At 38.7% G+C, this 72,089-nt stretch overlaps 3 protein-coding genes across 3 annotated transcripts; all 3 read right to left on the reverse strand.

The window, feature by feature from the left end:
- Positions 1 to 8,655: 8,655 nt before the first annotated feature.
- On the reverse strand, positions 8,656 to 9,441 carry LOC100498054 (olfactory receptor 8H1-like). The gene is made up of 2 exons (XM_031906475.1): positions 9,232 to 9,441; positions 8,656 to 8,964 (listed from the first exon to the last, which is right to left on the reverse strand). The coding sequence occupies exons 1-2, from the start codon at positions 9,439 to 9,441 to the stop codon at positions 8,656 to 8,658; spliced, it is 519 nt and encodes a 172-aa protein (XP_031762335.1).
- A 10,753-nt stretch (positions 9,442 to 20,194) lies between these two features.
- LOC108648080 (olfactory receptor 1019-like) lies at positions 20,195 to 41,474 on the reverse strand (the record flags this gene model as incomplete). Its single annotated transcript, XM_031906476.1, has 2 exons — positions 20,195 to 20,275; positions 40,824 to 41,474. Coding segments are annotated over 2 exons (732 nt in total), but the record flags the coding sequence as incomplete, so codon positions are not given.
- Positions 41,475 to 46,428: 4,954 nt separating this feature from the next.
- On the reverse strand, positions 46,429 to 47,379 carry LOC116412343 (olfactory receptor 5V1-like). The gene has a single exon (XM_031906477.1). The coding sequence runs from the start codon at positions 47,377 to 47,379 to the stop codon at positions 46,429 to 46,431; it is 951 nt and encodes a 316-aa protein (XP_031762337.1).
- Between the last annotated feature and the right edge of the window lie 24,710 nt (positions 47,380 to 72,089).

The following is a 72,089-nucleotide window of genomic DNA, read 5'->3' on the forward strand; positions in this document are numbered from 1 at the left end:
TCTTGGACAAACCGGCAACGTACTTGCATGCCGTACCCCCTGAACTCAAAAACAGTACAACACTCAACAGGGGCATTACCTGGAGACCTGCACTTACCCAGACCCAGTCCCTTAGATCTTGCAAGGGTTCCAGAATTTGCCTTCATGCCAACAGGGTTCTCCACAGTGGTCTTCCTTTGACTCAACCCCTCATCTTCCTCAGGGGAGTCACTTTCAGATATTGAAGTCTTACAGTTCTGGGCCTGATGACTCATCACATGGCACTTGTAACATTTCCATAGAATTTTCTATGCCAGCTGTGTACTTTACATAGTGCAGACCGGGCCTCAACCTCATCAGGAACAGGGCAGTTTGGCTGTATGCATGGAAGCCTATCTTACCACACCGGTAACACTGTAGGTTTCCTCGTCTCAGTTGGGGTTTTGGCTCTCTCAGACAGCTGAGCTTTCAACTCTTCCAACTCTTTGTGAAGTTTCTTATTCTCCTCCAGCAGCTTTGCATCAGCAGGGGACTTCTCTGCATGCCTTTGGGTGGAACTCCTCTTCACCCTCACATAGGCATCAGCCGAACTCACCGAACTCTCTCCATCAGAGCAACATAGCCAGGGGTTAGTGTATCCTGGTAGTGAGCTCTGATTGTAATGGCTACAGGGTCACCATTTAAAGTCCCTCTCCTCATTTGGCGAATTCTCTATTCAGAGCTTTGGATTACCTGTAACTGCATACAACAACCTTCCATGACCCTTCACCTCCAGCATCAATATCAAGGGGGACCTTCTTACGGTCTATCTCTCTGGGGCTCTCTATGAGAATATTCAGCAGGACCCCGGCAGAATCTCGCCGTGACGCAGCTACTCTTGGGCGGTAAAATATTTGTTCCCCATCAAGGATTTTATAAATAAAATCTTCCCTCACTCTGGGTATCATTGGCCCCACAAAAACAACCTTCCGTGCATTACGTCCCAAAGCATTACACCACTGACGCATAGGTTGCGGAGTTTCATGTTCAGACATGCTTTTATCAAACATTCCCAGCTTCCTAATAGACATCTCAGCAGAGCCTCCAAAATGTAACCCTTTCTTGGCACACTTACTTACTTTGTGCTGTATACTTGTTTGAGTAACATAAAAAACATCTCTACTTTATCTGTTTAGACTGAAGTTTTATTGACTGCCATCATCTGGTGACATCTTTGCGTCATTTTATTTAGGGAACATAGAAATTCTCTATTTTTCAGAGTGTAAATAAAAGGATTTAGCACAGGGCCCAGGGAAATGTACAGCAGTGAGAAATACTTGTCTCTTTTTAAGGAATAACTTGTGGTGGGTCTCATATACAGGCAAAATGCTGTCCCATAAAGGGTTATCACACAGGCCAGGTGAGAAGCACAGGTAGAAAAGGCTTTTTGTCTCCCCTCTGAGGATTGTATTTTCAGGATAGCAGAGATGATAAATATGTATGAGGTCAGAGTAAGGAGGAAGGAATTGAAAGTCAGCAATGTCCCTTCAATGTAAATTAAAAGTTCCACACTAAAAGTGCTGCTGCAGGAAAGTTTTAGCAATGGTGCCATATCACAGAAGAAATGGTTAATAAGACGGGAAGCACAATATGATAGTTTAGATATAAGCACAAAAAAGCCAACTGTTGCACCAAACCCAACAGTGAATGCTGCAGTTATAAGCCCAGCACAGTGTTTCCTGCTCATTCGGGCAATGTAATGAAGGGGATCACAGATGGCAACATAACGATCATATGCCATGGCCATTAGGAGAAAGTATTCACTGCCAACCAAGGATGCAAAAACATACATCTGAGCCATACACCCCAAGAATGAAATGTTATTTTGTTGTGTGAGAAGAATATGTAGCAAATTAGGTAAAATATTTGAGGTGGAAGAAATGTCTATGAGTGAAAGGTTCAGCAAGAATATGTACATGGGGGTGTGTAAGTGAGGATTGCATGAAATGACTAAGAATATGATGAGATTTCCCAGCAGAATGATGAGATAGATTCCAAGGATTAACACAAAAAGAGAGATTTGAAGCTCAGGAGTATCAGAGAACCCTTGGACGATGAATCCTGAAACATTTCCTGAAGTCATTTTTCAAGTTTTTATTTCTTTGTATGAAAGTAAATTAAAAAAAATACATATATTAACTAAAGTTAAATAGTGTAGCTCATATCTGTACCCCAGAAATTATATTTTGTCTTTTATACTGTTGGACATTGATGAGAGCCCAAATGATCCTGTTGGTGAATGTTGCAGGCATGGCCATGTAGCCAATACTTCTGTTCCTGTGCTCAGATCTTCATTACAGGAGCCTTATCCTATCTGTAAGGCCTGATTACATCTCAGTGACAGTGTATTGTGTAAATCCACTTTCCCCACCCCCCTGAAATTACAAGAAAGGCCAATGATAACAATGGTTTATAGAGCTTTCACTCCATTCAACAGTTGAGAACACTGGAGTCCTGCACAAAGCTCTCTGCTAAAAGATAATATTACTTTATACATTTCAAATAATAAGTTTGCCATTTCACTGGTAAATAAATATTTGGGGAATAACATTTTTGGGTTAAACTTTGGGGATACATTTTGCAGGTGTGTAGTTCTTATGTCTGTACAGTTGATGTCTGGCTGAGTCAGGTTTCAAGACCTACTGCTCATGGCAGAAAGGAGCAGCAAAATGGTGCCCGGTGGGGTTTGTAACTGAATTGTGTTTTGTTATTTCTGCTTCAAATCTGAACCCCTAGACATTCCCTGTTTTAAATAAATTGGTTTCCTATGTAATATATGTCATATCCAGCTTCCAGGCTTCTGGTTTTGTCCATCTTGTCTGTACTGAATGTTGGTTCATAATCTAAACTCAATATTCTGCTTCTTTTATATTTTTCCTGTATTAGTATCTTGCTAATTATATTTTTACGGTATGTATAATTGTATACATTGTATAAATATAAATTCATTTATATCATTAATAGTCTCCACATGTTAAATATAGTTATAATTTTTTACGTATAAGTGAATATATATATATATATAATGTATACACACACATATAAAAGGCACATCTGCCTTGGAACACTGAGGTCCGGAGTTTGATTCAGACTTGTCTGCGTTTGTATGTTCTCCCCGTGTCTGCGTGGGTTTCCTCAAGGTACTCTACTTTCCTCCCACACATACAGGCAGACATCTGATAAAAAAAAAAATATTACCCCACTGTGTGTAAATGTGATAGGAACTTTAGATTGTAAGCTCCACTGGGACAGAAACTAATCAAAATGATGTATAATTGTGGTAGAGCGATGTGTAAAATGTGTTGGTGCTATATAAGTATCAGGAAATAAATACAAAATATTACCTTTCATTTTTTTTCTAAGTCTTCATCCTTTATTTTAAAATACTTATGTTCTTTTTCACAGAATATTTACACAAATGTATCTTGTACTTTCAGGGAATAGTAATCAAGACAAAGGCGCTTGTATGAACCCAAACAGCCCTCCATTACTTACCTACACTCTAACCTTGCAGTGCTCCTATCAAAACCCTTTTATCATACAAATACATTAGTCAGATAGATCTTGTCTTTGCTCAGCCTGAGGAGCAGAAGGTTCTTCCATGCAGGGGCACAGAGTCTGCCGGTCTCTTTAGGAACCCAGTTTATATAACCAGTGAGACACAGGGAATTCCTCATAGAATACACAATAATCAGCTCATTATCTATAATAACTGCAGCTTGTGGAATCTCGTATCTTTATGATAAATATCTCTCCAGGGAAAAAGCTCTGGAAATGATATTTCAACAGGTTTAATTCAGGATTCTGTAATGCTATTGGTAATGGGACCTCTTATAGGAACCCCATCACCCATTGAGCAAGTTCCTTTGTAGGCTGTACAATACATGTTGATCCTGATTCTTTTCCCCACATTAGTCCAACTCCGACTGCAAAGCTGAATATTTACTTTTGTCAAAAGAAAGTGAATAGATTGTAAAATAAAAATGATGAAATTTGATTCATAAGTGCTGTAGTGAGCCAAATGGTATTTAAAAGCTTTTAGACCTAGTTGATGGGGAATACACCACATCTATAGAAGCCCACTTTAAGTCTTTTTGCCAATGAAAGTTACTCAGAGCATGTATCAGATGTCCACTGTCTCTCAAATAGCTAGGCAACCTTAAGACCAGGGGCTGTAGAAGATGGTCAATGTATTCACAAAGATTTTAAACCTAAAGAACTGATACCTGCAATTATTGGACACGGTAAAGGTGGTTGGGTAAATTATAAAAAATTGCAGTTTTAGGTTTTTCAGTTTTCAGAAATGAAGCTAACTTCTCATCAATTATATTAAATCGTAAGGTTTCTTCTATTAAATTATCTAGTTCAGATTCAAATGGGATTATTGAATTTTTATCTAGTAATTTATAGGCTTATTTATCAGATAATTGTCTCTATGCTTCAGCTAAATAATCCTTTTTATGAAGTATAACTGTCTGGCCGCCTTTATCTGCTCTCCTTATTACAATGTCAGTATCCCTTTCCAAGCTTTTTAAAGCCCTTTGTTCTTTTATTGTGGGATTATCAAATTATTTTATCAAACGAGGCTCCATGTTCTTGTTTTATTTTTTCATGTAGTAATGTTAATAATATTCACAGCTTGATATCTTAAATATACTGGATAAACCTTAGATTTAGATATAAATTTGTCTTTCGTTTTTCCTTTGCAGACTCATACCCTTCCTACTTTGAGATCTGTTTCCCTCTGTAGCTGTTCAAGTTGCAAGACCATATTCATTTCTTTAAAACTAGAAACATTAGATTGCAGAAAAACATAATGAACATCATTACCGTTACTTTTTACATCATCGTCATTATCATTGAAGGTAAGTCATAACAGGATTCTGGGAAGAAATTCCTTAAGGCTCCTAGAAAAGTCCCATTTACTAGGCTAAAGCTCACCCCCTGGGTTTAAAGCAAAAGCCAGGACAATAGTTGATCAGATTCCCAACTACAGACCGGTTTCGCCCTTTTTGGGGCTCATCAGTGTAGCTCAGGGTTTTCTGATCAGCTTAGGTAGAGCCAGGAGTGGGGATTCACGAACAAGCTAAAAGGGTCGAGGAGGCCGCCTCATACGTATGCAAATAAGTCATAACAGGATTCTGGGAAGAAATTCCTTAAGGCTCCTAGAAAAGTCCCATTTACATGGGCTTTGTCCCATTTACATGAGTTTATCCTATAGGCTAAAGCTCACCCACTGGGTTTAAAGCAGAAGCCAGGATAATAGCTGATCAGATTCCCAACTACATTATCATTGAAAAAATGTATTTTCAATCAAGTTGTTTACAAACAAATCTGTAATAGTGTTAAACAAATCAAAGTTTTTAATTGGACAGATGGTAAAGCCTTTTTCCAGGACTCTTATTTCCTCTGGACTCTGAATTTTATCAGAAAGATTCCAAACCTTCTCCTACTTCATTCTCTCAGAGGGTATGTGGATGTTCTGATATCCTCCTCATCCTCGTCAGAATCGCTTGAGTGATGGTTCCTTCTGTTTTTCTATTTGGACCAGTTGCCCTGTCCGTTTTTTGCAGAGGAAGAAGGCTTTGGTCGATTCTCTTCCACAGAAAAAAAACTCCTTCATACATGTTTCTTTAACAACCTGAGAAGACAGAGGAGAGAAGGAGCAGCCACCAGTATCTGATTCATTGTTACTTTCAAAAGTATCAAAGTCAGTACCCGAGAAACTGACTCGTTTATCGTTTGTTGTTTTTTGTTGTAACATTCCTATTTTTTTCAGTGCCATAGGATCTCCTTTGTTTTTCAATAAACTGTGTTCAGTTATAAACTTTATTCATAATGTTATCTTTTTTGTGTCTTCTAAATTTATTTGTCTTTCTGTCCATTATTTCTTTCACTACTTTATCAATGTTACCAGTTGGGTTTTCAGAAAACTTAACATAATCAGAGTGTTCCTTTCAATCTCATTTCAATGTCTCATTTTAGTTTCTCATACAGGTACATTTGTTGTTTTTTTTCTACCAAAAAGCTCATCAATCATAAGAAACATTCGGATAGAATTTTATTACACTGTTCCATAAAATCTGGATCATAAGTAACTGAAGTAGGATATTTTTTGATCGTGAGACCCCTAGGGATCAAAGGTGGCTATTTCCCACCATAAACTTAACTCCTTAAGGGATAAAGTCTCCAAAGAGTTAAAATGTTCCTGTAAAGAGTCCTTAATCTCTTGAGGAAATGCCTATCAAAATGTTTGTTTTCTAGTTGTAGCTTCCATATTAATTATGTCAATTTAATGGACAAAAAGGCCAAAAAACAAATGGTAGCAATAAACCCCTGAGCAGTAGGAAATGGATCATAAAATTGATCAAAGGGAAAAAAAAGATATAAATATATACAATTACAAGTCACTGCATTAACATTAAAACTCTAAGCAAGTATATGTGATGACAGTTAGTTATAATGTGCTCGATGTACTGTAAATCTCACTCTCTCATTCTAGAGACCCAGGTGCTTTGGCCCTGAGTCTATTTGCTTTGTGAGGGTTATGAATAAAATCTAGAGATGTAGCGAACCTCAAAAAAAAAGTTCGCGAACGCTTTCGCGAACTTACGCCAAAAAGCGTGAATATTTGCGAACCCCATAGACTTCAATGGGAAGGCGAACTTTAAAACCTAGAAAAGCCATTTCTGGCCAGAAAACTGATTTTAAAGTTGTTTAAAGGGTGCCACGACCTGGACAGGGGCATGCAGGAGGGGGATCAAGGGCAAAAATTTTGCTGAAAAATACTTTGTTGACACAGCGCTTTGTAAAATCGCAAAGGCAGCTGGCAGACCTGGCGGAAATACCCGGCGTTTTTTGCTATTATGCGCTATTACCACCATGGAAACTGGATTTGCGGAAAAACGCCATGTGTGGCTTGTGCGGCGTTTTTAGGCCGAGAAAAAACGCAGCGGAAAAACGCCACGCGAACCCAAATTGCGAACATACGTGGAAAGTTCGCGAACTTGCGCGTTCGCGAACACCCGGCGAACAGTTCGCGACATCTCTAATAATATCCAGGTGAAAAAATCAGTAGAAAGGGAGAAACTCAGCGTTGGATGCTTGAGACCCAGGTGCTAAGCCCCAGGTCTGATGTGTATGTGAGGCTCCTTCCAGCTAGCTTGTATAGGTTAGGTGATCAGAGAAAATAGGGAGGAAAAGAACTCGCCACATAGAGACTGTGACTTGGGTGCCCAGCCCTGAGTCCATCACTTAGGGGAGCCGCTTAGACTGCAGAAGGTATTGCTGCATCACTGAAAAATCATCATTGCAAATCACTGAAGCATGTAGAAAAGATGGCGCTCGTGTTGGTACAGGCAGGCGTATGATGTACAGAAATTAGCCAGGAGGGAAGAAAGTGAGGCTTGGAGCCATGGCTTAGAGATTCACTCACTGCTTTCAATGCACACTCAGATGCCATTTTAAAGAATCTGACTCACAATTTCAAATTAATAATGCAAAAAACAAATAATAGTAATGTGCTATTTATACCTTTGGGTGATGCTGAGTCCCAGCCTGCTTTTCCAGTATGTCTTTCCAGTTGGCTCCATAAGCTGAAGGTCTGGGGCTTGAGCACCCAGACTCACCGTGACCATGGGTAAGCTATCTACCTAGAATCAGTTTATAGCTGCCTTTTTTGTTTTTAAAGTACAGTTTTGGACTCCAGTGTTTAAATGGGATCTTATTGAATTAAAGAGCCTCCAAGTCACATGTTATATTATTATATTATATTACATACTGTACAATGTCAAGCCAAAGAAGATGCCCAATTAAACTAAAAAAAAACAGTAAAATAACCTAACAAGTACAGATATTACTTGAACATCATTTTTCCTTTTCCCCCTTCACAGGCTTCAATAATTAGTGTCAGTGCTCTGTATCCCGCCCATTTAGCCTAGTTATTCTAGGTCTCACAAGTATGCATGCATCTATAATATATCTAATTATTGCTCATTCCTACTATTCTATAATATGATTACATTAGACGATTTCTCTTATTTATAAAAACAACATTTTACAATTGTTTGATAGAAAGATTTTTGGGCAGTCGTAAAAAGATGTTAGGCAGAGAGACCTTTTCCCAACAACTTCTCCAGCATCTGTCAGATACATTTAGGTCTTCTGCAAGAAGATAAACTAATTGTTATGTATGTTGAGGAGATCACCCTTTCTTGTTGTGGTTTATCCTAAATAAGCAAGGGTTGTGGTTATAAAACCATCACACTCTTAAGTGGTAACATAATGGGACATTTAAGACAGTATTTATGTAATTAATCTAGGACATCCATTACATGAAATAATTCACGGAACAACCAGCTGGAGGAATTCTACCCTACTGACTAAGTATCTCATAAGGTCTTTATCTGATCATAAAATTTTGTTTTTTGTCCATATATTGTGTCTTTTTAACTGCATTCAACACATTATTTCCATATCTGTTATCTTTCTGAGTACCCCAGTTGATATTATTTAGGCGTAAAGGCATTTACTTAGGTCATACATTAGTGCCCACTTACTGATAGTCAAAGCTACACTGTCAAAGAATATGTTTTTATTTTGACACTATATAATATTTTATTTAATCAAGTCGGATGTTTAGAAGGACGTTTTATTGACTGCCATCAACTGGCAAAATCTTTGCATTACTTTACTTAGGGAACATAGAAATTCTCTATTTTTCAGTGTGTAAATAAAAGGATTTAGCACAGGGCCCAGGACGGTGTACAGCAGTGAAAAAAATCTATCAGTTTTTATGTTATAACTTGTGGTGGGTCTCATATACAGGCAAATAACTGTCCCATAAAGGGTTATCACACAGGCCAGGTGAGAAGCACAGGTAGAAAAGGCTTTTTGTCTCCCCTCTGAGGATTGTATTTTCAGGATAGCAGAGACGATAAATATGTATGAGGTCAGAGTAAGGAGGAAGGAATTAAAAGTCAGCAATATAGCTTCCATGTAAATTAAAAGTTCCACACTAAAAGTGCTGCTGCAGGAAAGTTTTAGCAATGGTGAGATATCACAGAAGAAATGGTTAATAAGATGGGAAGCACAATATGATAGTTTAGATATAAGGACAACTATGCCGACAGGGTTACCTATGCCAACAGTGAATGCTGCAGTTATAAGCCCAGCACAGTGTTTCCTGCTCATTCGGGCAATGTAATGAAGGGGATCACAGATGGCAACATAACGATCATATGCCATGGCCGTCAGGAGAAATAATTCATTGCCCGCCAAAGATGCAAAAACATACATTTGAGTCATACACCCCAAGAATGAAATGTTATTTTGTTGTGTGAGAAGAATATGTAGCAAATTAGGTAAAACAGTTGACGTAAAAGAAATGTCTATGAGTGAAAGGTTCAGCAAGAATATGTACATGGGGGTGTGTAAGTGAGGATTGCATGAAATGACTAAGAATATGATGAGATTTCCCAGCAGAATGATGAGATAGATTCCAAGCAAAAGCAGAAAAAGAGAGATTTGAAGCTCAGGAGTATCAGAGAACCCTTGGATGATGAATCCTGAAATATTTCCTAGGGTCATTTTTACATATGTTAACTATGCATAGAGTAGCTCATATCTGTACTCCAGATATACATTTTTGGCTTTTATACAGTTGGACATTGCCAGTAGCCAAAATTATACTGTTGGTGAATGTTGCAGGTGTGGGCATGTAGATAATATTCTGTTCCAGGCAGCCCAGTAACCTCCTTACTTGGGAGGGGTTGGACCATGGCTGCCGGAACCAATCGCAGTAGCTCCCATTTTTTTCCTTTTTCCTGAATGGACATCAAGACAGAATATGAAATGTAATTATTAGCGTAATTTCTCATTAAATGCCATTTAGCCAGGAGCAAAAGTATTTGGAAGCTTCAGCTTTCATTCACACCAGCATCCCACTTTCGCTATTAGCTCCAACCAGCTGGTCTATTTCAGGAAAAATATGACTAGTGACTCTACTTTGGAGGATATCCTCAACAAAGCAAGGCAAGCAGTACAAGACTGTGACTGGATTCAGTGTGTGCTGGAAGTGCAGACCAGGTCAGTTCAGCCTGACTTACCTGGACCATACAGGAGCAGCAGGAGGAGTTGCAGGTCACATCCTCTGGACCACCTACAGTAAGTCCCAGTCCTTCAAGGGCCACCAAGAGGGGATGAGCTGCAGCACTTTCCAGGGTGAGTAGGAGAAGCATCAGACAGCAAGGCGACATCGGACACCAACCCTGGAGCCTCAGGCTGCTAGACCTTCCTGCACAAGAATAGGTACAGTCAGATGGAGTCTGCAGCTTCAGCAGTGCACTAGGAACAGCCAGCGCCAACCTGCTGATGCAGCTCAGGACAACCACTATCTCGAGAATGGCCCCTCCAAACGGTGACATGTTAAAGAAGGCAGGAGCAAGCGGGGCAATGTAGCTGACCTCATTAATGGTGTAGATAGACCACCATCTAGTGATCAGCCAGTTAATTAAGTTGTTCCTTCCTTCCCTGCTCCTGCTACATCTGCACCTTCTACAAGTGGTATGCAAGTTATGTTAGGCAATTCTAGCAGTACACAGAAACTCGCCTAAGATCTGCAGTCCTCATGGGTGAGTATGATATAGGAAGAGGATGGGAATCTTGCAGAGAAGAGGGACACGGAGATATAATTAGCATTCTACATGTACTACAAGTACTTGCTAGGTTAAATGCACCATTACCTCCCTCTCCTCAAACATATGGGGACATAAGTTAAGACAAAAAAGGTTTCCCATACAGGAGCAGTCTATCCCTGTGACTCCTGTTAGGCCACAAGAGCCCCCTTTTGTTGCTTCTGGTATTAATCAATTTTATGAGTAGTTGGTATAGTGCCCACAAAGAAGGCAGGTAAGTGCTGCCTAATTCACCATCTATTCTTCCCTAAGAGCCGTTTTGTGAATGACGGGATAGATAAAGATGAGACTAGGGTACATTGTGCATCCTTTGATAGGGCCCTAGATCTGGTCAGGCTTGCTAGAGCTGGTGCATTGCTAGCAAAGTCTGACATTGAATCAGCATTAAGGCTTCTCTCAGTCCATCATCAGTGTTTCCACTTACTCATCTGCTGTTTTAAAGAAAAATGCCTCATAGATATTGCCCTTCCTATGGGATGTGCCATATGATGTTATTATTTTGAGTTTTTTAGTAACTTTTTGCAGTGGTCCACATGACAGGAAGCAGGTATTGAAACTATGATTCATTACCTAGATCAGTGATCCCCAACCAGTGGCTTCCGAGCAACATGTTGCTCCCCAACCCCTTGGATGTTGCTCTCAGTGCCCCCAAACCAGGTAGTTATTTTAGAATTCCTGACTTGAAAGCAAGTTTTGGAGGCATAGAGACCATGTGTACTGCCTGACAGAGACTGTCAGTCCACATTGGACTACAAAATAGCCAATTATAGCACTTATTGGGCATCCCTTAAGAACTTTTTTCATATTTACATTGCTCTCTAACTTTTTTTATATTTAAATGTTACTCAGGAGTTAAAAAGGTTGGGTATCTGTTGGTCCACCTGAATCCAACCAGTGCTACCATCTACTATCTTCTTTACGCAATTTGATACATGAATTATATGCTAGGGCAAGAATGGCTAGGAAGGTAACCAACTGCAATAATTATTGGGTCATCTAGCATTTGCAACTAGGGTTATTCACATGGGAAGGGCCTTTTGCTGAAGACTCTCCTTAGCCACAAATGGTGTTTCAGACCCTCATCGCTTCATCCGCTTGTCAAAAGGGATCAGGAATTCCTGGAGGAGCTCAATAGTAGAACGTGTTGGCAAGAAGCTGAAGCATCTAATGTTGAACTCAACTTCTATACTGATGCTGCAGGCAGTGCTGGCATAGGGGCTTTTTTCAGAGGTCAATGGTGAGCAACCATATGGCCAGAGGAGGAGTCTGAATCTGATTTGATTCTGATTCTGACTCTATTATAACTTTTCCCACTTTTGTTTCTGCTGTAATCTGGGGAGGAACAGTTACGGGTTACATTTTGGGGTGACAACACTAGAATTGTTCAGGTGATAAACCATTAAACCTCTTCTTCCATCCCTGTTGTAATAGTTCTGAGGGAGCTGGTTCTTAACCGTTTAGCTCTTAATATATGGTTTAATGCCAAACATGTTCTTGGGGTGAACAATAACATAGCTGACTCCCTTTCTTGTTCTCAGTTCAGCAAAATTCTGAAAGAGCCTGTCCCCCTATGTGAAGAGAGATGGTTGGAGTGTGCCTATTAACCTGTGGAACATTATTTCCAGGAATTGATACTGTTGGTCTCCCAATCCTTGTCAAGCAATACCAGACGGTCATATGTTGGGAAAAATGGCTGGCTATTGCCGATAAGATATAAACGAGCATACTGACAGAATTTATGCCACATTGGTCTATCTGTCCACACTCAAGGGCATACGATGCACAGGTAACACAGTTGAACGGAACCTTTCACCACTGGCATTTCTTTTCCAGCTCCTTCATTTTTCAGATGCAACTAGCAAATTATAAAAGATCATTAAGGGCTGGAAGACTCCTGACAATAGAAAACTAGTGTCATTTTCAATCCTCCAGGATTGGCTAAGCATCACCCAAGCTGTGTGCACAAACATGGATGAAACCTTATTATTTTGCTCCTGTTTTTCTATGGCATTTTTGGGGCATTTGCACTTGTGAGTTAATTTCTCCACTTGTTGGTATTGATACAAAAGACTTGCTGTTGACACAACGTTCCATTTTGGTAAAATTGTGATTTTCCAAGACTGACCATGTTGGAAAATGCAAGCTGGTATCTATAGCAGCTATTCGAGGCCATTCTTGCCCTGTGTCCTTTATACATAGTTATTTAAATATTATTTATACATAGTTATTTAAATATTAAATATCCATCAGCAGATTGGGCTTCTTAGACAGAAGGGTTGAGAGCATTGGTAGCTGGGATTAAGCCCATTTTAGAAATTATGACATTCTGCCTTTTATAGTTTTTCCTCCCATCACGGCTTGGATCTTGGGCCACTCTTTTGTGCGTTGGGCTGCAGGGAGCTATAAGATGCCCATATGAAAGTATTGGTATTGCCCCCAGAGGTAATTCTCATACGCTGGAGGGGTATAATTGGTATGAATTGAGGTGTATCAATGTGAGGTGTGTCAACTCCAAGGAGGTTGGGCCCAACATGCTAATTCATCCTGGGGGAAATGATTTGGGGAAAACTGTTGATCTAATTTAAAATATAAAACAGGACATTGGCAAATGTTACGTCATGTTAAATGGTTTAGTTGTTATTTGGCTGGATATTATTGCACACAAGGTTTAGAGGGGGGCCCGGGACATGAGAACGCTGATAAATCCAGGAAAAAAACTTAATGTTACTGTCTCCACATTCATGGAGTTGGAAGTTAGAGATAATTCTGTTATGTTGCGTAAGGATGGGGTACATCATAACCCTATTGGTCTAGACATATTGAATGTGGGTTTCCAAAATGGCCTTCAACAAGCTGGGGTGTCAATCTAGCTAAGTAGTAGCTGGATTTTTGGTGGATGAATTAAGAAAATATTTGGAGTTAAGCTGCAAAGAGACCTGTAGCCTATGGCTTTGGCCTTCATTTGCAGCAGGAGAGTTCTGGTTATCTTTTTCCCATCCATTCCTGCTTCAGCAGCAGTTGGCAAAATGTGTTTGGTCTGTGAGAACTGATTACACCTCAGCTCAGTTCCCCACCCCCCTGAAATTACAAGAAAGGCCAATGATAACAATGGATTACAAAGCTTTCACTTGATTCAACAGCTGAGAACACTGGGGTCCTGCACAAAGCTCTCTGCTAAGAGACAACAATACTTCATTAATTTCAAGATATGGTATCATTTTGCCATTTCACTGGTAAAACATTTTTGGGTTAAACTTTGGGGATACATTTTGCAGATGTGTAGTTTTTATGTTTGAACAGTTGTGTAGCACAAATATGCATGTGTCTGGCTGAGTCAGTCTTAAGACCTACTGCTCATGGCAGAAAGGTGCAGCAAAATGGCGCCCAGTGGGGTTTGTAACAGAATTGTGTTGTTTGTTATTTCTGCTCCAAATCTGAACCCCTAGACATTCCTTGTGCATTGTTTGCTTTGATATCAAATGTAACATCAACAAATTAGATGACACTGTACTTATTAGAGTCCCTCTGAAACTAAGACTTTTTATTGTTTTTAGAAAGAATCAGTTTCCATTCATAATAATATTATTTTAAATGAGTTGGTTTCCTGTGCAACAAATGTCATATCCAGCTTCCGGGCTTCTGGTTTTGTCCCTCTTGTCTGTACTGAATGTTGGTTGATAATCTAAGCTCAGTATTCTGCTGTGTATAATGTGTTGGTGCTATATAAATATCAGGAAATTAATAAATACAAAAGCTTACCTTTTTTAAAATCTGTCCTACATTCTTTATATTAAAATTCTTATTTTCTTTTGCATAGAATATTTACACAAATGTATCTTGTACTTTCAGGGAATAGTAATCAAGACCAAAGCGCTTGTATGAACCCAAACTGCCCTCCATTACTTACCTACATTCTCACCTTGCAGTGCTCCTATCAAAACCTTTTATCATACAAATACATTAGTCAGATAGATCTTGTCTTTGCTCAGCCTGAGGAGCAGAAGGTTCTTCCATGCAGGGGCACAGAGTCTGCCGGTCTCTTTAGGAACCCAGTTTATATAACCAGTGTGACACAGGGAATTCCTCAGAGAATACACAATAATCAGCCCATTATCTATAATAACTGCAGCTTGTGGAATCTGGTATCTTTATGATAAATATCTCTCCAGGGAAAAAGCTCTGGAAATGATATTTCTGTTAAACAGGTTTAATTCAGGATTCTGTAATGTTATTGGTAATGGGACCTCTTATAGGAACCTCGTCACCCAGGGTCGCACAGGGGGGTGCAGGGCCCACCAGGGCAGGCATGGATTTGCGGCAATTGGCGGCAAAAAAAAAATATCACAAAATATATTGTCACGTGTCATTTTTTTGAGGCGCACTGCAAAAAATTGACAGTTATTTTTGTTGCGCGTCATTTTCGCCGATCCGTGAATCTTTGAAAAGATTTGAAAAAGATTTACTACTTTTTCGGTGAAGCAGAACGGGACAGATCCACTCATCACTAATGTTCTGGGGTTGATCTGGGCCCCTGACTAGTGTGTATACACAATTCATCATCAGTCATCAGTCCAAAGGCACAAAGGGAACAGACTTTACTTTAAACTGTCACACTCACTTCCTATTAATGTTAATGTTGTACTAAGCATACACTGTACCCCACCCCATTAGCTTGTATGGGCACTCGCAGGGCCACTTGCTAAAGACATTCACATGGGTAGTAAACCCTCTAATAATGTTTATGTGATCAAATTCTTCATGGACACGCAAGTATTGACTCTCTCCTTGGACTTTTCTACATTTTACAGTTTATTTACATAAAGTTGGTGCTTGAAGGTGCAATTTTTTTTTAATTTTTTTTTTTTAAATCATGAGACAGAAGAGTTAATTATGCAAAGGTGTTGGGTATATAAGTGCCCCCCTTCTCAATCAATACATGGTAGAACCACCTTTAGCAGCAATCACAACTGCCACTTTGTTGTGCTAAGTACATATCATCTTTGCACAGTGTTTGGAAGTGATTGTGGTCCATTCTCCCGGGCAGATTATCTCCATGTTGTTCAGTTTTTTTACCATCTTGAGGGGCATGGACTGATAAAGTTGGCACAGTCCCTTAGGGCTGTGACACACGGGGACATTAGATTTGTCATATGACAAATCTCCATTGTTGCAGGGTCTAATCTCCCTGCAATGCCATCCCACCGGGTAGAATGTAAATCACCGGTGGGATGGCATACGCATTGACTCTTGCATTGAAACATTCCCATTGTCCCCTATGGCTACAGCAAGTTGTACTTATATATAGCCAAACAACTATAACATTTTGTCATTGAAAACATCAAACAATTATTAATTTTATCACAATAAAGATTGTTTTTCTGCATACACCTTAATCAATGGTTCTCTACCTAGGGGAATGGCCCTTACTGGGAGGCCCATTCATAAAATGTTTTGGCATAGCAACTTAAATGTTCATGATGCCTTTCAAAAATAGATCTTCTCTAAATGTTATGCTAAGCTGTACAAGTATTCCAAGGCAGCATCTATTACTGACAACACAAATATCACAAACTGTCTATAGGATATTCATCTTCCTTGACTTATGATCTATATGCTGTAATAATGGAAGATGAAATAGAGCAGACAGAGCATCAACACAAGGCTTCTTAAGGCCCAGGCCAAGATTAATTTTATTCTTCTGTATTACAAATAATTTGAGTCCCTACTACTTCCGGTTCTAGGCACTTTTTACAAATTCCATGGAGCCAGCAAAAGTCATGGACTGTGTGGATAAGATTAAGGTTTACTATTAAGTTCAATATTTTTGGGAAGCTTGAACAGAGGTCTGGGCCACAAAGGCTTACATATTATAAATATAGGCCTAATTTAGCTCACTTTAGCCCAACTTCAGCCATACTTGTTATTGTATATGTCAATTATACACACACTATTCAGAAAATAGTTAAAAACTGCTAAAACATGGCTGAAGAGTCACATGAAGGCTATAATTTGTTCCACAGAGACAAGGAAAATAGAAAAAAAGAAAGCTTAGTCCGTTTTTAGCCAGGCACTTTTTTCTGACTCTTGTTCATATGGTATGGTACCTATGCCAGCCAGCCACTGCAATATTTATAAGGGGTATAGATTCATGGGAGGAGAAGGTCATCCTTCTACTTTACAAAGCTGGTAAGGCCTTTTCTAGAATATGCAGTGCAGTTTTGGACTCCATTGTTTAAATGGGATCTTATTGATTTAAAGAGCCTCCAAGTTACATGTTATATTATATTATTATATTACATACTGTACGTCGTCAAGCCAAAGAAGATGCCCAATTAAACTAAAAACAGTAAAATAATTTAATAAGTACAGATATTACTTGAATGTCATTTTCTCCATCCCAGGATTTGGTCATTAGTGTCATTACTCTTTATCCCACTCAGTCAGTCAAGAAATTCTAGGATTAGGTTCCACAAGTATGCATTAATCTATAATATATCTATTGATTGTTCATTCCTGCTATGGTTAACTATAACTTCCATGAAAGTCTTATAAATTTTTGGCTGCAGTTAAAATATAAGTAACAAAACACTAGTCAGATTTGTAAGACTGGGAATATGGGTTTATCCACCATATTTTTCAAGGGCTCTGGGGGGATGTTATCTATCAAAATTACATTTTACAATTGTTCATTAGAAAGTTTTTTGTGCAGTCCAAAAATGATATTTGGCAGAGAGACCTTTTCCCAACAACCTCTCCAGCATCTGTCAAATATATCTGGGTCTTCTTCAAATAAATTGTTATATATATCGAGATCAGCCTTTCCTGTTGTGGTTTATGCTAAATAAGCAAGAGTTGTTGTTATAAAACAATCACACTCTCAAGTGGTAACGTAACAGGACATTTAAGCCAGTATTTATGTAATTAATCAATCAAGGACAGGGGTCCCCAACCTTTCTTACTCGTGAGCCACAGTCAATGTAAAAAGACTTGGGGAGCAACACAAGCACCATAAAAGTTCATGGAGGAGCCAAATAAGGGCTGTGATTGGCTATTAGGGGCCTCTATGCACCCTATCAGCTTACAGGGGGCTTTATTTTGTAGGAAATTTTGTTTTTATGCAACCAGAACTTGCCCCCAAGTCAGGAATTCAAAAATAACTCCCTGGTTTGGGGGCACTGAGAGCAACATCCAAGGGGTTGGGGAGAAACATGTTGGCACCGAGCCACTGGTTGGGGATCACTGATCTAGGACATCCACTAAATTAAATAGTTCATTGCACAACCAGCTGGAATTCTACCTTACCGACTATTTATCTCATAAGACTTTTATCTGACCCTAAAATATTTTGTTCTTGTTCAAATATTGAGTAACTGCATCTAACACATTATTTCAAAATCTTTTATCTTTTTGGGTACCACAGATTTCATTATTCAGGTGTAAATGTGGGATACTTAGGCCATCAATTAGTGCCCAATTACTGACAGTCAAAGCTACACTGTCATGGAATATGTTTTTATTTTGATATTATATAGTATTTTCCAAGTGGGATGTTTAGACCAAAGTTTTATTGACTGCCATCACCTGGTGACATCTTTGCGTCATTTTATTTAGGGAAGATTGAAATTCTCTATTTTTCAGTGTGTAAATAAGAGGATTTAGCACAGGGCCCAGGGCAATGTACAGTAGTGAGAAATACTTGTCTCTTTCCAGGGAATAACTTGTGGTGGGTCTCATATACAAGCAAAGTACTGTCCCATAAAGGGTTATCACACAGGCCAGGTGAGAAGCACAGGTAGAAAAGGCTTTTTGTCTCCCCTCTGAGGATTGTATTTTCAGGATAGCAGAGATGATAAATATGTATGAGATCAGAGTAAGGAGGAAGGCATTGAAAGTCAGCAATATAGCTTCCATGTACATTAAAAGTTCCACACTAAAAGTGCTGCTGCACGAAAGTTTTAGCAATGGTGTGACATCACAGAAAAAATGGTTAATAAGATGGGAAGCACAATATGATAGTTTAGAAAAAAGTACAAAAAAGCCAACTGTTGCACCAAACCCAACAGTGAATGCTGCAATTATAAGCCCAGCACAGTGTTTCCTGCTCATTCGGGCAATGTAATGAAGGGGGTCACAGATGGCAACATAACGATCATATGCCATGGCCGTCAGGAGAAAGAATTCAGTGGCACCGAAGGACACAAAAACATACATTTGGGTCATACACCCCAAGAATGAAATATTATTTTGTTGTGTGAGAAGAATATGTAGCAAATTGGGTAAAACATTTGAGGGGAAAGAAATGTCTGTAAATGAAAGGTTCAGCAAGAATCTGTACATGGGGGTGTGTAAGTGAGGATTGCATGAAATGACTAAGAATATGATGAGATTTCCCAGCAGAATGATGAGATAGATGCCAAGGAATAGCACAAAAAGAGAGATACGAAGCTCAGGAGTATCAGAGAACCCTTGGATGATGAATCCTGAAACATTTCCTGAGGTCATTTTTCAAGTCTTTATTTCTCTGTATGAAAGTAATTAAAAAAAATATACATATGTTAACTATACATAAATAGAGTAGCTCATGTGTCCTCCAGATATTATATTTTGAGCCCCTGGCCATCACAATAAGAAACAATCCAGATATAAAAGGATTTCAATGCACCAATACTGAGAAGGTGTCAGAGAACATACTGGTATAGTTAGCAGACCCAGAAAACTCGCTGTCTACTCACCTAGAGGTTATTCAGAATTTGGCAGGTACTCTGGGCTGAAAATTAACTGGGACAAGTCCCAACTTTGCCACATTGATCCCATCCCAGAGATGAAGGCTCTACCAAATACACCTCGAAACAAGGTAACATCATTTAAATACTTGGGGGTGTAGATACACACAGACCCGCACTCATTCATACAGCTCAACTTGGACCCTCTAATGAACTCCCTTTCTCTGACAATCAAGAACTGGGTGAAGTTACCACTTTCTCTGTGGGGGCGAGTGAACATCATTAAAATGATATATCTACCAAAATGTCTTTACATATTTAACAACACCCCGTTTATCCTCCCCTGCTCTCTCTTTAAGAAGCTAAATAAAATAATTAACTCATTTATATGGGCAAATAAGACACCTCGCATTTCCTGGGTGAGATTGACTTTCCCTATAACCAAAGTGGGGGCTAGCGCTTCTCCATTTCTGTTTCTATTATTTGACTTCTCAGATATTCTGTCTACACTGGTGTCTCTCACCTAATCCCTACAATCCTAATATGCTTCTCCAAGCTTCTATCCTCCATTCACTTGGCCTGGAAACCTACCCCTATAGGTACTCCTCTGATATGACCACTCTCCCAGACACCCTTATAACTCCACTGCATGTCCAAGCATGGACAATTGTCCTACAACTGCTGGGTCCCCTCCTGCCATTTCCTTCCTCACTCTTTCCACACCTCTACGATCTACCTGATATCGTATACTGGTCACAATTAGGCCTCAAAAACTGGCCGACCTCCTTCCAAAGGATCGATTCTCTTGCATATCATCTCTGGATGCAGGCCATTCCAGACCTACAAGAAGAACAATGGGAGGAAGCTGTAGACACTGCCAATGACTATCTAATCTCAATAAAAGACAGGCTTATACAATATAAACTTCTCCACCAGGTGTACATTACCCCTCTAAAGCTGTTAAGAATTGGTAAAAGGCTAGATGATCTCTGCCTCAATGAAATAACATCAGTTGCCAACTTTATACATATGATCTGGTTATGCCCCCCTATAAAGAGATTTTGGAAGGATATAATGGAGACCCTGGCCCAGGAACTGGGCATCACCCAAATAGTAGACCCTGTGGTCTGCCTACTAAGGGTCATTGATGATATAATACCTACTAATGTGGCCAGGATTAGACACTGCACTCTTATGATCTATGCAAAAAAGACAGTGATTATGCACTGGATGCTCTTTCTAAACTTTTGGAGACAGTGTGTAGATAGTGCCCTCCTGCTCTTCAAACATATATATGAAGCACATGCAGCCGTAGACAAATTTGAGAGAGTATGGGCAGACTGGTGCAAACCTGACCCTTTGGACTTTTTACTTCTAATGTAGGCAAATACTAGCTACACTATTGTACCTTTTGGCCTACCTACCTCCCACCAATAATAGACTACTCTAGTAAATATTGTACCGGTAATGTCACCATATTACAACATTGTTATTGATTCACTGCAACCAATTGTATAGCATTGATTATATCTTTTATTTTTGTTTGATTTATGTATAAATGCAATAAAAATTCACCTTTAAAAAAAGATATTATATTTTGTCTTTTATACTGTTGGACAATGCTGGTAGCCCAAATTATCCTGTTGGCAAATGTTGCAGGCATGGCCATGTAGATAATATTCTGTTCCAGGCAGCCCAGTAACCACCACACTTGGAAGGAGTTGGGCCATGGCTGCTGGGACCAATCACATTAGCTCCCATGTCTTTCCTTTACTCTGATTGGACTAAAGTATCAATGTCATTTCTCGTTAAATGCCATTTACTGAGGAGCAAAGGGATTTGGCAGCTTCAGCTTTCATTCACACCTGTATTGCACCTTGGCTATTAGCTCCATCCAGCTGGTCTATTTCAGTGACGTGATGACACTTTGGGGGATATCCTTAACAAAGTGGGGAAAGCATTTGCAGAATAAAGCTGTGACTGGATTCAGTGTGTGCTGGAAGCGCAGACCAGGTCAGCTCAGCCTGACTTACCCGGACCGTCTAGGTGTGGCGGGAGGAATATCAGGTCACATCCTCCGGAGCACCTAAGTCCCAGCCCTGCAGGGGCCACCAAGAAGGGATGAGATGCATTGGTTTCCAGGGAGAGTGGGAGAAACAACAGCTCAGCAAGACAACACCAGATGCAAACCCCGGAGCCTCAAGCTTTGAGACCTTCCTGCACAAAGAGAGGTACAGTCAGACAGAGTCTGCAGCTTCAGCAGCACCAACCTGCTAATGTGGATCAGGACAGCTGCTATCTCGAGATTGGCTCCTCCAATCGCTGACATGTTAAGGAAGGCAGAAGTGTGAGGGCCAATGCCATTAACCTCATTAATGGTGTAGATGGAGCACCATTTAGTGTTTAGCCAGCTGATAACAACTTTTGCTGCATTTGCACCTTCTACAAGAAGTATGAACCACTTGTAGCATATTACATGAAGTACTTGCTAGGTTAAATGCAATTACCTCTTTCTCCATCAGAGCCAAACACATGGGGACATGAGGTTAGACAAGACAGGTTCCCCGTACAGGAGCAGTCTATCCCTGTGACTCCTGTTAGGCCACAATTACAGCCCCTTTTGTTGCTTCTGGTTTTAATCAATTATATGAGTACCAGTAGTTGGTATAGTGCCCAAAAATAAATAACGCAGGTAAGTGCTGTCTAATTCATCATCTATACTTTGCTGAGAACAGTTTTGTGAATGACGGGATAGATAAAGATGAGACTAGGGTACATTGTGCATCCTTTGATAGGGCTCTAGATCTGGTCAGGCTTGCTGGAGCTGGTGCATTGCTAGCGAAGTCTAACATTGAATCAGCCTTTAGGCTTCTCCCAGTCCATCATCAGTGTTTCCATTTACTCATCTGCTATTTTAAACAAAAATGCTTCATAGATATGGTCCTTCCTATGGGATGTGCCATATGATGTTATTATTTTGAGGTTTTTTAGCACCTTTTTGCTGTGGTCCACATGACAGGAAGCAGGTATTGAAACTATGATTCATTACCTAGATCAGTCATCCCCAACCAGTGGCTTCCGAGCAACATGTTTCTTACAAACCCCTTGGATGTTGCTCTCAGTGCCCCCAAACCAACGAGTTACTATGAATGACAGTGGTGAAAGGTTCATTTGAACTGTGGGGAGTTGCAGGGAGTTGGATAGAGATACATCAAGAGGTACATCTTAACCCAATTGGTCTCGTTGAGTATGGATTTTCAAAATCTTTGGGGATACATTTAGCAGTTGTGTAGTTCTTATGTTTATACAGTTGTGTAGCACAAATATGGGTGTGTCTGGCTGAGTCAGGTTTAAGACCTACTGCTCATGGCAGAAAGGAGCAGCAAAATGGCGCCCAGTGGGGTTTGTAACAGAATTGTGTTGTTTGTTATTTCTGCTTCAAATCTGAACCCCTAGACATTCCCTGTGCATTGTTTGCTTTGATATCAACTGTAACTTCAGCAAATGAGATGACACTGTACTTATTAGAGTCCCTCTAAAACTAAGACTTTTTATTGCTTTTAAAAAGAATCAGTTTCCATTCATAATAATATTTTTTTAAATGAGTTGGTTTCCTGTACAACAAATGTTATATCCAGCTTCCAGGCTTCTGGTTTTGTCCCTCTTGTCTGTACTGAATGTTGGTTCCTAATCTAAGCTCAGTATTCTGCTGTGTATAATGTGTTGGTGCTATATAAATATCAGGAAATTAATAAATACAAAATCTTACCTTTTTTGTAAAATCTGCCCTACATTCTTTATTTTAAAATTCTTTTTCACAGAATATGTATCTTTCAGGGAATAGTAATCAAAAGTGCTTCTATGAACCCAAACTGTTGTCTTTACTTACCTGAATTCTAACCTCTCAGTGCTCCTTTTAATATCTTTTATCATACAAATACATTAGTCAGATAGATCTTGTCTTTGCTCAGCCTGAGGAGCAGAAGGTTGTTCCATGCAGGGGCACAGAGTCTGCCGGTCTCTTTAGGAACCCAGTTTATATAACCAGTGAGACAAAGGGAATTCCTCAGAGAACACACAATAATCAGCTCATTATCTATAATAACTGCAGCTTGTGGAATCTGGTATCTTTATGATAAATATCTCTCCAGGGAAAAAGCTCTGGAAATGATATTTCTGTAAACTTAACAGGTTTAATTCAGGATTCTGTAATGTTATTGGTAACGGGACCTCTTATAGGAACCTCATCACCCAGGGTCGGACTGGTCGGATTCTTTTCCCACATTAGTCCAGATTTGATGGCAAAGCTGAATATTTACTTATTGTGTATTTTAACTGATTTGGCCTCCATCTTGACATTGATCTCTAAATTTCCTGTGATTGTATGTTCTGTAGTGTTGAGCAAAATTTTTTGGCAGGCATTGATTCACGGCTGATTTAGTCGTTTCGGCATTAGCAGCAAGAACAAAATTTGCAAAAAATATTGTCACGTGTCATTATCATGGACACACAAGTGTTGACTCTCTTCTTGGACTTTTCTACATTTTATAGCCTGGAATGAAAATGTTTCAATCTGCATTTTTACAGTTTATTTACATCAAGTTGGTGCTTGAAGGTGCAATTTTTTTTTATTTTTTTTTAATCATGAGACAGAAAACTCATGTGCTATCTAAAAAATAGTTAAAAATTCGTAAAACATGGCTGAAAGAGTCACGTGACTGGGCAATACATATAGAAGGCTAGAATTTGTTCCACAGAGACAAGGAAAATAGAGAAAAAGAAAGGCATCTTTTTCTGACTTTCTCAGACTCTCGTTCATATGGTATGGTACCTATGGATTAAAGAGATACCGATGTAATTAAAATATTTAAGAAAGTGTTATAATCTGATAATCTGTTTTTTCTAATAAATATAACATAATGTCCCAGGGATGAATAAATATGCAGCCATAATGGGCAAATCTGTTACGCAGAAGGACCTGTGGGTACTTGTAGATAATTGCAAACAATGCCAGCCAGCCACTGCAATATTTATTAGGGGTATAGATTCATGGGAGGAGAAGGTCATCCTTCTACTTTACAATGCTGGTAAGGCCTGGCCACTGCATCAAATAAATGTTGGAGAAACTGCAACCAGGTGGGAACTTTCATTCATAAATGGTGGGATTGCCACAAGCTTTGGGAGTTCTGGCCCTTAATATTTTCACTCTTGACAGAAATACTCAAAATCACCCTCTCTCCCAGAACTGCTCTCCTAAATCTAGATTTGGATCATATCTCGTGGAACAAAAAGTGCTTGATAATTCATATCTTAGCAGCCTCCCGACTACTACTGGAAATCAATATCAAATCCCTACACTAGAGGAAATCTCAGCATTAATCAACAATAACAGCATTATGGAATACTATAATGCTAGGAACAACCACCTCTTGCATAAATACCACGCTAAATGGGACCCTTGGAATTCTAGTAAATACTCAGATAAAAGCAACTCAGATTTTTCTCACTAAACCATCTTTGAATTTACCTCCCCACGAATTACTGAGTTATCAGATAAACCCATAAATGGTTATAGAATTGGTTATTCCTTAAGCTAACTAATATTTATTTACGTCCTGGGTTATATTTATACACCTAAAGAGCCAGTAGTGCTCTCTTTCATTTTTATCTCTTGTTTAGTGCCTATTTTCTATTTTCTTTTATATGTTTCATATGTTTCTTTTATATGTTATCCCGACTTGACTACTGCAACCTGCTATTAACCGGCCTCCCTAACTCCCATATTTCCCCCCTACAGTCTATATTAAACACTGCTGCCAGAATTCTCCTCCTCTCATCCAGGAGAGTTCAGGCCCTTCCCCTGCTAAAGTCCTTATCGTGACTCCCTATTAAACAAAGAATATCTTATGAATTCCTTCTCTTAACCTTCAAAGCCCTCCATTCCTCTGCTCCTCACTACATCTCTTCCCTTGTGTCTCCATACGTTCCTGGCCAACTCCTTCGTTCCTCGCAGAGCAACTGCTTGGTTGCACCTCCCACTACTACTGCTGTTTCCCACCTTAACCCTTTCTGCCCTGCTGCCCCTCACATTGGAAATGCCCTCCCTGATTTCCTCCGGAGAGAATCCTCCCCCAGTCTTTTTAAAACTAAGGTTAAAGACTCCCTTTTGGAGCACTCACTCAGCACCTGATCTGAGAACTGGCACTTATATTGTAATGTCACCCACTGTGACCTACAGCACTTATATTTGCCCATTTGTGTCTGTTAGTTACCCCTCCCATATAGATTGTAAGCTCTACAGGGCAGGGACCTCCTTCATCTTGTGTTTCTGACTCTTATTGCAACTGTATCTTGTATTTATTTGTATTTATTGTTGTACTTTGTATCTATCCATTATCCTTAACCCCCTGTTTGTATTAATGTATTCTACTGTACAGCGCTGCGTACATAAGTAGCGCTTTATAAATAACGATATACATACATGTTTTGCATTGCTATGCTCTCTCTCTCTCCCTCTCTTCCTTTCTTTTTTTTTTCTTTTCTTTCCATTTTCTTTATTACCATTATTGGTTTGGTTTTTTTTTTTGACATGCATAAAATCGGTGAAGCTATAACTGATTTAAAAACTTTGTAAATGAAACAAGACACGACTTGTATCTTTTCTGTTGTACCATTTTATTGAACTTTCATTGCGTAATTGTAACAAATGTTGTTGACAATTTGCTTCATCAAGAAATAAAAAATAATAAAAAAAAAAGCTGGTAAGGCCTTTTCTAAAATTTGCAGTGTAGTTTTGGACTCCAATTCTTAAATGGGATCTTATATTTAAAGAGCCTCCAAGTTACGTTATGTTATATTATTATATTACATACTGTACGTCGTCAAGCCAAAGAAGATGCCCAATTAAACTTAAAAAACAATAAAATAATTTAACAAGTACAGATATTCAATGTCATTTTTCCTTTTTCCCATCCCAGGATTCTGTCGTTAGTGTCATTACTCTTTATCCCACTCAGTCAGCCTAGTAATTCTAGGATTAGTTCCCACAAGTTTGCATAAATCTATAATACATCTATTGATTGTTAATTCCTACTATTCTATAATATGGTTAAGTATAACTTCCATCAAAGGCTTATAAATCCTCAGGCTGCAGTTAAAATATAAGTAACAAAACACTAGTCAGTTTTGTAAGACTGGGAATATGGGTTTATCCACCATATTTTTCAAGAGTTCTGGGGGATGTTATTGATCAAAATTACATTTTACAATTGTTTCATAGAAAGATTTTTGGCCAGTCCAAAAAATTTTAGCCAGAGAGCCCTTTTCCCAACAACTTCTCCAGCATCTGTCAAATATATCTGGGTCTTCTTCAAGATGATGAACTAAATTGTTATATATGTTGAGGAGATCACCCTTTCCTGTTGTGGGCCATCCTAACTAAGCAAGGGTTGTGGTTATAAAACCATCACACTCTCAAGTGGTAACATAATGGGACATTTAAGACAGTATTTATGTAACTAATCAATCAAGGACATCCATTACATGAAATAGTTCATGGGGGAACCAGCTGGAATTCTACCTTACCAACTACGTATCTCATAAGATAGAAGATATATCACCCTAAATATTTGGTTTTTTGTTCTTATATTGTGTAACTGCATTTAACACATTATTTCAAAATCTTTTATATTTCTGGGTACCCCAGATGACATTATTCAGGTGAAAAGGCATTTACTTTGGTCATACATTAGTGCCCACTTACTGATCAAGAGCTGAGTCAAAGCTACACTGTGTCATAGAATATGTTTTTATTTTGATACTATATAATAATTTTCCATGTAGGATGTTTAGACTGAATTTTATTGACTGCCATCAACTGGTGACATCTTTGCATCATTTTATTTAGGGAAGATTGAAATTCTCTATTTTTCAGTGTGTAAATAAGAGGATTTAGTACAGGGCCCAGGACAATGTACAGCAGTGCAAAGAACTTGTCAGTTTTTATGTTATAACTTGAGGTGGGTCTCATATACAGGCAAAATATTGTCCCATAAAGGGTTATCACACAGGCCAGGTGGGAAGCACAGGTAGAAAAGGCTTTTTGTCTCCCCTCTGAGGATTGTATTTTAAGGATAGCAGAGATGATAAATATGTATGAGGTCAGAGTAGGGAGGAAAGAATTGAAAACCACCAAGATCCCTTCAATGTAAAATAAAAGTTCCACACTAAAAGTGCTGCTGCAGGAAAGTTTTAACAAGGGTGTGACATCACAGAAAAAATGGTTAATAAGATGGGAAGCACAATATGATAGTTTAGATATAAGAACAAGATGGCCCATGGATTCACCAAAACCACCAGTGAATGCTGCAGTTATAAGCCCAGCACAGTGTTTCCTGCTCATTCGGGCAATGTAATGAAGGGGATCACAGATGGCAACATAACGATCATATGCCATGGCCGTCAGGAGAAAGAATTCATTGCCAGCCAAGGATGCAAAAACATACATTTGAGTCATACACCCCAAGAATGAAATGTTATTTTGTTGAGTGAGAAGAATATGTAGCAAATTAGGTAAAATATTTGAGGTGGAAGAAATGTCTATGAGAGAAAGGTTCTGCAAGAATATGTACATGGGGGTGTGTAAGTGAGGATTGCATGAAATGACTAAGAATATGATGAGATTTCCCAGCAGAATGATGAGATAGATTCCAAGGAATAGCACAAAAAGAGAGATTTGAGGCTCAGGAGTATCAGAGAATCCTTGGATGATGAATCCTGAAATATTTCCTAAGGTCATTTTTCAAGTCTTTATTTCTCTGTTTGAAAGTAATTAATAAAAAAATATACATATGTTACTATACATAAATAGAGTAGCTCACATATGTACATATTTTGTCTTTTTATACTGTTGGACATTGCTGGTTGCCCAAATTATCCTGTTGGCAAATGTTGCAGGCATGGCTAAGTAGATAATATTCTGTTCCAGGCAGCCCAGTAACCACCACACTTGGGAGGGGTTGGGCCATGGCTGCTGGGACTTATCGCATTAGCTCCCATGTGTTTCCTTTACTCTGATTGGACCACAAGTATCAGTGTCATTTCTTATTACATGCCATTTTCTGAGGAGCAAAGGGATTTGGCAGCTTCAACTTCAACATTCATACCTTCATCCCACCTTCACTATTAGCTCCATTAGTCTGTTTCAGTGACGTGACCGCGCTTTGGAGGATATGCTTAACAAAGTGAGGCAAGCAGAATAAGGCTGGGACTGGATTCAGTGTGTGCTGGAAGTGCAGACCAGGTCAGTTCAGCCTGACTTACCTGGACAATCTAGGAGCAACATGAAGAGTATCAGGAACCTTCCCCCACTGTCATTCCTTTTCCAGCTCCTTAATTTGTCTATGGTTTCTTATTATAAGTAGTCTTCCAGCACTTAATAATCTTTTATAATTTGCCAGAGGCATCTGGCAAATTAAGGAGCTCGAAAAGGAACAACAGTGGTGAAAGGTTCCTTTCAACTGTGGGGAGTTGCAGAGAGTTGGACAGAGATACATCAAGCGGTACATCTTAACCCAATTGGTCTAGACATGTAGAGTAAGGATTCCCCTAGACATTCCCTGTGCATTGTTTGCTTTGATATCAACTGTAACTTTAGATGACACATTAGATGACACTGTACTTATTAGTGTCTTTTTAAAACTAAGACTTTTTATTGTTTTTAGAAAGAATCCGTTTCCATTCATAATAATATTTTTCTGTGCAACAAATGTTATATCCAGCTTCCAGGCTTCTGGTTGTGTCCCTCTTGTCTGTACTGAATGTTGGTTGATAATCTAAGCTCAGTATTCTGCTGTGTATAATGTGTTGGTGCTATATAAATATCAGGAAATTAATAAATACAAAAGCTTGCCCTACATTCTTTATTTTAAAATTCTTTTTCACAGAATATGTATCTTGTATTTCAGGGAATAGTAGTCAAAAGTGCTTCAATGAACCAAAACTCTTGTCTTTACTTACCTGAATTCTAACCTTTCAGTGCTCCTTTTAATATCTTTTATCATACAAATACATTAGTCAGATAGATCTTGTCTTTGCTCAGCCTGAGGAGCAGAAGGTTCTTCCATGCAGGGGCACAGAGTCTGCCGGTCTCTTTAGGAACCCAGTTTATATAACCAGTGAGACACAGGGAATTCCTCAGAGAATACACAATAATCAGCTCATTATCTATAATAACTGCAGCTTGTGGAATCAGGTATCTTTATGATAAATATCTCTCCAGGGAAAAAGCTCTGGAAATGATATTTCAACAGGTTTAATTCAGGATTCTGTAATGCTATTGGTAATGGGACCTCTTATAGGAACCCCATCACCCATTGAGCAAGTTCCTTTGTAGGCTGTACAATACATGTTGATCCTGATTCTTTCCCCACATTAGTCCAACTCCGACTGCAAAGCTGAATATTTACTTTTGTTTATTGTAACTGATTTGGCCTCTATCTTGACTTTGATCTCTAAATTTCCTTTGGTGATTGCAGGTTCTGGTGTTGATCTGGGCCCCTGACTAGTGTGTATACACAATTCATCATCAGTCATCAGTCCAAAGGTACAAAGGGAACACACTTTACTTTAAATTGTCACACTCCCTTCCTATTAATGTTAATGTTGTACTAAGCATACACTGTACCCCACCCCATTAGCCTGTATGGGCACTCGCAGGGCCACTTGCTAAAGAAAGCTACATGGGCAGTAAACCCTCTAATAATTTTAATGTGATAAGGACACACAAGTATACTTTTCTACATTTTAGAGCCTTGAAAGAAAATCTGCATTGTTACAGTTTATTAACATAACAAAGTTGGTGCTTGAAGGTGCATTTTTTTTAATCATGAGACAGAAGAGTTAACTATGCAAAGGTGTTGGCTACATAAGTGTCCCCCTCCTCAATCAATACACGGTAGAACCACCTTTAGCAGCAATCACAACTGCCACTTTGTTGTACAAGTATCATCTTTGCACAGTGATTGGAAGTGATTGTGGTCCATTCTCCCGGGCAGATTATCTCCATGTTGTTCTGATTCATTCCACCAGTTTTTTTACCATCTTGAGTGGTATGGACTGAAAAAGTTTGCACAGTCCCTTATAGAACCAAAATGTGTATATATCATATTATTTATTAGCACTGTAAGCAGTTATAGATCTCTATCCTTTCAAGGCATTACAGCACATGTTTTCATAGCTATTACTCAGCATCTCTAGTGGGCTTCTTACTAAGGGGATGAACTAATGTTTCAGTGATTCCTCCTTATACGTTATTTCTCTGTTAAGACTCTTGCATTGAAACATTCACATTGTCCCCTATGGCTACAGCAAGCTGTACTTACACATAACCAAACTATAACATTTTGTCATTGAAAACATCATAGAATTATTCATTTTGTCACAATAAAGATTGTTTTTCTGCATACACCTTAATCAATGGTTCTCTAACTAGGGAAATGGCCCTTACTGGGAGGCCCGTTCATAAAATGTTTGGCATAGCAACTTAAATGTTCATGATGCCTCTCAAAAATAGATCTTCTCTATATGTTACGCTAAGCTGTACAAATATTCTCTATTAATGACAACAGAAATATCACAAACTGTCTATAGGATGTTCACTTTCCAGCTCTATGCTGTAATAAAGGCAGATGAAATAGAGCAGACAGAGCATCAACAGGAGGCTTCTTAAGGTCCAGGCCAAGATTAATTGTATTCTTCTGTATTACCAATGATTTAATTCCCTACTACTTCTGGTTCTAGGCACTTTTTGCAAATTCCATGGTGCCAGCAAATGTCATGGATGGGCCTTCGCTAGATGGAAGTTACCTGTGGAGCTAGTACAACTCACTGTAGCTGTGTACAGTAAACCGTGGCCCTAGGATAAGGCAACATTGCCTGTGTGGAAGGGTACTTCCAGCTAACCTCCTGGTTGGAGCCTGAACTGCTCTTGCTATCTAATTCTCTCTACCTCACTCTCCTAGAGAGTGCTCTTACGGTATTCTGCTATTCTTGATAGTCCTCATTCACGGGGTCAGCCAAAGAGGAACACCCTCCTGCTAAACACTATATGAGAGTGCAAGAGGTGTGGTCAACCCAAATAACCAATAAGGTACAAGTAAAAAGGATAACTAGATACATGGGTCTTTGCCCAATAACAGTGTAAACTAGGAAGGGGTAGGGTTTACAGACATAGGGGTAGTTTAACCCTATGGGTCCCTACAATAATTTTCCAAGTAGGATGTTTAGACTGATGTTTTATTGACTGCTATGATCTGGTGACATCTTTGCGTCATTTTATTTAGAGAAGATAGAAATTCTCTATTTTTCAGTGTGTAAATAAAAGGATTTAGCACAGGGCCCAGGGCAATGTACAGAAGGGAAAAAAATTTGTCAGTTTTAATGTTATAACTTGTGGTGGGTCTCAAATACAGGCAAAGTGCTGTCCCATAAAGGGTGATCACGCAGGCCAGGTGAGAAGCACAGGTAGAAAAGGCTTTTTGTCTCCCCTCTGAGGATTGTATTTTCAGGATAGCAGAGATGATAAATATGTATGAGGTCAGAGTAAGGAGGAAGGAACTGAAACCCAGCAATGTCCCTACAATGTAAATTAAAAGTTCCACACTAAAAGTGCTGCTGCAGGAAAGTTGTAGCAATGGTGGGACATCACAGAAAAAATGGTTAATAAGATGGGAAGCACAATATGATAGTTTAGATATAAGGACAAGGTGGCCCATGGATTCACCAAACCCACCAGTGAATGCTGCAGTTATAAGCCCAGCACAGTGTTTCCTGCTCATTCGGGCAATGTAATGAAGGGGATCACAGATGGCAACATAACGATCATATGCCATGGCCGTCAGGAGAAAGAATTCACTGGCAACCAAGGATGCAAAAACATACATTTGAGTCATACACCCCAAGAATGAAATGTTATTTTGTTGAGTGAGAAGAATATGTAGCAAATTAGGTAAAACATTTGAGGAGAAAGAAATGTCTATGAGTGAAAGGTTCAGCAAGAATATGTACATGGGGGTGTGTAAGTGAGGATTGCATGAAATGACTAAGAATATGATGAGATTTCCCAGCAGAATGATGAGATAGATTCCAAGGAATAGCACAAAAAGAGAGATATGAAGCTCAGGAGTATCAGAGAACCCTTGGATGATGAATCCTGAAACATTTCCTAAGGCCATATCTAGTATAAATAAATCTAAAGCAACTGGACTTGTTTGGTAATCATTGAAGACGTTTCACTACTCATCCGAGCAGCTTCTTCAGTTAAACAGACTGGTATGGGAAGTCCTCAGCATATATACTCTTCCACTAATCCAATCACAATGGCACTGTGTAACTCTTCAGAAGGTGACATCTGAAACTCACAGAGGTGTGAATGCTGTGGAGTTACTTTGAAAGGATTACCAAAAATCTTCATAGACATTTCTTAAGGTCATTTTTCAAGTCTTTATTTCTCTGTATAAAAGCAATTAAAAAAAATGACATGTGAACTATACTGTATATAAATAGAGAAGCTCACACATTCACTCCAGATATTTTATTTTGTCTCTTATACTGTTGGACATTGCTGGTTGCCCAAATTATCCTGTTGGCAAATGTTGCAGGCATGGCCATGTAGATAATATTCTGTTCCTGGCAGCCCAGTAACCACCACACTTGGGAGGGGTTGGGCCATAGTTGCTGGGACCAATCGCATTAGCTACTATGTCTTTCCTTTACTCTGATTGGACCACAAGTATCAATGTAATTTTTCATTCTCATTACATACTGTTTTCTGAGGAGCAAAGGGATTTGGCAGCTTCAGCTTTCATTCACACCTACATCCCACCTTGGCTATTAGCTCCATCCACCTGGACTAATTCAGTGACGTGACAACATTTGGAGAATATCCTCAACAAAGTGAGGAAAGCAGAATGCAAAATAAGAATGTGACTGGATTCAGTGTGTGCTGGAAGTGCAGACCAGGTCAGTTCAGCCTGACTTACCTGATCATCTAGGAGCGGCAGGAGGAGGAGCAAGTCCCAACCCTGCAGGGGCCACCAAGAGGGGATGAGCTGCAGTAGTTTCCAGGGTGAGTAGGAGAAGCATCAGCCCAGCAAGGCAACATTGGACACCAACCCCGGAGCCTCAAGCTGTGACACCTTCCCGCGGTAGAGTCAGATGGAGTCCACAGCTTCAGCAGCACGCTAATAACAGCTGGCACCAACCTGCTAATGTTGATAAGGACAGCTGTTATCTTGAGCATGGACACCGACATGTTAAGGAAGGCAGAAGCGGGCAGGGTAATGCCACTGACCTCATTAATGGTGTAGATGGAGCACCATTTAGTGTTTAGCCAGTTGATAACAACTTCTGCAATGTCTGCACCTTCTACAAGTATTATGAACCACTTGTAGCATATTACATGAAGTTCTTGCTAGGTTTAATGCAATTATCGCCTTCTCCATCAGAGCCAAACACATGGGGACATGAGGTTAGACAAGACCCCATGTAGGAGCAGTCTATCCCTGTGACTCCTGTTAGGCCACAATTACAGCCCCTTTTGTTGCTTCTGGTATTAATCAATTATATGAGTAGCTTGTATAGTGCCCAAAATAAAGGCAGGTAAACTTTAAGCTTCTCCCAGTCCATCATCAATGTTTTCACTTACTCATCTGCTATTTTGAAGAAAAATGTTTCATGGATATGGGCCTTCCTATGGGATGTGCCATATCATGTTATTATTTTGAGGTTTTGAGCAACTTTTTGCAGTGGAATAACACTTATCACATGCTTTTTTTTGCATTAAAATAGACGTGAAGAAAACGTGATTATCTAAAGTATTATCGCATGCGTTAAGTCACATATCGCGTGTGTTAAATAGCACGCAACCGAATGCATTAATTTTACTGCATTGCATTAATTTGCATGCAGAAATAACACTAACGCATGATTCACAAACACGTAGACGCGCTAAATATCGCATTAGTCTGTGCGAAAATTAACACCTACTTGGGGCAGGCGGTAATTATAGAAAAGTACAGTTAATGAGCTTTTGGCAACACAATATGGACTTTGCAGTGGGATTTATTCAAGTCTGTGTTGGCCCCAGAGTGATGCATCCTCCAGTTTACAGGAAAATGGGCATTTTCAGAACGGTAGTTTTCTGAAAGTAATGGCATGTATGGCTAATATGGCATGGTATAAATAGCGCTGGTTTTAACGCATCCTAGTGATTCATTACTTAGATAATCTGTAGGTCCACATGAAACCAATGCTCCCATCTACTATCTTCTTTCTGAAATTTAATACATGACTTCTATGACAGGGCAAGAATGGCTAGGAAGGTTACCGATTGCAATCATTATTAGTAATGCAACTAGGGTTATCCCCATAGGAAGGGCCTTTTGGCGAAAACTCTCGACAGCAACAAAAGGTGTTTTAGCCCCTCGTCACTTCACCCACTTGTCAAAAGTGATGAGAAATGATGTTGCAATATGGCAACAATTCCTGGCAGAGTTCAATAGTAGAACGGTTGGCAAGAAACTGAAGCATCTAATGTTGAACTCAACTTTTATACTGATGTTGCAGGCAGTGCTGGCAAAGGCTCTTTTTTCAGAGGCCAATGGTGCACAACCAAATGGCCAGAGGAGAAGTCGGAATCTGACTTGGTTTAGAAAATGAGTCTATTAGATCTTTTTCCAACTTTTGTTTCTGTTTTAATCTGGGAGGAACAGTTAGGAGATAAATGGGTTACATTTGGGTGTGACAACGCTAGCATTGTTCAGGTGATAAACCATCAAACCTCTTCTTCCGTCCCTGTTTTAAAAGTTCTGAGGGAGCTTTTACTTAACTGTTTATGCCTCAATATATGGTTCAATGCCAAACATGTTCTTCGGGTGAACAATCGCACAGCTGACTCCCTTTCTCATTCTCAGTTCAGCAAAATTCGGAGCCCCCTATGCGGAGAGAGAGAGGGTTGGCGTGTGCCTGTCCACCTGTGGAACATTGTTTTCGGGAATTGATATAGTTGGTCTCCCAATCCTTGTCAAGCAATACCAGACATATGATAGGGTTTGTAAAAAATGGCTGGCATTGGTCAAACTCAAGGGCATTCGATGCACAGGTAACACAGTTGAATGGAACCTTCCCTCACTGTCATTCCTTTTCCAGCTCCTTAATTTGTCAATGGTTTCCTATTATAAGGAGTCTTCCAGCCCTTAATGATCTTTCATAATTTGCCAGTGGCATCTGACAAATTAAGGAGCTGGAAAAGGAACAACAGTGGTGAAAGGTTCCTTTCAACTGTGGGGAGTTGCAGAGAGTTGGATAGAGATACATCAAGAGGTACATCTTAACCCGATTGGTCTAGACATGTAGAGTATGGATTTCCAAAATCTTTATGGATACATTTTGCAGGAGTAGTTTTTACAGTTGTGTAGCTCAAATATGGATGTCTGGCTGAGTCAGTTTTAAGACCTACTGCTCATGGCAGAAGCAGCAAAATGGCGCCCAGTGGGGTTTGTAACTGAATTGTGTTGTTTGTTATTTCTGCTCCTAAGACATTCCCTGTGCATTGTTTGCTTTGTAACATCAGCAAATTAAATGACACTGTACTTATTAGAGTCACTTTGAAACTAAGACTTTTTATTGTTTTTAGAAAGAATCAGTTTCCATTCATAATATTATTATTTTAAATGAGTTGGTTTCCTGTGCAACAAATGTTATATCCAGCTTCCAGGCTTCTGGTTGTGTCCCTCTTGTCTGTACTGAATGTTGGTTCCTAATCTAAGCTCAGTATTCTGCTGTGTATAATGTGTTGGTGCTATATAAATATCAGGAAATTAATAAATACAAAAGCTTGCCCTACATTCTTTATTTTTAAATTCTTTTCCACAGATTATGTATCTTGTATTTCAGGGAATAGTAATCAAAAGTTCTTCTATGAACCCAAACTGTTGTCTTTACTTACCCGAATTCTAACCTTTCAGTGCTCCTTTTCATATCTTTTATTGTGCAAATACATAAATCATATATTCTTGTCTTTGCTCAGCCTGAGGAGCAGAAGGTTCTTCCATGCAGGGGCACAGAGTCTGCCGGTCTCTTTAGGAACCCAGTTTATATAACCAGTGAGACACAGGGAATTCCTCAGAGAATACACAATAATCAGCTCATTATCTATAATAACTGCAGCTTGTGGAATCTGGTATCTTTATGATAAATATCTCTCCAGGGAAAAAGCTCTGGAAACGATATTTCAACAGGTTTAATTCAGGATTCTGTAATGTTATTGGTAATGGGACCCTCTTATAGGAACCCCATCACGTCTCATCTTGAGCATATGTTTCTCTTTTGTATTATGTTGTTTTCTGTACGAGGATGTAGCATGTTGAGGTCTTCTGATTCTTCTGCGGGCCATCATTAGTGTCCATTCTGCGCGACTTTTGCTGCATAGTCGAGATATGTACTGTTTGTGTTATTTGTATGGAGGCGAGTTTGTGTGCCTCGTATCGTTGACTTTGCATCTTCTTTAATTGTCCTTGTGGTTGATGGTTATGCTAGGTCTTGGGGTGTTGATTGCTGGGGCGCGGCTGACAGTGTTGGGTATTAGTTGTTCACAATTCATTCATTCAGTCATTTTTTTGTTTTTTTGGGTCTAGTTTCCCATGTAAGTCTAGAAGTGTGGAACACTACGAGTGGGTGGTGGGAGTGGGTTGTTGGTTTTTTTGTGTTATGTTTTTTTTTGTTTGTGGTGCGGTTGTTGTGTGTTTGGCTTTGGATTAGGTATGTGTTTTATGCAGTGTCGGTGTATTTTGTTTTTGTGGCTTTCTGTTTTAGTTGTATTTGGGGTTATGGATTTTTTTTTGTGGTTTTTTTAGTTGAGGTTGTTGGGTTGTTTGTTTGGTTTTCTATTAAAGAGCTTTTCCCACTCTTTCCCGTATTAATGTTAGATTGTTGGTATTTCTAGAGTCGATGAGCCGACTGTATGTTATTGTCTGTTGGTGTTTGCGGTGGCCATGTCCCATAGCCTGTATGGGCACTCGCAGCGGCCCACTTGGCTAAAGAAGTTCACATGTATAAGACTCCTTCGTATTATAATGTTTGTAATGCTGATTTCTTCTATTGGAGTGAGCGAAATGTTATTTGGCCGACTTGGTTCCTTGGACTTTTCTACATTTTAGAGCCCTTGAATGAAATCTGCAATTGTACAGTTTACTTGTTACCATATACTGATTAATATCGTTGTTGTTTGTTGAGGGTAGTGTGTATTTTTTTTGGTTTTTTAATCATTTGTGGAGACAGGTAAAGTAGTTTTATATTTTAGCAAGGTTTTGGCTACATAAGTGTCACCCTCCTCAATCAATACATGGTAGAACCACCTTTAGCAGCAATCGCAACTGCCACTTTGTTGTGCTAAGTACATATCATCTTTGCACAGTGATTGGAAGGAATTGTGGTTCATTCTCCCAGGCAGATTATCTCCATGTTGTTCTGGTTCATTCCAACAGTTTTTTTTACCATCTTGAGTGGTATGGACTGGTAAAGTTGGCACAGTCCCTTACAGAGCCACAATTTGTATATATCATGTTATTTATTAGCACTGTAAGCTGTTAAAGATCTCTATCCTTTCAAGGCATTCCAGTACGTTTTCTTTTTTTTTTTCAATTTACTTTTTATTTTGTTTTTCACAGGTAAAAAGGTTACAAAAGAAAAGGGAAGGAAATAAAGGGTAAGTAAATTTATGTACATAAAAAAATATGTAAGAAAACATAAAATAACATAACATCACTTTGTTAAAATGTAACAGTATTATAATGTGACTAATACTTTAGGTAGGATTCAGAGACATATTTCAGTTGTATACTAGAGTTTATCTAGAAATAAAATTCCAGATGTTCAATATACATAATTTAGTATATTTCTTCATATATTTAGGACTTTCAATTAGAAATGCAACTCTAAGGGGCCGATTTACTAATCCACGAACGGATCGAAAGCGTCCGAATGCGTTTTTTTCGTAATGATCGGTATTTTGCGATTTTTTTTGTCGGCGTCGCAACTTTTTTGTAAATTGTCGTGACTTTTTCGTAGCCATTACGACTTGCGCGAATTGTCGCAACTTTTTCACCGCCGTCGCGAAAAAATCGGAAAGGTTTGCCCGCCGTTTGCGAGCGCTCAATACGAAAAAGTCGCGACAATTCGCCCAAGTCGTAATGGCTATGAAAAAGTCGTGACAATTCGCGTAAGTCGTAACGGCTACGAAAAAGTCGCGATGGCGACGAAAAAATACGAAAAAGTCGCAAATTGTTCGTTTCCAATCAGATTTTTTCTCATTCGGGATTCGGATTTGTGGATTAGTAAATCAGCCCCTAAGAGCGATTTCTTGGCTTCAATTGTTCTGGTCAACATACTCAGACCAGGGCCTCGAATTTTTGAAGTGTTTGAGTAGATTTCCTAATTTATAAGCAATTGACTCCATATAAACTTCCATATTTTTAGTTTCATTTAGTAATTGTAACCACTCTTGTATTGTTGGTGGTTCTGTTGTTTTCCATTTTCGTGGGATAATCGCTTTGGCCGTAGTTATTATATATTTAATTAATGGAAGCGTAATTCTTTTATTTCTATTAGTATCATAGAGTAGCATTACTGCTGGTGAGTTCAGTATAATTTTGTTTGGAAATATTTGGTCAATTACTTTTTGAATGTGGATCACGTTTTTTACATTTGTACCAGATGTGTTTATATGATCCTCTCTCTGAATTGCACCTCCAGCAAATATCTGATACATTGTCCATATGTTTTTAGTTTTTCTGGGGTATAATACCATCTTGATAAAATTTTATAATTAAGTTCTTGTAATTTCGTAGATATAAATATTTTGGTATTATTTTGGCAAATTTTTTCCCATTGTGTGAGTGATAACTTTAATTCAATTTCCCATTTATTGGCAAAGGGTGGTTTACATTATGTTTAGCTATTAATTTCTTGTAGGTAAATGATAACATTCTTGTTATTTGGGATCTTTACAGCACATGTTTTCATAGCTATTTCTCAGCATCTCTAGTGGGATTCTTACTAAGGGGATGAACTAATGTTTCAGTGATTCCTCATTATACGTTATTTCTTTGTTAAGACTCTTGCATTGAAACATTCACATTGTCCCCCAAAGGCTACAGCAAGCTGTACTAATATACAGCCAAACAACTATAACATTTTGACATTGAAAACATGAAACAATTATTAATTTTATCACAATAAAGATTGTGTTCTTCTGCATACACCTTAATCAATGGTTCTCTAACTAGGGGAATGGCCCTTACTGGGAGCCCCATTGATAAAATGTTTGGCATAGCAACTTAAATGTTCATGATGCTTCTCAAAAATAGATCTTCTCTAAAAGTTATGCTAAGCTGTACAAATATTCCAAGGCGGCCTCTATTACTGACAACACAAGTATCACAAATTGTCTATAGGATATTCATCTTCCATGACTTATGCTCTATGTGCTGTAATAATGGAAGATTAAATAAAGCAGACAGAGCATTAAAACAAGGCTTCTTACGATTAATTGTATTTTTCTGTATTACCAATAATTCGAGTCCTTACTACTACTGGTTCTAGGCATTGGGTCCAGGAACCCAGCAAATGGCATGCAATGTGAAGAGAAGATTAAGGTTTACTATTAAGTTCACTATTTTTGGGAGGCTTGAACAGAGGTCTGGGCCACAAAGGCTTACATATCATAAATATATGCCTAATTGTGGCCCTAAGATAAGGCAACATTGCCTGTGTGGAAGGGTACTTCCAGCTAACCTCCTGGTTGGAGCCTGAACTGCTCTTGCTATCTAGTTCTCTCTATCTCACTCTCCTAGAGAGTTCTCTTACGGTATTCTGCTATTCTGGATAGTCCTCATTCATGGGGTCCTTGTCCCCGACTTCACCAGAGTAGATGGTAATTCCAGGGCAATAAGGCTTTACTGTGGCCTATTATGATCCCAGGCTCAGTGACCTGTTCCTGAGACACAGAGGCAGCCAAAGAGGAAGACACACCCTTCTGCTAAACACTATATGAGAGTGCAAGAGAGTCAAGCCAAATAACCAATAAGGTATAAGGACAAAGGATGAACTAGATACATGGGTCTTTTCCCAGTAACAGTGTAAACTAGGAAGGGGTAAGGTTTAAAGCCATAGGGGCAGTTTAACCCTATGGGTCCCAACAATAATTTTCCACATAGGATGTTTAGACTGAAGTTTTATTGACTGCTATGAACTGGTGACATCTTTGCATCATTTTATTTAGAGAAGATAGAAATTCTCTATTTTTCAGTGTGTAAATAAGAGGATTTAGCACAGGGCCCAGGGCAATGTACAGCAGTGAGAAATACTTGTCTCTTTCCAGGGAATAACTTGTGGTGGGTCTCATATACAGGCAAATAACTGTCCCATAAAGGGTCATCACACAGGTCAGGTGAGAAGCACAGGTAGAAAAGGCTTTTTGTCTCCCCTCTGAGGATTGTATTTTCAGGATAGCAGAGATGATAAATACGTATGAGGTCAGAGTAAGGAGGAAGGAACTGAAACCCAGCAATGTCCCTACAATGTAAATAAAAAGTTCCACACTAAAAGTGCTGCTGCAGGAAAGTTTTAGCAATGGTGTGACATCACAGAAAAAATGGTTAATAAGATGGGAAGCACAATATGATAGTTTAGATATAAGTACAAGATGGCCCATGGATTCACCAAACCCAACAGTGAATGCTGCAGTTATAAGCCCAGCACAGTGTTTCCTGCTCATTCGGGCAATGTAATGAAGGGGATCACAGATGGCAACATAACGATCATATGCCATGGCCGTCAGGAGAAAGTATTCACTGGCAGCCAAGGACACAAAAACATACATTTGAGTCATACACCCCAAGAATGAAATGTTATTTTGTTGTGTGAGAAGAATTTGTAGCAAATTAGGTAAAACATTTGAGGTGAAAGAAATGTCTATGAGTGAAAGGTTCAGCAAGAATATGTACATGGGGGTGTGTAAGTGAGGATTGCATGAAATGACTAAGAATATGATGAGATTTCCCAGCAGAATGATGAGATAGATTCCAAGGAATAGCACAAAAAGAGAGATTTGAAGCTCAGGAGTATCAGAGAACCCTTGGATGATGAATCCTGAAACATTTCTTAAGGTCATTTTTTAAGTCTTTATTTCTCTGTTTGAAAGTAGAAGTAAAATAGAGAAGCTCACATGTACTCCAGATATTATATTTTGTCTTTTATGCTGTTGGCATGGCCATGTAGATAATATTCTGTTCCAGGCAGCCCATTTTCTGAGGAGCAAAGGGATTTGGCAGCTTCAGCTTTCATTCACACCTGCTATTGGCTATTAGCTCCATCCAGCTGGTCTATTTCAGTGAAGTAACAACGCTTTGGGGGATTTCCTTTAGCAAAGTGAGGCAAGCAGTTGCAATATGGCAACAATTCCTGGCGGAGCTCAATGGTAGAACATGTTGGCAAGAAACCGAAGCATCTAATGTAGAACTTAACTTATATACTGATGCTGCAGGCAGTGCTGGCAAAGGCTCTTTTTTCAGAGATCAATGGTGCACAACCAAATGGCCAGAGGAGTAGTCTGAATCTTACTTGATTTAGAACATGAGTCTATTAGAGCTTTGTCCAATTTTTGTTTCTGTTGTAATCTGGGGGGAACAGTTACGGTCAATACCAGACAGTCATATGATAGGGTTTGGGAAAAATGGCTGGCTATTGCCGATAAGGTATAAACGAGCACCCTGACAGAATTTATGCCACATTGGTCTATCTGTCCACACTCAAGGGCATACGATGCACAGGTAACACAGGAACCTTCCCCCACTGTCATTCCTTTTCCAACTCCTTAATTTGTCAATGGTTTCATATTATCAGGAGTCTTCCAGCCCTTAATAATCTTTTATAACTTGCGAGTAGAATTTGACAAATTAAGGAGCTGGAAAAAGAACGACAGTGGTGAAAGGTTCCTTTCAACTGTGGGGAGTTGCAGGGAGTTGGACAGAGATACATCAAGAGGTACATCTTAACCCGATTGGTCTAGACATGTAAAGTATGGATTTCCAAAATCTTTGGGGATACATTTTGCAGGTGTGTAGTTTTTATGTTTATACAGTTGTGTAGCACAAATATGGATGTGTCTGGCTGAGTCAGTTTTAAGACCTACTGCTCATGGCAGAAGCAGCAAAATGGCGCCCAGTGGGGTTTGTAATAGAATTGTGTTGTTTGTTATTTCTGCTTCAAATCTGAACCCCTAGACATTCCCTGTGCATTGTTTGCTTTGATATCAACTGTAACATCAGCAAATTAGATGACACTGTACTTATTAGAGTCAGTTTAAAACTAAGACATTTTATTGTTTCTAGAAAGAATCAGTTTCCATTCATAATAATATTTTTTAAATGAGTTGGTTTCCTGTACAACAAATGTTATATCCAGCTTCCAGGCTTCTGGTTTTGTCCATCTTGTCTGTACTGAATGTTGGTTCCTAATCTAAGTTCAATATTCTGCTGTGTATAATGTGTTGGTGCTATATAAATATCAGGAAATTAATAAATACAAAAGCTTACCTTTTTTGTAAAATCTGTCCAACATTTTTTATTTTGAAATTCTTATGTTCTTTTCACGGAATATTTACACAAATGTATCTTGTACTTTTAGGGAATAGTAATTAAGACCAAAGCGCTTGTATCAACCCTCACTGCCCTCCATTACTTACCTACATTCTCACCTTGCAGTGCTCCTATCAAAACCTTTTATCATACAAATACATTAGTCAGATAGATCTTGTCTTTGCTCAGCCTGAGGAGCAGAAGGTTCTTCCATGCAGGGGCACAGAGTCTGCCGGTCTCTTTAGGAACCCAGTTTATATAACCAGTGTGACACAGGGAATTCCTCAGGGAATACACAATAATCAGCTCATTATCTATAATAACTGCAGCTTGTGGAATCTGGTATCTTTATGATAAATATCTCTCCAGGGAAAAAGCTCTGGAAATGATATTTCAACAGGTTTAATTCAGGATTCTGTAATGTTATTGGTAATGGGACCTCTTATAGGAACCCCATCACCCATTGAGCAAGTTCCTTTGTAGGCTGTACAATACATGTTGATCCTGATTCTTTCCCCACATTAGTCCAACTCCGACTGCAAAGCTGAATATTTACTTTTTGTTTATTGTAACTGATTTGGCCTCTATCTTGACTTTGATCTCTAAATTTCCTTTGATGATTGCATGTTCTGGTGTTGATCTGGGCCCCTGACTAGTGTGTATACACAATTCATCATCAGTCATCAGTCCAAAGGTACAAAGGGAACACACTTTACTTTAAATTGTCACATTCGCTTCCTATTAATGTTAATGTTGTACTAAGCATACACTGTATCCCACCCCAATAGCCTGTATGGGCACTCGCAGGGCCACTTGCGCTAGAAATTTACATGGGTAGTAAACCCGCTAATAATGTTTATGTGATCAAATTCTTCATAGACACACAAGTATTGACTCTCTCCTTGGACTTTTCTACATTTTACAGCCTTGAATGAAAATCTGCATTGTTAAAGTTTATTTACAAAGAAAACAAAGTTGGCACTTGAAGTTACAATTTTTTTTTAATCATGAGAAAGAAGAGTTAATTCCTCAATCAATGGTAGAACCACCTTTAGCAGCAATCACAACTGCCACTTTGTTGTGCTAAGTACATATCATCTTTGCACAGTGTTTGGAAGTGATTGTGGTCAATTCTCCCGGGCAGATTATCTCCATGTTGTTCTGGTTCATTTCACCAGTTTTTTTACCATCTTAAGTGGTATGGACTGATAAAGTCGGCACAGCCCCTAACAGAGCCAAAATATTTATACAGCATATTATTTATTAGCACTGTAAGCAGTTGTAGATCTCTATCCTTTCAAGGCATTACAGCACATGTTTTCATAGCTATTTCTCAGCATCTCTAGTGGGCTTCTTACTAAGGGGATGAACTAATGTTTCAGTTGCTTCGAAACATTCATTGTCCCCTATGGCTACAACAAGTTGTACTTATATATAGCCAAAGAACTATAACATTTTGTCATTGAAAACATCAAACAATTATTAATTTTATCACAATAAAAATTGTTTTTCTGCATACACCTTAATCAATGGTTCCTTAACTAGGGGAATGGCCCTTACTGAGACGCCCATTGATAAAATGTTTGGCATAGCAACTTAAATGTTCATGATGCCTTTCAAAAATAGATCTTCTCTAAATGTTATGCTAAGCTGTACAAGTATTCCAAGGCGGCCTCTATTACTGACACCACAAATATCACAAACGGTCTATAGGATATTCATCTTCCATGACTTATGCTCTATGTGCTGTAATAATGGCAGATGAAATAGAGCAGACAGAGCATCAACACAAGGCTTCTTAAGGTCCAGGCCAAGATTAATTGTATTGTTCTGTATTACCAATAATTTGAGTCCCTACTACTTCCGGTTCTAGGCACTTTTTACAAATTCCGTGGAGCCAGCAAATGTCATGGACTGTGAGGATAAGATTAAGATTTACTATTAAGTTCACTATTTTTGGGAAGCTTGAACAGAGGTCTGGGCCACAAAGGCTTACATATCAGTAATATAGGCCTAATTGAGCTCACTTTAGCCCAACTTCAGCCATACTTGTTATTGTATATGTCAATTATACAGTCATCTGCTATTCATCTGCTATTCATCTGCTATTCAAAAAACAGTTAAAAATCTCTTGAACATGGCTGAAGAGTCACGTGATTGGGCAGTACATATAGAAGGCTATAATTTGTTGCACAGAGACAGAAAAATAGAGAAAAAGAAAGCTTAGTCCGTTTTTTCGTTCATATGGTATGCTAAAACATTTTGTTTTTGTTCATATATTGTGTCACTGCATTTAACACATTATTTCTCTTTATATCTCTTATCTTTCTGGGTTCCCCAGATGACATTATTTACATGTAAAGGCATTTACTTTGGCCATAAATTAGTGCCCACTTTGCTGTGTGCAGTAAAGATGGACGCCAAAAGGTTCTTGCAGTTGAACAAATAGAACAAGTTTATTGTCAAAGACAAGTAGAAGTGCAGGGTTATAGCAATATACTCACAAAGGCAGATATAGCAGAACCCACTGAGGATAGCAAGAGAGGATGCCACTGGTTTATCCCACCTCTTTGGGAGACTGGGCAGGGTAAAGTACTTGTAAGCACGGCACCACTATGGAGGGCAGCCTGGATAGTTACTCCAGTCCTCAGGTTGAATACCTTTAGCTTGGATGGGTCCTTCAGCCGACTATGGATCAGGGATTTTCACTAACCTGTATCCTGCGTCTTAACCGTTTTCCTAGGCTAAGGCAACATTGCCTGTGTGGAAGGGTACTTCCAGCTAACCTCCTGGTTGGAGCCTGAACTGCTCTTGATATCTAGTTCTCTCTACCTCACTCTCCTAGAGAGTGCTCTTACGGTATTCTGCTATTCTAGATAGTCCTCATTCAAATAGCCAAAGAGGAAGACACACCCGCCTGCTAAACACTATATGAGAGTGCAAGAGGTGTGATCAACCCAAATAACCAATAAGGTACAAGTAAAAAGAATAACTAGATACATGGGTCTTTGCCCAATAGCAGTGTAAACTAGGAAGGGGTAGGGTTTACAGTCATAGGGGCAGTTTAACCCTATGGGTCCCTACAATAATTTTCCAAGTAGGATGTTAAGACTGAAGTTTTATTGACTGCTATGAACTGGTGACGTCGACATCTTTGCGTCATTTTATTTAGAGAAGACAGAAATTCTTTATTTTTCAGTGTGTAAAGAAAAGGATTTAGCACAGGGCCCAGGACAATGTACAGCATGGAATATGGTTTTTTTTATGCTATATAATCATTTTATTTTCAGTATAGGATGTTTAGACTGAAGTTTTATTGACTGCCATCAACTGGTGACATCTTTGCATCATTTTATTTAGAGAAGATTTAAATTCTATATTTTTCAATGTGTAAATAAAAGGATTTAGTATAGGGCCCAGGACAATGTACAGAAGTGAGAAATACTTGTCAGTTTTAATGTTATAACTTGTGGTGGGTCTCATATACAGGCAAATAATTGTCCCATAAAGGGTTATCACACAGGCCAGGTGAGAAGCACAGGTAGAAAAGGCTTTTTGTCTCCCCTCTGAGGATTGTATTTTCAGGATAGCAGAGATGATAAATATGTATGAGGCCAGAGTAAGGAGGAAGGGACTGAAACCCAGCAATATCCCTACAATGTAAATAAAAAGTTCCGCACTAAAAGTGCTGCTGCAGGAAAGTTTTAGCAATGGTGTGATATCACAGAAAAAATGGTTAATAAGATGGGAAGCACAATATGATAGTTTAGATATAAGGGTAACATGGCCCATGGATTCACCAAACCCACCAGTGAATGCTGCAGTTATAAGCCCAGCACAGTGTTTCCTGCTCATTCGGGCAATGTAATGAAGGGGATCACAGATGGCAACATAACGATCATATGCCATGGCCGTCAGGAGAAAGAATTCATTGCCAGCCAAGGCCACAAAAACAAACATTTGAGTCATACACCCCAAGAATGAAATGTTATTTTGTTGTGTGAGAAGAATATGTAGCAAATTAGGTAAAACATTTGAGGTGTAAGAAATGTCTATGAGTGAAAGGTTCAGCAAGAATATGTACATGGGGGTGTGTAAGTGAGGATTGCATGAAATGACTAAGAATATGATGAGATTTCCCAGCAGAATGATGAGATAGATTACAAGGAATAGCACAAAAAGAGGGATTTGAAGCTCAGGAGTATCAGAGAACCCTTGGATGATGAATCCTGAAACATTTCCTAAGGTCATTTTTCAAGTCTTTATTTCTCTGTATAAAAGTAATTAAAAAAATGTTACATATTTTAACTATATATATATAGAGAGAGAGAGAAGCTCACATATGTACTCCAGATATTATATTTTGTCTTTTATACTGTTGGACATTGCTGGTTGCCCAAATTATCCTGTTGGCAAATGTTGCAGGCATGGCTATTTAGATAATATTCTGTTTCAGGCAGCCCAGTAACCACCATACTTGGAAGGAGTTGGGCCATGGCTGCTGGGACCAATCGCATTAGTCTTTCCTTTACTCTGATTTGACCACAAGTATCAATGTCATTTCTCCTTCTCATTACATGCCATTTTCTGAGGAGCAAAGGGATTTGGCAGCTTCAGCTTTCATTCACACCTACATCCCACCTTGGCTACTAGCTCCATCCAGCTGGTCTATTTCAGTGATGTGACAATGCTTTGGAGGATATCCTTTAACAAAGTGAGGCAAGCAGTTGCAGAATACGGCTGTGACTGGATTCAGTGTGTGCTGGAAGCGCAGACCAGGTCAGTCCCAGCCCTGCAGGGGCCACCAAGAAGGTATGATCTGCAGTGGTTTCCAGGGTGAGTAGGAGAAGCTTCAGCAAAAGGTGTTTTAGCCCCTCATCACTTCACCCACTTGTCAAAAGGGATCAGGAATGATGTTGCAATATGGCAATAATTCCTGGCGGAGCTCAATAGTAGAAAGTGTTAGCAAGAAACTGAAGTATCTAATGTTGAACTCAACTTATATATTGATGCTGCAGGCAGTGCTGGCAAAGGCTCTTTTTTCAGAGGTCAATGGTGCACAACCAAATGGCCAGAGGTGGAGTCTGAATCTGACTTGATTTGGAACATGACTCTATTGAGATTTTTCCAATTTTTGTTTCTGTTGTAATCTGGAGGGAACAGTTACGGGATAAATGGGTTACATTTGGGTGTGACAACACTAGCATTGTTCAGGTGATAAACCATCAAACCTCTTCTTCCATCCCTGTTTTTAAAATTCTGAGGGAACTGGTACTTAACTGTTTATGCCTCAATAGATGGTTCAATGCCAAACATGTTCCTGGGGCGAACAATCGCACAGCTGACTCTCTCTCTCTCCTTTCTCGTTCTCAGTTCAGTTAAATTCATAGCCTTGCCCCCTATGCGAAGAGAGAGAGAGGGTTGGAGTGTGCCTTTCCAACTGTGAAACATTGTTTCTGGGAATTGATACACAGTTTGTCTCCCAATCCTTGTCAAGCAATACCAGACGGTCATATGATAGGGTTTGTGAAAATGGCTGGCTATTGCCGATAAGGTGTAAACGAGCACCCTGACAGAATTTATGCCCCATTGGTCTATCTGTCCACACTCAAAGGCATACGATGCACAGGTAACACAGTTGAAAGGAACCTTCCCCCACTGTCATTCCTTTTCCAGCTCCTTAATTTGTCAATGGTTTCCTATTATCAGGAGTCTTCCAGCCCTTAATGATCTTTTATAATTTGCCAGTGGCATCTGACAAATTAAAAGGAACGGCAGTGGTGAAAGGTTCCTTTCAACTGTGGGGAGTTGCAGGGAGTTGGACAGAGATACATCAAGAGGTACATCTTAACCCGATTGGTCTAGACATGTAGAGTATGGATTTCCAAAATCTTTGGGGATACATTTTGCAGTTGTGTAGTTCTTATGTTTATACAGTTGTGTAGCACAAATATGGATGTGTCTGGCTGAGTCAGGTTTAAGACCTACTGCTCATGGCAGAAAGGAGCAGCAAAATGGCGCCCAGTGGGGTTTGTAACTGAATTGTGTTGTTTGTTATTTCTGCTCCAAATCGGAACCCCTAGACATTCCCTGTGCATTGTTTGCTTTGATATCAACTGTAACATCAGCAAATTAGATGACACTGTACTTATTAGAGTCCCTCTGAAACTAAGACTTTTTATTGTTTTTAGAAAGAATCAGTTTCCATTCATAATAATAATTTTTAAATGAGTTGGTTTCCTGTACAACAAATGTTATATCCAGCTTGCAGGCTTCTGGTTTTGTCTCTCTTGTCTGTACTGAATGTTGGTTCCTAATATAAGCTCAATATTCTGCTGTGTATAATGTGTTGGTGCTATATAAATATCAGGAAATTTAATAAATACAAAAGCTTACCTTTTTTTGTAAAATCTGTCCTACATTTTAAATTCTTATGTTCTTTTTCACAGAATATCTACACAAATGTATCTTGTACTTTTAGGGAATAGTAATAAAGACCAAAGAGCTTGTATGAACCCTCACTGCCCTCCATTACTTACCTACACTCTCACCTTGCAGTGCTCCTATCAAAACCTTTTATCATACAAATACATAAGTCAGATAGATCTTGTCTTTGCTCAGCCTGAGGAGCAGAAGGTTCTTCCATGAAGGCAAAGAGTCTCAGTCTCTTTAGGAACCCAGTTTATATAACCAGTTTGACAAAGGGAATTCCTCAGAGAATACACAATAATCAGCTCATTATCTATAATAACTGCAGCTTGTGGAATCGGGTATCTTTATGATAAATATCTCTCCAGGGAAAAAGCTCTGGAAATGATATTTCTGAAAACTTTGGTTTATTTTAGGATTCTGTAATGTTATTGGTAATGGGACTTCTTATAGGAACCCCATCACCCATTGAGCAAGTTCCTTCATAGGCTGTACAAAAGATGTTGATTCTGATTATTTTCTTTTGATTCTTTTACATCTATCTTGAATTTTTCTCGAGTTGTTTTGGGCCCATGACCAGATCTTGTTTATTTGGCAGTGTGTATACACAATCCATTATCAGGGCAGGGCAAAAACCCTCTAATAATTTTTGTGTGGGCCCATTCTCCCTGGCAGAGTATCTCCATGTTGTTCTTGTACGTGCCACAGAATTTTACCAATTTTTACCAATTTGAGTGCATATGGACTGATGCAATAAGTATACAGAGCCAAAAGATTTATATAACATATTATTTATTAACACTTTATGCAGTTATAGGTCTCTATCCTTTCAAGGCATTGCAGTACATTCTTCAATAGGTATTCCTCATCATATTTAGTCAAATTCTGATTATTGGTGTGGGCTAATGTTTCATTTCCTCCTTCAAATATTTTATTTTTTAGGACTCTTGAATTAAAATATTTACATTGTCCCCTTTGGCTACAGCAAGTTATACTTATAGGTATCAAAACAGAAATTAGCTGAGAATCCATGCCTGGCAAAAAAAATAGCTCATCACTAATTATATCACAATTTAGGTTCTTTAACTAGAGGAATGGTTCTTCATAAGGATGAGTGAATTTTTCCGCCAGGCATGGATTTGCAGAGAAATTCCCCATTTCGCAAAAACTTTCTCATAATTGCTCTGCAAAAAAATATGCAGTTGGGTCAAAAAAGTTGTGGTCACGTCAATAAAGTTGTGCAAGTTTTTCCACAGGTTCGCAAATTTTTTGGTAAAAAGGGACAGATTCACTTATCGCTAGCTCTTATTTGTATACCTATTCATAAAATATTTGGCATGTTTTATTTGGCAGGTTTAATGTGCTCAAATTAGACCAAATATTAAGGATCCCTTAAAAAATGGATCTTCTCTAAATGTTATGCTAAACTGTACAGTGGTTCCACTTTGGCCTCCATTAATGACACCACAAATATGATTGTCTTGGGGATATTCATTGTCCATGACTAATGCTCTAAATGCTATAATTATAGAAGATGAAATAAAGCAGGCAATAAATCGACACAAACCTTCCAAAGCCCAAGGCCCAGATTGATTTTACCCTTCTGTATTACAAAAAATCAGTCCCTGCTACTACTTTCAGGTCTGGGCACACTGTTTAAAGCCTTTTTACAAATTCCATGGACCCAGCAAATGTCACAGATAAATGTTGTTATTCTGCCAATCTCTTTAATCAATATTGTTAATTATTCACTGAGTTGCTTTACAAATTCCCCTATAACTTAGAGAGGAGGGGTTTGGATTTTGGAGAACTTGGATGATTTTTCAATTGGTTACAGGTTCTTTGCCAGGGATGGGCTGACCTTGAATGATGATGATGATGGTGTAGCTGCTTTTGAGAGGAGGATGACTAGAAGGTTTGGAGGAGATTTTAAACTAGGCATGGGGGGAGGGTGCAGTGAGTAATTCTGCAAAAGGGAAGTTACAGAAGGATCTGAATCATAGCAGGTGGAATGGGGGTGGGCATTTGGATAGAGGTATTAGTAACTACAGAGAGGGCCAGAAGTTTTATTTAAACAAGTTACAAACTGGTGCCAGTTGTAAATGTATGTAGGGAAAGTCCTTCCATAATTTCTTCTTTTCCAATTCTAGCAACTTTGATACAAAATGTTAGCTCCAAAGGTTAAAGGAAAAAGAAAAAAAAAACTAAAAAAAAAAACCCCAAAGTGTAATAAACTCTTTAGCAATAATGCATCCACATAGACAATTCCAGGTGAGTCAGCACAGAAATAGTTGATAGTGTTGTTCTTTCTGACACAAGTTAATTACTCTAATGATCCCAATTTCTTGACATGCAGATAAATCAAAACCAATCCATACTCCAAACCAAACTTTAAACAAATATCACAATGTGTAGTAGAAATGCCTAGGGGAAGCATATCAAATCCAACCCAAATATAGAGTCCAGTAATCCTCCTCTGCAAAATCACTTTAACCCCACAGATAAGTTTTTGGGTTTTTACCCTACAAAAATGCAGTAAATGTGTTGAATTTTTAGTAGCTGTAGTGATCTCTGGGACAATTTGCATGCACTTACTTTCTTTTCTTTAAATGCCAGATACTTTGGTGATCCTATGCACAATGGGCATCAAACTGTCCAGTGGATCCTTGGCTTTCATATTTAGGATATTTTTTTCTTGGTACCTAGTGCTATGTGGAAGATAAGATGCTTGAGCTCTGAGGGGATATTTTTTGAATTGTCATAAATTTTTATAGAAACTGATAAGTTCAGAAAAGCATTTCTGTTTGATACTTACAAGTAGAAAGACATGGTTACCCATTTTGGATTCGGCAGAATGTGTACTTTTTAAAAAATACATTGTTTCCTGGCATAATCCTAATGCTTCAGGATTTTTGGCAATGGAATCTAAAGTATGCCATATTCTGCTGTAATGCTTTGAAAATTTGGTAATTTACTGCTGGGAATCTTTGATCTATAGAAGTCAGAAATCTTCATAAACTGTACATATCAGCTATTGGCACATTTAAGAGCTCTAAATCTTGTTCCAAAAGTGAAAATACACAAAAACTCCTAAAAAAATAATATATAGTCTTCTTACAACCCCCCCCCCCCCCCCCCCCCCCCCCCCCCCCCCCGTTAGAGAGCACAAAATGAATGTTCAAAAATGTCTGGCACTGAGTAAAACTGAAATGTGAAATTCTGCTGGTACTTGAAAGGTGAACACAGGATAGATGTCTTTAAGCATACCAAGAGGCTTGGTTGTATTTTGCTGTTTTTATTTGACTGTGTGAAACAAATCCATTATGGGGAAGGACCTGGGGGTACGTAAAGATAATAGAAAGCAATGCCAGTCAGCTGCTGTAAGGGCAATAGGGGTATAGATTCATGGGGGGAGAAGGTTATTCTTCCAATATACACAATATTGACAATATAGAATTTTATTGTATAAGTGTAAAAACAAGGTCAATTTTATTATATACACCATCAAGCCCAATAAAATACTTATTATTTTTAGTTTTATAGACTGCCTCTAACTAGTAAAAAAATATAAACATTTTTGCCTCACTTTATTTAGGGAAGATTGAAATTCTCTATTTTTCAGTGTGTAAATAAATGGATTTAGCACAGGGCCCAGGACAATGTACAGCAGTGAGAAATACTTGTCTCTTTCCAGCGAATAACTTGTGGTGGGTCTCACATACAAGGAAAGTGCTGTCACATAAAGGGTTATCACACAGGCCAGGTGAGAAGCACAGGTAGAAAAGGCTTTTTGTCTCCCCTCTGAGGATTGTATTTTCAGGATAGCAGAGATGATAAATATGTATGAGGTCAGAGTAGGGAGGAAGGAACTGAAAACTACCAATGTCCCTTCAATGTACATGACAAGTTCCATGCTAAAAGTGCTGCTGCAAGAAAGTTTTTGCAATGCTGTGACATCACAGAAAAAATGGTTAATAAGATGGGAAGCACAATATGATAGTTTAGATATAAGGACAATAAAACTGACGGCTCCGCCAATACCAACAGTGAATGCTGCAGTTATAAGCCCAGCACAGTGTTTCCTGCTCATTCGGGCAATGTAATGAAGGGGATCACAGATGGCAACATAACGATCATATGCCATGGCCGTCAGGAGAAAGTATTCACTGTCAGCCAAGGCCACAAAAACAAACACTTGAGTCATACACCCCAAGAATGAAATGTTATTTTGTTGTGTGAGAAGAATATGTAGCAAATTAGGTAAAACATTTGAGGAGAAAGAAATGTCTATGAGTGAAAGGTTCTGCAAGAATATGTACATGGGGGTGTGTAAGTGAGGATTGCATGAAATGACTAAGAATATGATGAGATTTCCCAGCAGAATGATGAGATAGATTCCAAGGATTAGCACAAAAAGAAAATTATGAAGCTCAGGAGTATCAGATATGCCTTGAATGATAAATCCTGAAACATTTCCCGAGGTCATTTTTCTCCCTTCCTCTGTATGAAAGTTATTTAAAAAAAACTACATATATCAATGATGGATGCATAGAGTATCTCGCATCTGTACTCTAGAAATTACATCTTATCTTTATAAACTGTAGAACATAGATGGTAGCTGAAATGATCATGTAAGTGAATGTTGCAGTCATGGGCAGTTAGACAATACTTCTGTTTCTGTGCTCCGAGCTTTAGAAAAGTAACATTATCTCATCTGTGAGAACTGATCACAGATCAGTAAATCCTTCAATGCCAATTGAGTAATGTCAATTACTCAATGTCTCAATTTCTCCAGCCCAATTCAGGCAGAAGAGTCAGAGGAGTAGCTGAGAAAATCAAAATGGTTAAACGAGCCTTTAATCCATTTAACAGTTAAGAACAGTGGGGCAATGTACAAAGCCAGATATTTCTTGTCTTTGCTCAGCCTGAGGAGCAGAAGGTTCTTCCATGCAGGGGCACAGAGTCTGCCGGTCTCTTTAGGAACCCAGTTTATATAACCAGTGAGACACAGGGAATTCCTCAGAGAATACACAATAATTAGCTCATTATCTATCATAACTGCAACTTGTGGAATCTGGTATCTTTATGATAAATATCTCTCCAGGGAAAAAAAAACTTGTCAGGCTTATTTTAGGACTTTGTAATAGTATAATGGGATCTTCCATTGGAACCTCATCACCCATTGCATACATTCCCTTGTAGGTTGTACGATATATGTTGATCTTGATTTTTTTTCTCACATTAGTCCAGATTTGATGCCAAAGCTGAATATTTACTTTATTGTTTATTGTAACTGTTTTGACCTCTTGACTTTGATCTCTAAATGTGGGTGACTAGATCATGTGCAGTCATGGCACACCATAGGGACCAAGTGGCACTAGAATGCACCTTTTGTTGTTGTGCTTTAAAAGTGCTTTAAAAGTTTTTTTATTTTGAGACAGTAAAGTTAATTATGCAAAGGTGTTGGTTACATACCTTACAGTATCCACTTCCTCAGTCAAAACATGGTAGAAACACCCATTAAAGGACAATGAAAGGTTCATATTAATTAAAAGTAAGTCTAAAGGCATTCTTTTTAAGTACTTACTGCATATCTAAATTCCCAGATCCCTGCTTGCTTCTCTGGGATATGGTGCTGGCAGCCTACAGCAGTGTGAAGACTACAGTGACATCACTGAAATCTCTCTCCCCTTCCTGTAGGTGCCAGCGGCAGCCTTCCTATTCTCTGAGCATGTGTGTAACTTGATCCTCTCTCGTGTTCTGAGCTACACATACCTACCAGCCAATCAGAAGCGGATCTGGCAGAGGGGAGGGGGGGAGGGAATGAAACACACGTGCAGTATGAAGCAAGGAGGGAAAGGAATGGAGAATACCTTTTTAGAGATGGCTGCCTGTTCTAGAAAATGTGAAGTAAATGTGACTGAGTAAATATTTGATTAGGTGAGCCAAAAGTGTGGCGTTTTTACTAAACAACAGGAGGACTATTGGGCAGTATGCTTTTTAAATTTTGACTTGCATTCTCCTTTAACAGCAATCACAACTGCCACTTTGTTGCGCTAAATACATATAATTTTCACACAATTTTTGAAAGTGATTTTGCCCAATTCTTCCTGGGAGGTTATGTCCATGTTGTTCTGGTTCATTCCAGTTATATTTTTCAACAATTTGAATGAAGTTATATGGACTAAGTAAAGAAGGTCCCTTACACAGCCAAAAGATTCACATAGGGGCACATTTATCAAAGTATGTTTGCCTCCAAATAAAAAAAAACACATTTTTTCATACTGTGCGTATTTTTGCTGATTTTTTCACTGATTTGCGCAACTTTTTCGTATTGTGCTGCAAAATTTACATGACAAAATCATATTTGTCGCAATGAGTACAAAAGTTTCAAAGTCATTCAAGCTTCGGTATCGTGACTTTCCTTGGGCCAGGTTGGAGCTGCAGAGTGCCATTGAGCCCTATGGGAGACTTTCCTTGGGCCGGGTTGGAGCTGCAGAGTGCCATTGAGTCCTATGGGAGACTTTCCTTGGGCCAGGTTGGAGCTGCAGGAGTGCCATTGAGCCTATGGGAGACTTTCCTTGGCCGGGTTGGAGCTGCAGAGTGCCATTGAGCCCTATGGGAGACCTTTCCTTGGGCCGGGTTGGAGCTGCAGAGTGCCATTGAGCCCTATGGGAGACTTTCCTTGGGCCAGGTTGGAGCTGCAGAGTGCCATTGAGCCCTATGGGAGGATTTCCTTGGGCCGGGTTGGAGCTGCAGAGTGCCATTGATTCCTATGGGAGACTTTCCTTGGGCCGGGTTGGAGCTGCAGAGTGCCATTGAGCCCTATGGGAGACTTTCCTTGGGCCGGGTTGGAGCTGCAGAGTGCCATTGAGCCCTATGGGAGACTTTCCTTGGGCTGGGTTGGAGCTGCAGAGTGCCATTGAGACCTATGGGAGACTTTCCTTGGGCCGGGTTGGAGCTGCAGAGTGCCATTGAGCCCTATGGGAGACTTTCCTTGGCCGGGTTGGAGCTGCAGAGTGCCATTGAGCCCTATGGAAGGCTTTCCTTGGGCCAGGTTGCAGCTGCAGAGTGCCATTGAGATCTATGGGAGACTTTCCTTGGGCCGGGTTGGAGCTGCAGAGTGCCAATGAGCCCTATGGGAGACTTTCCTTTGGCCGGGTTGGAGCTGCAGAGTGCCAATGAGCCCTATGGGAGACTTTCCTTGGGCCAGGTTGGAGCTGCAGAGTGCCATTGAGCCCTATGGGAGATTTTCCTTGGGCCAGGTTGGAGCTGCAGAGTGCCACTGAGGTTTTCCCGCCGTTTCCAACCGTTCGTATACGAAAATTTTGTGACTTTCGGATCGGGACTATTCCGATTATCGTATCTAATCTGAATTTTTCCCATTTCGGGATTCAAACTTCTACTTTGATGAATATGCCGCATAGCAGGATATTTATTAATAGTGAAGAGCAACAATGTGTGCAGTTATACAGTAGTTATCTATCCTTTCAAGGCATTGTAGTACACTATTCCTCATTATCCCTAGTGGGATTCTGATTACGGAGATGAATTAATTTTTCATTGCTTCCTTTTTCTGCAAAAACTCTTGCATTAAAACTTTCTAATAGTCCGCTATGGCTACAGCGAGTTATACTTATAGGTAACCCAACAGTCTAGAAAATTATGTAATAATTCTTTTATTCACCTAGATCAATGATTCTTTAACTAAGGGAAGGACACTTAGGGAGACCTATTCATAAAATATTTGGCATTGAAGGTTAAATGCGCTTAAAATCAGACCAAATATTAACGATCCCTCAAAAATAATAGATCTTCTATATGGGGCCCATTTCTTTTTCATAAATCGTATTTTTGAGCTCTAGAAATCATAAATTATACTAATTACTCTAAACTACAATTTCTTAATTGTAAAAACCATGAAAAACACTAATACAAAGCTTCGCCATTGAAAAGCTGGCAAAGTCATGTAGAAGTCAACGACAGCTTTCCTTTTCCAATTGGAAAAGCTTTCTTTGCTTTATGGTTTTTGGATTTTTCTGAAGCTTTTATTTGTATGATAATACTTACAAATTTGAGAATTTTGAAGTTTTTGTATTTTTATTTGGATAGTCTCAGGGGATTTTTCTGTACATGCTTTTTATAAAAGGATTTTTTAATAAATTACTTTCATTAAATTGCATTTGTGGTCTTAGTGAATATTATTTTTTTTTTGTGGGTTCAAAAACCACTACAACCACTAATTTTAGAATTCTGATAAATGGGCCTCTCTATTTTATGCTAAACTCTACAGTGGTGTCACTACAGCCTGTTCTACATCTACTGCTGACACCACAAATATTACAAACTGCCTTCTGGATATTCATCTTCCACATCTAATAGCAGCTCAACATAAAGGTCTAGATTCTGTAATTACAGAAGATGAAACAAAGCAGATTTTAATTCAACAGAAATAGTGATGGGCGAAATGTTTCGCGAGGCATAGATTCGCGGCGAATTTCCGCATTTCGCCATTGGGGGATTGTTTCGCGAAACGGATGAAGAAATTAGCCGCGGAAAAATTTACCACACGTCCAAAAATTGTCGCCTGTGTCAAAATAATAGCCGCGCGACAAAATAATAGCCGTGGATGGCGAAATAATAGCCGCGCTACAAAATAATAGCCGCGAGCGACAAAAGAATAGCCGCACGATGAAAGAATAGCCGCGGGCGACAATTTGCTTTGACGTGCAACATTTTCACCATTTCGCGAATCTTTTGAAAGATTCACTAATTTTTTGATGAAGCGAAACGGGACAGATTCGCTCATCACTAAACAGAAACCTTCCAAAGCTCTGGGCCCTGATTGATTTTTCTCTTCAGTGACACAAAAAGATTTCGGAACTACTTTTATTTCCTGGCACACTATTTACAAATTCCATGGATTCAGCAAATTTCACAGACCCTGGTTTGCTGCCTAGTTTGGATTGTGGTTAGAGTACCGCTTAAACCAGCCCCTGTGGAGATGGTCAGAAGTCAGCAGTAGAATTGGAGACAGTTGAGATAAGACAGTGATAAACCTCGTCGGTTGCTCAGCTGTACCATCCTGAACCAAGAATTAATATCTGACCTTCACAGTATTAAAAGAATAAAAAAAGGAGAATTTACTTTGATTGATGAGCTGGTATATTGGTTTTTAAGTCTAAATTGCCTCTTTGTAAAGGTTAAACATTGGGAATACTTTTAACGCTTGCAGATATCATCAATCTTTCTAACTTCCTTTATTTAGTAAATTGCTATCTACAAAAATGGTTAAAGAAATGTTCAGGCTGAAATTCTTCCTGTGGGTGCATTAAAAAGTAGAAACTGTAGAAACTCTTTTATTGGCCACTGTGTGATTCTTAGTGCCTTGGCAATTTTCTGCCAGTTGAGAAAACACAGTCACAGTGTAGTTCTCTTTCCTTCTATATCATCTGCTGCAGTATGTAGGGATACTTTTGTAACATGGAAAATCCTTTTTGAAATACATGCTGATAGGATTTCTACCTCCTTCTGCCGATTCGGCCCTGACGCAGATTTTGCTCAGGCGCCTTCTATGGCGCCCGATCAACATCTTTTAACCGGTGAGTCGACCGATATCAGCAGAATCCTGACTCACTGACTTGCCATACATGATTCTTTTACATCTATCTTGAATTTCCCTGGTGTTGTTTTGGGCCCATGATTTATTTGGCAGTGTACACACAATTCATCATCAGTTTTTACATTTTATTTTTACTTGTGACACTCACTACCACACTGGTTTCCAATTGACATTAGGAACTAAGCATAGGCTGTATGCCTGCCCATTAGCATGCATGGAAGGCCACTGGCTACAGAAGATTACATGGGCAAAAACCCTCTAATAATTCTTGTGTGGGCCCATTCTCCCTGGCAGAGTATCTCCATGTTGTTCTCTTTCCTGACACAGATTTTTTATCAGTTTGAGTGCAGTGATATGGACTGGTGCAATAAGCAAGGTCCCTTACAGAGCCAAAAGATTTATATAACATATTATTTATTAACACTTTATGCAGTTATAGGTCTCTATCCTTTCAAGGCATTGCAGTACATTCTTCAATAGGTATTCCTCATCATATGTAGTGGGATTCTGATTATTGGTGTGAGCTAATGTTTCAGTTCTTCCTTCAAATATTTTATTTTTTAGGACTCTTGAATTAAAATATTTACATTGTCCCCTTTGGCTACAGCAAGTTATACTTATAGGTATCAAAACAGAAATTCGCTGAGAATCCATGCCTGGCAAAAAAAATTAGCTCATCACTAATTATATCACAATTTAGATTCTTTAACTAGAGGAATGGTTCTTCCAAATAATGAGTGAATTTTTCCGCCAGGCATGGATTTGCAGCAAAATTCCCCATTTCTGCAAAAAAATGTGCAGTTGGGTCAAAAAAGTTGTGGTCACGTCAATAAAGTTGTGCAAGTTTTTCCACAGGTTCGTAAATTTTTTGGCAAAAAGGGACAGATTTGCTCATTGCTAGCTCTTATTTGTATAGCTATTCCTAAAATATTTGGCATGTTTTATTTGGCAGGTTTAATGTGCTCAAATTAGACCAAATATTAAGGATCACTTAAAAGCATGGATCTTCTCTAAATGTTATGCTAAACAGTACAATGGTTCCACTTTGGCCTCCATTAATGACACCACAGATATGATTGTCTTGGGGATATTTATTGTCCATGACTAATGCTCTAGATGCTATAATTATAGAAGATGAAATAAAGCAGGCAATAAATCGACACAAACCTTCCAAAATCCCCAGGCCCAGATTGCTCTTACCCTTCTGTATTACAAAAAATTCAGTCCCTGCTACTACTTTCAATTCTGGACACACTGTTTAGAGCCTTTTTACAAATTCCATGGACCCAGCAAATGTCACACATCAATGTTGTTATTCCTTAACCAAACAGAGATCTTTTCTGCCAATCTCTTTATTGAATATTGTTAATTATACACTGAGTTGCTTTACAAATTCCCCTATAATATAGAGAGGAGGGGTTTGGATTTTGGAGAACTTGGATAATTTTTTAATTGGTTACAGGTTCTTTGCCAGGAATGGGCTGACCCTGAATGATGATGATGTTGCAGCTGCTTTTGAGAGGAGGATGACTAGAAGGTTTGGAGGAGATTTTAAGCTAGGCATGGGGGGAGGGTGCAGTGAGTAATTCTGCAAAAGGTAAGTTATAGAAGGATCTGGATCATAGTAAGTGGAATGGGGGTGGACATTTGGATAGAGGTATAAGTAACAACAGAGAGGGCCAGAAGTTGTATTTACACATGTTACTAACTGGTGCCAGTAGTAAATGTATGTTTATAAGTAGGGATGTAGCGAACCTCAAAAAAAAAGTTCGCGAACCTGTTCGCGAACTTCCGCCGAAAATTGCGAATATTCGCGAACTTTGCGAACCCCATAGACTTCAAAGGGAAGGCGAACTTTAAAACCTAGAAAAGCCATTTCTGGCCAGAAAACTGATTTTAAAGTTGTTTAAAGGGTGCCACGACCTGGACAGTGGCATGCAGGAGGGGGATCAAGCAAAAATTTCTCTGAAAAATTGACACACGCTGTTTTTCGAAATGATCGGTAATTTTGCGACTTTTTCGTAATTTCCGGCACTTTCGTAAAGTTATCGTAAGTTTTGCGACTTTTTCGGAGCATTCGTAACGTTATCGTAAGTTTTGCGACTTTTTCGGAGCATTCGTAACGTTATCGTAAGTTTTGCGACTTTTTCGGAGCATTCGTAACGTTATCGTAAGTTTTGCGACTTTTTCGGAGCATTCGTAACGTTATCGTAAGTTTTGCGACTTTTTCGGAGCAGTCGTACCGTTATCGTAAGTTTTGCGACTTTTTCGGAGCATTCGTAACGTTATCGTAAGTTTTGCGACTTTTTCGGAGCATTCGTAACGTTATCGTAAGTTTTGCGACTTTTTCGGAGCATTCGTAACGTTATCGTAAGTTTTGCGATTTTTTCGGTGCCGGCGAACCCAAATTGCGAACATCACGAAAAGTTCGCGAATTTGCGGACTTGCGAACACCCGATGTTCGCGCGAATTAGTTCGCCGGCGAACAGTTCGCTACATCTCTATTTATAAGTGCAAGAAGCCTGACTGGTAAAATGGGAGAGGTACAAAACCAATTTTTAAAGGGAAAGTCCTTCCTTAATTTCTTCTTTTCCAATTCTAGCAACTGTGATACAAAAATGTCAGCGCCAAAGGTTAAAGGAAAAAGAAAAAAACTAAAAAAAAAAAAAAACAATGTGTAATAAACTCTTTAGCAATAATGCATCCACATAGACAATTCCAGGTGAGTCAGCACAGAAATAGTTGATTGTGTTGTGCTTTCTGACACAAGTTAATTACTCTAATGATTCCAATTACTTGACATGCAGATAAATCAAAACCAATCCATACTCCAAACCAAACTTTAAACAAATATCACAATTGTAGTAGACATGCCTAGGGGAAGCATATCAAATCCAATCCAAATATAGTGTGCCATAAATCCACCTCTACAAAATCACTTTAACCCCACAGATAAATTTTTGGGTTTTTACCCCAAAAAAATGCAGTAAATGTGTTGACTTTTTAGTAGCTGTAGTGATCTCTGGGACAATTTGCATGAACTTACTTTTTTTTCTTTAAATGCCAGATAATTTGGTGATCCTATGCACAAAGGGCATCAAGCTGTCCAGTGGACCCTTGGCTTTCATATTTAGGATATTTTTTTCTTGGTACCTAGTGCTATGTGGAAGATAAGATGCTTGAGCTCTGAGGGGATATTTTTTGAATTGTCATAAATATTTATAGAAACTGATAAGTTCAGAAAAGCATTGCTGTTTGATACTTACAAGCAGAAAGACATGGTTACCCATTTTGGATTCGGCAGAATGTGTACTTTTTAAAAAATACATAGTTTCCTGGGATAAACCTAATGTCCCGGGATTTTTGGCATTGGAATCTAAAGTATGCCGTATTCTGCTGTAATGCTTTGAAAATTTGGTAATTTACTGCTGGGAATCTTTGATCTATAGAAGTCAGAAATCTTCATAAACTGTACATATCAGCTATTGGCACATTTGAGAGCTCTAAATCTTGTTCCAAAAGTGAAAATACACAAAAACTCCTAAAATATATATATATATATTTTATAAGTCACTTGCTCATACTGAAGTTTTATTGACTGCCTCTAACTAGTAAAAAAATGTAAACATTTTTGCCTCACTTTATTTAGGGAAGATTGAAATTCTCTATTTTTCAGTGTGTAAATAAGGGGATTTAGCACAGGGCCCAGGGCAATGTACAGCAGTGAGAAATACTTGTCTCTTTTTAGGGAATAACTTGTGGTGGGTCTTACATACAAGGAAAGTGCTGTTACATAAAGTGTTATCACACAGGTCAGGTGAGAAGCACAGGTAGAAAAGGCTTTTTGTCTCCCCTCTGAGGATTGTCTATGAAGATTCTCATTCATCCAGGTCATGATATACAGTATCTAGTAGAATTAAGTCTAAAACAACTGGACTTTTTCTGAGTTTTTCTTGAAAACGTTTCACCACTCATCCGAGTGGCTTCTTCAGTTCAAATGACTGGTAGGGAATTCCCCGGTATTTAAACTCTTGATGGTAGTAGAGTCACAGACATCCAATCACAATGGTTCCATTGAACTTGTTCAGTTAGGTGTTAGCTGAAACTGACAGGTGTAAGAAGGTATGATCCAATCACAATGGTACCAAGATTCTCATTGATGAAGGTGTTAATCCTTCAAAGTACATGACTGGAAGTGTGAACTGTTGTGAAACTGCCGGGGTAAGGATGTCAACGCGCCATTGTATACAATGGCGCGTTGACATCCTTACCCCGGCAGTTTCACAACAGTTCACACTTCCAGTCATGTACTTTGAAGGATTAACACCTTCATCAATGAGAATCTTGGTACCATTGTGATTGGATCATACCTTCTTACACCTGTCAGTTTCAGCTAACACCTAACTGAACAAGTTCAATGGAACCATTGTGATTGGATGTCTGTGACTCTACTACCATCAAGAGTTTAAATACCGGGGAATTCCCTACCAGTCATTTGAACTGAAGAAGCCACTCGGATGAGTGGTGAAACGTTTTCAAGAAAAACTCAGAAAAAGTCCAGTTGTTTTAGACTTAATTCTACTAGATACTGTACCTCTGAGGATTGTATTTTCAGGATAGCAGAGATGATAAATATGGATGAGGTCAGGGTTGGGAGGAAGGAACTGAAAACTACCAAAGTCCCTTCGATGTACATGACAAGTTCCATGCTAAAAGTGCTGCTGCAGGAAAGTTTTAGCAATGCTGTGACATCACAGAAAAAATGGTTAATAAGATGGGAAGCACAATATGATAGTTTAGATATAAGGACAATAAAACTGACTGCTCCGCCAATACCACCAGTGAATGCTGCAGTTATAAGCCCAGCACAGTGTTTCCTGCTCATTCGGGCAATGTAATGAAGGGGATCACAGATGGCAACATAACGATCATATGCCATGGCTGTCAGGAGAAAGTATTCACTGTCAGCCAAGGCCACAAAAACAAACAATTGAGTCATACACCCCAAGAATGAAATGTTATTTTGTTGAGTGAGAAGAATATGTAGCAAATTAGGTAAAATATTTGAGGTGAGAGAAATGTCTATGAGTGAAAGGTTCAGCAAGAATATGTACATGGGGGTGTGTAAGTGAGGATTGCATGAAATGACTAAGAATATGATGAGATTTCCCAGCAGAATGATGAGATAGATTCCAAGGATTAGCACAAAAAGAAAATTATGAAGCTCAGGAGTATCAGATATGCCTTGAATGATAAATCCTGAAACATTTCCCGAGGTCATTTTTTTCCCTTCCTCTGTATGAAACTTAATTAAAAAACTACATATATTAATGATGGATGCATAGAGTATCTCCCATCTGTACTTTAGAAATTACATATTATCTTTATAAACTGTAGAACATAGATGGTAGCTGAAATGATCCTGTTAGTGAATGGTGCCGTCATGGGCAGTTAGACAATACTTCTGTTTCTGTGCTCCGAGCTTTAGGACAGTAACATTATCCCATCTGTGAGAACTGATTCCAGATCAGAGACAGTGTATATGAGTAAATCCTCTTTCTCCAGCCCAAGTCAAGCAGAAGAGTCTGAGGAGTAGCTGAGAAAATCAAAATGGTTAACCAAGCTTTTAATCCATTTAACAGTTGAGAACAGTGGGGCAATGTACAAAGCCAGATATTTCTTGTCTTTGCTCAGCCTGAGGAGCAGAAGGTTCTTCCCTGCAGGGGCACAGAGTCTGCCGGTCTCTTTAGGAACCCAGTTTATATAACCAGTGTGACACAGGGAATTCCTCATAGAATACACAATAATCAGTTCATTATCTATAATAACTGCAGCTTGTGGAATCAGGTATCTTTATGATTAATATCTCTCCAGGGAAAAAACTTATCAGGCTTATTTTAGGACTTTGTAATAGTATAATGGGATCTTCCATTGGAACCTCTTCACCCATTGCGTAAGTTCTTTTTCATAAATCGTATTTTTGAGCTCTAGAAATCATAAATTATACTAATTACTCTAAACTACAATTTCTTAATTGTAAATTGTAAAGCTTCGCCATTGAAAAGCTGGCATAGTCATGTAGAAGTCAATGAAAAGGAGCAGATTCGTTCATTGCTAGCTCTTATTTGTATACCTATTCAGAAAATATTTGGCATGTTTTATTTGGCAGGTTAAATGTGCTCAAATTAGACCAAATATTAAGGATCCCTTAAAAAAATCTTCTCTAAATGTTATGCTAAACTGTACAGTGGTTCCACTTTGGCCTCCATTAATGACACCACAAATAGATTCTATAATTATGGAAGATGAAATAAAGCAGCCAATAAATCAACACAATCCTTCTGAAGCCCCAGGCCCAGATTTATTTTACCCTTTTGTATTACAAAAAAATCAGCCCCTACTACTTCCAGTTCTGGGCACATTGTTTCAAGCCTTTTTACAAATTCCATGGACCCAGCAAATGTCACAGATCAATGCTGTTATTCCTTAACCAAACAGAGATCATTAATTCTGCCAATCTCTTTAATCAATATTGTTAATTATACACTGAGGTGCTTAACAAATTCCCCTATAACTTAGAGAGGAGGGGTTTGGATTTTGGAGAACTTGGATTATTTTTCAATTGGCTACAGGTTCTTTGCAAGGGATGGGCTGACCTTGAATGATGATGATGATGGTGTAGCTACTTTTGAGAGGAGGATGACTAAAAGGTTTGGAGGAGATCGTAAACTAGGCATGGGGGGGTGCAGTGAGTAATTCTGCAAAAGGTAAGTTATAGAAGGATCCGAATCATAGCAGGTGGAATGGGGGTGGGCATTTGAGTAGAGGTATTAGTAACAACAGAGAGGGCCAGAGGTTTTATTTACACAAGTTACAAACTGGTGCCAGTAGTAAATGTATGTTTATAAGTGCAAGAAGCCCGACTGGTAAAATGGGAGAGGTACAAAACCAATTTTTTAAGGGGAAAGTCCTTCTATAATTTCTTCTTTGCCAATCCTAGCAACAAAATGTCAGCACCAAAGGCTAAAGAAAAAAAAAACTAAAAAAAGAAACCAAAGTGTAATAAACTCTTTAGCAATAATGCATGACAATTCCAGGTGAGTCAGCACAGAAATAGTTAATAATGTTATGCTTTCTTTGACAAGTTAATTACTCTAATGATCCCAATTACTTGACATGCAGAAAAATCAAAGTCAATCCATACTTCAAAGCAAACTTTAAACAAATATCACGGTGTGTAGTAGAAATGCCCTGGGGAAGCATATTAAATCCAGTCCAAATATAGTGTGCCAATAATCCTCCTCTATAAAAGCACATTAACCCTTTAAGTGCCACAGATCGTTTTTACCCAACAAAAATACAGTAAATGTGTTGAATTTTCAGTAGCTATAGTGATCTCTGGGGCAATTTGCATGCACTAACTTCTTTTGGGGGTCTTTAAATGCCAGATACTTTGGTTATTATATGCAAAATGGGCATCAAACTGTTTAGTGGACCCTTGGCTTTCATATTTTTTGGTACCTATGTGGGAGATAAGATGCTTGAGCTCTGAGATGATTTTTTTTTTTTTAATTGTCATTAATTTTTAACTGATAAGTTCAGAAAAGCATTGCTGTTTGATACTTAGAAGTAGAAATACATGGTTACCCATTTTGGATTCGGCAGAATGTGTACTTTCCAAAAATATATGGATATAGGATAAAAACATAATGTTCCAGGATTTTTGCCATTGGAATCTAAAGTATGCCATGTTCTGCTGTAATTCATTGAAAATCTGGTAATTTACTGCAGGGATCTTTTGATCTATAGAAGTCAGAAATCTCCATAAAACTATACATATCAGCTATTGGCACATTTGAGAGACATGAGGCTTTCCAAATCAGTGAATTTTTGTCCATAAAATATTTTTCTGGCATAAATCCCTATATCATAAAAATAGAAAGGTTTCTTTTTTTGTATTGAGAGCTCTAAATCTTGTTCCAGAAGTGAAAATACACAAAACTGTAAAAAAATATATATAGTTTTCTTACCTAAACTAAGTCCCCCCTCCAGTACATGTCCCTAAAGTGAGAGGGCACAAACGTCAGGCACTGAGTGTAACTGAAATGTGACATTATGCTGGCACTTTAAAGGGGAAGTTTAACCTTTTGTTGTTCAACCATTTAAGGGACAGATGAAAACCTTAAATTAACACAGGATAGATGTCTTTAAGTATGCATTTTATAAAAGAGACTTGGTTGTATTTGACTTTGTTAAGCTAATCCATTCTGGGGAAGGACCTGGGGGCAAGCAATGCCGGTTAGCCACTGTAAGGGCAATAGGGGTATAGATTCATGGGAGGAGACGGTCATTCTTCCCCTTTACAATATAGGATTGTATTGTATAAGTATAAAAACCAGGTCAATTTTATTATATACACCATCAAGCTGAATAAAATACTCAAATAAACGAAATAATTTAACTTAATAATTTAAGTACAGATGTTACTTGAACATTATTTTTCCTTTTCCTCCTTCATAGGTTTCTAACATTAGTGTCAGTGCTCTGTATCCCACCCAGTTAGACTAGTTATTCTAACATTAGGTCCCACTAGGATGCATATATCTATAATATATCTAATCATTGTTGACTCCTGCTGTTCTATAATATGGTTAAATTAAGGGATTTCTTTTGAAACACAGGTCATAATTGTAGGGTTTATCCATTATTTTATCAAGGGGTCTGTGAGGATGTTATTTATCAAAACTTCATTTTAACATTGTTCTACTTTTCCATAGTAAGATTTTTGGGCAGTCCTGGGAGATGTGGGGCAGAGAGCCCTTTTATTCACAACCTCTTCAGCATCTGTCAAATACATTTGGGATTTTTTCAGAAATATAAACTAAATTGTTATATATTTAGATCAGCCTTTTCAGCTGTGGTCCATCCTAACAAAGTCCCTCAAAGGGTTGCAGTTATAAAACCAGTGTATCCTTGAGTACAGTGGTAGAAAATTGGGACATTTGAAGGTATTGGTTTCATGAAATAGCCTCCTAGCCCACTGTGTCTAATCCATTTCTAGTTAAAAAAATTAGAAAAGTTAGAGTTTCCGAAAATTTGCCCCTTAGGCATTCAACTGGTGCCAATGTATTGATCATCAGAGCAACACTCTATCATGAAATATATTTTTGAGACTATATAATATTTTTACAAGTCACATGCTCAGACTGAAGTTTTATTGGCTGCCTCTAACTAGTAAACAAATATAAACATTTTTGCTTCACTTTATTTAGGGAAGATAGAAATTCTCTATTTTTCAGTGTGTAAATAAGAGGATTTAGCACAGGGCCCAGGGCAATGTACAGCAGTGAGAAATACTTGTCTCTTTTTAGGGAATGACTTTTTGGGGGTCTTAAATACAGGCAAAAAACTGTCCCATAAAGGGTTATCACACAGGCCAGGTGAGAAGCACAGGTAGAAAAGGCTTTTTGTCTCCCCTCTGAGGATTGTATTTTCAGGATAGCAGAGATGATAAATATGTATGAGGTCAGAGTAAGGAGGAAGGCATTGAAACCCAACAATATAGCTTTAATGTAAATGAAAAGTTCCACACTAAAAGTGCTGCTGCAGGAAAGTTTTAGCAATGGTGTGATATCACAGAAAAAATGGTTAATAAGATGGGAAGCACAATATGATAGTTTAGATATAAGTACAATAAAGCCGACTGTTCCACCAAACCCAACAGTGAATGCTGCAGTTATAAGCCCAGCACAGTGTTTCCTGCTAATTCGGGCAATGTAATGAAGGGGATCACAGATGGCAACAAAACGATCATATGCCATGGCCGTCAGGAGAAAGTACTCACTGTCAGCCAAGGAAACAAAAAGATACAATTGAGTCATACACCCCAAGAATGAAATGTTATTTTGTTGTGTGAGAAGAATATGCAGCAAATTGGGTAAAATATTTGAGGTGGAAGAAATGTCTATGAGTGAAAGGTTCAGCAAGAATATGTACATGGGGGTGTGTAAGTGAGGATTGCATGAAATGACTAAGAATATGATGAGATTTCCCAGCAGAATGATGAGATAGATTCCAAGGAATAGCACAAACAGAGAATTTTGAAGCTCAGGAGTATCAGAGAACCCTTGGATGATGAATCCTGAAACATTTCCCGAGTTCATTTTTCTCCCTTTCTCTGTATGAAACTTAATTAAAGAAAATACATATATCAATGATGGATGCATAAAGTATCTCCCATCTGTACTCAAGAAATCTTGTCCTTATAAACTGTTGAACATTGATGGTAGCTGAAATGATCCTGTTAGAGAATGGTGCAGTCATGGCCAGTCAGACAATACTTCTGTTTCTGTGCTCCGAGCTTTAGGACAGTAACAGTGTATATGAGTAAATCCTCTTTCTCCAGCCCAATTCAGGCAGAAGAGTCTGAGGAGTAGCTGAGAAAATCAAAATGGTTGACCAAACTTTCAATCCATTTACCAGTCTGCCAGTCTCTTTAGGAACCCAGTTTATATAACCAGTGTGACACAGGTAATTCCTCAGAGAACACACAATAATCAGCTCATTATCTATAATAACTGCAGCTTGTGGAATCAGGTATCTTTAAGATAAATATCTCTCCAGGGAAAAAGCTCTGGAAACAATATTTCTGTAAACTTAACAGGTTTAATTCAGGATTTTCATCAGTAAGGGGACCTCTTATAGGAACTTCATCACCCACCCGAAGTTCCTTCATAGGCTGTACAATACATGTTGATACTGATTCTTTTCTTTTACATCTATCTTGAATTTCCCTGGTGTTGTTTTGGGCCCATGACCAGATCTTGTTTATTTGGCAGTGTGTATACACAATTCTTCATCAGTCTTTACATTTTATTTTTACTTGTCACACTCACTACCACACTGGTTTCCAATTGACATTAGGAACTAAGCATAGGCTGTATGCCTGCCCATTAGCATGCATGGAAGGCCACTGGCTACAGAAGATTACATGGGCAAAAACCCTCTAATAATTCTTGTGTGGGCCCATTCTCCCTGGCAGAGTATCTCCATGTTGTTCTGGTTCCTGCCACAGATTTTTTTTACCAATTTGAGTGCAGTGATATGGACTGGTGCAATAAGCAAGGTCCCTTACAGAGCCAAAAGATTTATATAATGTATCATTTCTTAACACTTTATGCAGTTATAGGTCTCTATCCTTTCAAGGCATTGCAGTACATGCATCAATAGGTATTCCTCATCATATGTAGTCAAATTCTGATTATTGGTATGAATTAATTTTTCAGTGCTTCCTTCAAATATTGTATTTTGTAGGACTCTTGAGTTAAAATATTTACATTGTCTCCTTTGGCTACAGCAAGTTATACGTATAAAAACGTTCTCAGAAATTCACTGAGAATTCACGCCTGTCAAAAAAAATTACTAATTCAATCGCAATTTAAGTTTTTTAATTAGGGGAATGGTTCTTACTAGTGATGAGTGACTTTTTCTGCCAGGCATGGATTTGCCTGTTACCGTCACGTCAAAAACAGTTACCGTCACGTCAAAAACAGTTGCGGTCACGTCAAAAAAGTAATGCAAGTCAAAAAAGTTTTTCCACAGGTTTGCAAATTTTTGGGTGAAAAGGGACAGATTCGCTCATTGCTAGGTCTTATGTGTATACCTATTCATAAAATATTTGGCATGTTTTATTTGGCAGGTTAAATGTGCTCAAATTAGACCAAATATTAAGGATCCCTTAAAAAAATGGATCTTCTCTAAAAGTTATGCTAAACTGTACAATGGTTCCACTTTGGCCTCCATTAATAACACCACAAATATGATTGTCTTGGAGATATTCATTGTCCATGACTAATGCTCTAGCGGCTATAATTATAGAAGATGAAATAATGCAGGCAATAAATCAACACAAACCTTCCAAAGCCCCAGCCCCAGATTGATTTTACCCTTCTGTATTACAAAAAATTCAGTCCTACTACTACTTTCAGTTCTGGACACACTGTTTAAAGCCTTTTTACATATTCCATGGACCCAGCAAATGTCACAGATCAATGTTGTTATTCCTTAACCAAACAGAGATCATTAATTCTGCCAATCTCTTTAATCAATATCTTTAATTATACACTAAGGTGCTTAACTCCCCCATAACCTAGAGAATAGGGGTTTGGATTTTGGACAACTTGGATGATTCTTCAATTGGCTACAGGTCCTTTGCCAGGGATGGGCTGACCCTGAATGATGATGATGAAGGTGTAGGTGCTTTTAAGAGGAGGATGACTAGAAGGTTTGGAGGAGGAGAATTTAAACTAGGCATGGGGGGAGGGTGCAGTGAGTAATTCTGTAAAAGGTAAGTTATAGAAGGATCTGGATCATAGCAAGTGGAATGGGGGTGGGCATTTGGATAGAGGTATTAGTAACAACAGAGAGGGCCAGAGGTTTTATTTACACAAGTTACAAACTGGTGCCAGTAGTAAATGTATGTTTATAAGTGCAAGAAGCCTGACTGGTAAAATGGGAGAAGTACAAAACCAATTTTTTAAGGGGAAAGTCCTTCCATAATTTCTTCTTTGCCAATCCTAGCAACTGTGATACAAAAATGTCAGCGCAAAAGTTTAAAGGAAAAAGAAAAAAAACTATAAAAAGAAAACTGCAAAGTATAATAAACTCTTTAGCAATAATGCATGCACACAGACAATTCCAGGTGAGTCACCACAGAAATAGTTGGTAGTGTTGTGCTTTCTGACACAAGTTAATTACTCTAATGATTCCAATTACTTGACATGCAGATAATTCAAACTGAAGCAAACTTTAAACAAATATCACAATGTGTAGTAGAAATGCCTAGGGGAAGCATATCAAATCAAATCCAATCCAAATATAATGTGCAAGAAATCCTCCTCTACAAAAGCAC

The sequence above is a fragment of the Xenopus tropicalis genome, chromosome 7 (genome assembly GCF_000004195.4).
Source record: "Xenopus tropicalis strain Nigerian chromosome 7, UCB_Xtro_10.0, whole genome shotgun sequence".
NCBI classification, from domain to species: Eukaryota; Metazoa; Chordata; class Amphibia; order Anura; family Pipidae; genus Xenopus; species Xenopus tropicalis.

Bases quoted from the DNA above. Each gene is read 5' to 3' on its own strand.
- LOC100498054 (XM_031906475.1), bottom strand. From the start codon at position 9,441: ATGTACATATTCTTGCTGAACCTTTCACTCATAGACATTTCTTTTACG. The intron at 8,965-9,231 runs CCCCTTCATTAC...ACTCTGACCTCA, and splicing joins GTTATGTTGCCATCTGTGAT to TACATATTTATCGTCTCTGC.
- LOC116412343 (XM_031906477.1), bottom strand. From the start codon at position 47,379: ATGACCTTAGGAAATGTTTCAGGATTCATCATCCAAGGGTTCTCTGAT.